We start from the raw sequence: 72,089 nt of genomic DNA, 5'->3' as shown, positions 1-72,089 counted from the left end.
AATGTGAAATTTCAACTCCTTCAACAGATATATCACATGTAGTTCTATAGTCTTTTCTGTTTTATGAAAAATAGATTCATTCTTCTGAAGTTCTAGTCCACTTCATACTTTTAAACACAATTTCAATATAGCTAGGATTTCCAAATATACCCTAAAACACATTTTACCTGTCCTTCTGTTGGTAAAAAGGTACTGCTATGATCATTCACTCTATACTCTACATCTGATCCTCATTCCATAGAGCAGGAGGACAAGAAGAGTAAATTCTGGTCTTTGGTTTATTTATAATTAGGGTATAGACTCAAAATGTCTTTCAATATTTTTCTTCAAATATCCATTATAATTTCATAATTTGAAGATGAATTATTTTTATTCTATAACCTAATTATATGTATTCCTGCCCAATATTAAAACTGTAACTATTTCAAGTATTCAAAAAATTTTTTTCTACCTCAATTTATATAATAATCAACAATGCCCTTAAAATATTTCAAATATCCTGTCTTAATTGTAAAAAATAAATGAAGAGAATTTTATATAAGGATGTACTAGCAAGGTTAGTGGTAATAGTATAATCTTATTTATAGTATAATCATTTTTTTCCACAATTACAGATATAGATGAACAGATTTTCCTTTGACTGTATTGTTGAGAATTATGCAAAACCAGACCCTTGTCACTGAGTTCTTACTTCTGGGACTTTCACAGAATCCAAAGGTTCAGAAAATAGTATTTGTTGTATTTTTGTTCATCTACATTGCAACAGTTGGGGGCAACATGATAATTGTGGTAACCATCATATGTAGTCGTGCACTTCTGGGCTCCCCCATGTACTTCTTCTTGGCATGCCTGTCCTTTCTGGATGCATGCATTTCCTCTGTCATCACACCAAAGGTAACTGTGGACTTGCTTTATGAGAAGAGAACCATTTCTTTTGAAGGTTGCATGGCACAAGTCTTTGCTGTGCACTTCTTTACTGGGGTAGAGGTGATTGTCTTGATATCCATGGCCTATGACCGCTATGTGGCCATTTGTAAGCCCTTGTACTACTCTTCCATTATGAACAGGAGGCTCTGTGGAATTCTGATGGGGATGGCCTGGACAGGAGGCTTCTTGCATTCTACCATACAAATTGTCTTCATTTTGTGTCTGCCCTTTTGTGGCCCCAATGTGATTGATCATTTTTTGTGTGACTTGTTCCCATTACTGAAGCTTGCCTGCACTGACACATATATTTTTGTCATTTTGGTGTTTGCTAACAGTGGGTCTTTCTGCATCATTATTTTTTCCTTGTTGCTTATTTCCTATGGTGTCATTTTGTTCTCTTTGAGAACTCACAGTACAGAAGGGAGACGTAAAGCTCTCTCTACCTGTGGGTCCCACATTACTGTTGTGGTTTTGTTCTTTGTGCCATGTATAATAATATATGCAAGGCCTACATCTGCCTTTTTTTCTGAAAAAAACATGTTTTTATTTGCTACTATCCTGACACCATTGCTAAATCCTATGATTTACACTTTCAGGAATAAGGAAATGAAGAATGCCATAAGGAAAATTTGGAAGAAATTGATATTGGATTATGGTATATCTTAAACTACTAAATTATTACACTTGGTAGATTGTTCAGTAAGTAAGGGTACTTCCTGTGTAAGCATGAGAAACTGATTTTAGATTCCTAGCATCATGCAAAAGTCAGACATGTTATCAAAACTGAAACCCAGTACTGGTGAAATGGACACAGTCAGTTTCCAGTGGGTATACTGGACTTTATTTAAAATAAGAATCTAAAAGTTCTGATAGAAACTTTATCTCAAGGAAATAATATATTAGAGATTATTTATAAATACTTATTTCACTCCTTTGTACTCTTTACACATGTTCAAGGATATGTACTCTCTCCTCTACCACTGTACATACACACATGCACACACACACACATACACACACACACACACACACACACACACACACGGGAAATTACATAATTATATTTGAGGAAGTTAATATATAAAGAAGAAAGGAGTCACTATTTGCTATGTTTAGTACTTTAAAAATGCATTCATTCTTTTGAAGGACTTAGGATTCTATAGAAAATATATTAACATTGAGGGTTGAAAATTGATTGACCATGCTTTCACTATAAATTGACTTCTAAGTATTGTATGAAAAATAAAGCCATTTAAAATCTAATACTCCATAAGTCTAAAAACAAAACAAATAAAGAAGAAGAAATTTAGCTATAAGTATTCTTGCCATTCAATCTCTGCTTTAACAAAATATGTGTTGAGAAATGAGTGTGTTTAAATATAGATATGAAAAAAATGCTGAAAATATTTTGCCATATTAATTGTGATCATCAGAACCTAGAATTGTAAAATAAAGGGAAATAAATAGAATCTGGAATCTAGGTGTTCTGTGTCATTTTAATTTAGTAATTAACTTCTTCTATTAACATTTTCAATTTGAGTTAATTTTCAATTTCTTAACATATAAAATATGATTTGACAAACTTAATTATGGTTGAGTTTCTCCTGTGATTATCTGATTCCAATGGATTCTGAAACCTATTCTATAGAGAAATACCTAATGCCTTCTACTATTGAAGCCCAACAAAGTATTGAGTATTACTTTCTGGAACCAATGGGCCTAAGATGCTGACAAAGTAAGCACATATTTCTCAGCTCAGACACAGGGACTAGAAATCAGAGAAACCACACTTAACAGCAATTTTCAAGAGTAAAACATTTTAATTTTTGGTAATTTTAATTTTCATAATTTTGTGTGTTCAAGTAAAAAATACAACCAGATACTTATAGAAGACCATTGAAGAGAAAAATTATAAAATCAGAAAATAGGGGTGCTGTGAAATGCTCTTTTGTGGAAATGTCATGCCAATTACATTTATGAGCTCATGGTAGCTGTGGTAACTTAGACAAGACTTGCACATGATTAAAACAAGAAAATAAATATTCTAGTGGGTACAGGAGGATAGGCTCTTAAAACCTCATATTTATCTGAGGAGCTGGTGTATGGGGCAAGGAGAGCTACTTTACGTTCTTTTTTTTCCCAGGTGCAAGAAATATTTTAATAACTGTGATGTACTTTGTTGAGCAGCAAAACACATTGTCTTATTTATTTATTAATCATTTTATTTGTTTACACTTCAACTGTTATCCCCCTTCCAGGTCTTCCCTCCATGAACTCCCCACTCAACCCCCTCCCCCCACTTTACTCCCTCACCTACCCACCAACTCCCATCTTACCTCTCTATTATCCCCTTTCTCTGGGACACCAACCTTCCACAGTACCAAGGGCCTCCCCTCCCATTGATGCCATATGAGGCAGTCCTTTGCTACATATGTAGCAGGAACCATGGACCTGCCAACTCTTTGATTAGAGGTTTGGTCAATGAGAGCTCTAAGGTGCCTGATTAATTGGTATTGTTGTTCTTTCTATGGTATTCAATCACCTTCAGTTCCTTCAGTCCTTCTTCTAGCTCTTCCAATATGATTCCTGGGTTCAGACCAATGGTTGGCTGTGAGTATCTGCATCTTTCTTAATCAGGTGCTGGCAGAGCTTCTCAGAGGACAGCTATACCAGGCTCCTGTCAGCAAGCACATCTTGGCATCAGCAATAGTGTCGTATTTTGTTGTCTATGGATGGAATTAATCCTAAGGTGGGCCATCTCTGGATAATCTTTCCTTCAGTCTCTGCTTCATTTTTGTCTCTGAATTTCCTTTAGACAGGAACAATTCCGGGTTAAAACATTTTAGGTGGGTGGATGACCCCATCTTCCCACTGGGGGCCATGTCAATCTACTGGAGGGTCGATATTCCTGCTGTTGTGTATTTTGGCTTATGTCATCCCTATCGGCTCCTGAAAGCCTCTTGCATCCCTGGAGTCTGAGATTTTCTAGTGATTCCCCAAGTTCTCCTCCCCACACCACTACATATTTCTATTTGTTCTCCTGGCCCTCTGGACTTCTCTCCTGTCTCTTCACACCTGGTCCTGCCCCCTAATTTTTTTTCCTCCATCTTCCCTCTCCTACCCAGGAAGCATCCACACTTTGGCTTTCCTTCTTGTTAATCTTCATATGGTATTTGAGTTGTTTCATAGGTATTCTGAGCTTTTTGGTTAATATCCACTTATCAGTGAATATATACCTTGTATATCCATTTGGGTTTGTGTTACCTAACTCAGGATGATATTTTCTAGTTCCATCCAGCTATACTACTCCTGGGTATATACCCAAAAGATGTTCCAACATATAACAAAGATACTTGCTCCACTATGTTCATAGCAACTTTATTTATAATATCCAGAAGCTGAAAATTATCCAGATGCCTTTAACAGAAAAATGAGTACAGATAAATGTGGCACATTTACACAATGGAATACTACTCAGCTATTAAAAATGATGACTTTATGAACTTTGTAGGCAAATGGATAGAGTTACTTTTCTTTAGAATGTGGTAATAAATATTTTTCCTATGCCCAAATGATGACCACATGGTCATTATTTTATTGGTAGCACTAATTACAATAATTTGGACAAACAAATAAGCCACTACAAAATGAATGAATGTATGAAGTTTGGAGGAAGATATAAGGGAGTTCAACAGGAAGTGAGAGGTAAATATGATAAATGATCATTTTATACCTGTATGTATCTTAATAATAATAAATAAAATTAAAAGTTTAAAAGCTCTTTATTTTATATTTCTAAGCCAAATCACAAATACATATCTTCAATTGGAAAATTTGTGAAGGATTAGAATTTGGGTCTAGGCCAGCAGAGTCTTGCCCAACACCGGCAAGGGCCTACACAGGACTCCCCACAGGATCCTAAGACCTCTGGTGAGTGGAACACAGCGCCTGCCCCAATCCAATCGCTCAGAACCTGAGACTGCGGTACATAGGGAAGCAGGCTACCCGGGCCTGATCTGAGGCACAAGCCCCTTCCGCTCCACTCGAGCCCCGGGCTACCATGCCAGCAGAGTCTTGCCCAACACCCGCAAGGGCCCACACAGGACTCCCCACGGGATCCTAAGACCTCTGGTGAGTGGAACACAGCGCCTGCCCCAATCCAATCACGCAGAACCTAAGACTGCGGTACATAGGGAAGCAGGCTACCCGGGCCTGATCTGGGGCACAAACCCCTTCCACTCTACTCGAGCCCCGGGCTACCTTGCCAGCGGAGTCGCCTGACACCCACAAGGGCCCACACAGGATTCCACACGGGATCCTAAGACCTCTAGTGAGTGGAACACAACTTCTGCCAGGAGTCTGGTTCGAACACCAGATATCTGGGTACCTGCCCTGCAAGAAGAGAGCTTGCCTGCAGAGAATAGTCTACCCACTGAAACTAAGGAGAGTGCTACCCTCCAGGTCTGCTTATAGAGGCTAACAGAGTCACCTGAAGAACAAGCTCTTAACAGTGACAACTAAAACAGCTAGCTTCAGAGATTACCAGATGGTGAAAGGCAAACATAAGAATCCTACTAACAGAAATCAAGACCACTCATCATCATCAGAACGCAGCACTCCCACCCCACCTAGTCCTGGGCACCCCAACACAACCGAAAATCTAGACACAGATTAAAAAACATTTCTCATGATGATGATAGAGGACATCAAGAAGGACTTTCATAAGTCACTTAAAGAATTACAGGAGAGCACTGCTAAAGAGTTACAGGCCCTTAAAGAAAAGCAGGAAAACACAGCCAAACAGGTAGAAATCATTAAAGAAAAACAGGAAAACACATCCAAACAGGTGATGGAAATGAACAAAACCATACTAGAACTAAAAGGGGAAGTAGACACAATAAAGAAAACCCAAAGCGAGGCAACGCTGGAGATAGAAACCCTAGGAGAGAGATCTGGAACCATAGATGCGAGCATCAGCAACAGAATACAAGAAATGGAAGAGAGAATCTCAGGTGCAGAAGATTCCATAGAGAACATCGACACAACAGTCAAAGAAAATACAAAATGCAAAAGGATCCTAACTCAAAACATCCAGGTAATGCAGGACACAATGAGAAGACCAAACCTACAGATAATAGGAATTGATGAGAATGAAGATTTTCAACTTAAAGGGCCAGCTAAAATCTTCAACAAAATAATAGAAGAAAACTTCCCAAACATAAAAAAAGCGATGCCCATGATCATACAAGAAGCCTACAGAACTCCAAATAGACTGGACCAGAAAAGAAATTCCAGCCGACACCTAATAATCAGAACAACAAATGCACTAAATAAAGATAGAATATTAAAAGCAGTAAGGGAGAAAGGTCAAGTAACATATAAAGGAAGGCCTATCAGAATTACACCAGACTTTTCACCAGAGACTATGAAAGCCAGAAGAGCCTGGACAGATGTTATACAGACACTAAGAGAACACAAATGCCAGCCCAGGCTACTATACCCGGCCAAACTCTCAATTACCATAGATAGAGAAACCAAAGTATTCCACGACAAAAACAAATTCACACAATATCTTTCCACGAATCCAGCCCTTCAAAGGATAATGACAGAAAAGAAGCAATACAAGGACGGAAATCACGCCCTAGAACAACCAAGGAAGTAATCATTCAACAAACCAAAAATAAGACAGCCACAAGAAGAGAATGCCAACTCTAACAACAAAAATAAAAGGAAGCAACAATTACTTTTCCTTAATATCTCTTAATATCAATGGACTCAATTCCCCAATAAAAAGACATAGACTAACAGACTGGCTACACAAACAGGACCGAACATTCTGCTGCTTACAGGAAACCCATCTCAGGGAAAAAGACAGACACTACCTCAGAGTGAAAGGCTGGAAAACAATTTTCCAAGCAAATGGACTGAAGAAACAAGCTGGAGTAGCCATTTTAATATCGGATAAAATCGACTTCCAACCCAAAGTTATCAAAAAAGACAAGGAGGGACACTTCATACTCATCAAAGGTAAAATCCTCCAAGAGGAACTCTCAATTCTGAATATCTACGCACCAAATGCAAGGGCAGCCACATTCATTAGAGACACTTTAGTAAAGCTCAAAGCATACATTGCACCTCACACAATAATAGTGGGAGACTTCAACACACCACTTTCTTCAATGGACAGATCGTGGAAACAGAAACTAAACAGGGACACAGTGAAACTAACAGAAGTTATGAAACAAATGGACCTGACAGATATCTACAGAACATTTTATCCTAAAGCAAAAGGATATACCTTCTTCTCAGCACCTCACGGGACCTTCTCCAAAATTGACCATATAATTGGTCACAAAACAGGCCTCAACAGATACAAAAATATTGAAATTGTCCCATGTATCCTATCAGACCACCATGGCCTAAGACTGATGTTCAATAACAACATAAATAATGGAAAGCCAACATTCACGTGGAAACTGAATAACACTCTTCTCAATGATACCTTGGTCAAGGAAGGAATAAAGAAAGAAATTAAAGACTTTTTAGAGTTTAATGAAAATGAAGCCACAACGTACCCAAACCTATGGGACACAATGAAAGCATTTCTAAGAGGGAAACTCATAGCTCTGAGTGCCTCCAAGAAGAAACGGGAGAGAGCACATACTAGCAGCTTGACAACACATCTAAAAGCCCTAGAAAAAAAGGAAGCAAATTCACCCAAGAGGAGTAGACGGCAGGAAATAATCAAACTCAGGGGTGAAATCAACCAAGTGGAAACAAGAAGAACTATTCAAAGAATTAACCAAACGAGGAGTTGGTTCTTTGAGAAAATCAACAAGATAGATAAACCCTTAGCTAGACTCACTAAAGGGCACAGGGACAAAATCCTAATTAACAAAATCAGAAATGAAAAGGGAGACATAACAACAGATCCTGAAAAATCCAAAATACCATCAGATCCTTCTACAAAAGGCTATACTCAACAAAACTGGAAAACCTGGACGAAATGGACAAATTTCTGGACAGATACCAGGTACCAAAGTTGAATCAGGATCAAGTTGACCATCTAAACAGTCCCATATCACCTAAAGAAATAGAAGCAGTTATTAATAGTCTCCCAACCAAAAAAAGCCCAGAACCAGATGGGTTTAGTGCAGAGTTCTATCAGACCTTCAAAGAAGATCTAATTCCAGTTCTGCACAAACTATTTCACAAAATAGAAGTAGAAGGTACTCTACCCAACTCATTTTATGAAGCCACTATTACTCTGATACCTAAACCACAGAAAGACCCAACAAAGATAGAGAACTTCAGACCAATTTCTCTTATGAATATCGATGCAAAAATCCTCAATAAAATTCTCGCTAACCGAATCCAAGAACACATTAAAGCAATCATCCATCCTGACCAAGTAGGTTTTATTCCAGGGATGCAGGGATGGTTTAATATACGAAAATCCATCAATGTAATCCATTATATAAACAAACTCAAAGACAAAAACCACATGATCATCTCGTTAGATGCAGAAAAAGCATTTGACAAGATCCAACACCCATTCATGATAAAAGTTTTGGAAAGATCAGGAATTCAAGGCCCATACCTAAACATAATAAAAGCAATCTACAGCAAACCAGTAGCCAACATCAAAGTAAATGGAGAGAAGCTGGAAGCAATCCCACTAAAATCAGGGACTAGACAAGGCTGCCCACTTTCTCCCTACCTTTTCAACATAGTACTTGAAGTATTAGCCAGAGCAATTCGACAACAAAAGGAGATCAAGGGGATACAAATTGGAAAAGAGGAAGTCAAAATATCACTTTTTGCAGATGATATGATAGTATATATAAGTGACCCTAAAAATTCTACCAGAGAACTCCTAAACCTGATAAACAGCTTCGGTGAAGTAGCTGGATATAAAATAAACTCAAACAAGTCAATGGCCTTTCTCTATACAAAGAATAAACAGGCTGAGAAAGAAATTAGGGAAACAACACCCTTCTCAATAGTCACAAATAATATAAAATATCTTGGCGTGACTCTAACTAAGGAAGTGAAAGATCTGTATGATAAAAACTTCAAATCTCTGAAGAAAGAAATTAAAGAAGATCTCAGAAGATGGAAAGATATCCCATGCTCATGGATTGGCAGGATCAACATTGTAAAAATGGCTATCTTGCCAAAAGCAATCTACAGATTCAATGCAATCCCCATCAAAATTCCAACTCAATTCTTCAATGAATTGGAAGGAGTAATTTGCAAATTCGTCTGGAATAACAAAAAACCTAGGATAGCAAAAAGTCTTCTCAAGGATAAAAGAACTTCTGGTGGAATCACCATGCCAGACCTAAAGCTTTACTACAGAGCAATTGTGATAAAAACAGCATGGTACTGGTATAGAGACAGACAAGTAGACCAATGGAATAGAATTGAAGACCCAGAAATGAACCCACACACCTATGGTCACTTGATCTTCGACAAGGGAGCTAAAACCATCCAGTGGAAGAAAGACAGCATTTTCAATAATTGGTGCTGGCACAACTGGTTGTTATCGTGTAGAAGAATGCGAATTGATCCATACTTATCTCCTTGTACTAAGGTCAAATCTAAGTGGATCAAGGAACTTCACATAAAACCAGAGACACTGAAACTTATAGAGGAGAAAGTGGGGAAAAGCCTTGAAGATATGGGCATAGGGGAAAAATTCCTGAACAGAACAGCAATGGCTTGTGCTGTAAGATCGAGAATTGACAAATGGGACCTAATGAAACTCCTAAGTTTCTGCAAGGCAAAAGACACCGTCAATAAGACAAAAAGACCACCAACAGATTGGGAAAGGATCTTTACCTATCCTAAATCAGATAGGGGACTAATATCCAACATATATAAAGAACACAAGAAGGTGGACTTCAGAAAATCAAATAACCCCATTAAAAAATGGGGCTCAGAACTGAACAAAGAATTCTCACCTGAGGAATACTGAATGGCAGAGAAGCACCTGAAAAAATGTTCAACATCCTTAATCATCAGGGAAATGCAAATCAAAACAACCCTGAGATTCCACCTCACAGCAATCAGAATGGCTAAGATCAAAAATTCAGGTGACAGCAGATGCTGGCGTGGATGTGGAGAAAGAGGAACACTCCTCCATTTTTGGTGGGATTGCAGGCTTGTACAACCACTCTGGAAATCAGTCTGGCGGTTCCTCAGAAAATTGGACATAGTACTACCGGAGGATCCAGCAATACCTCTCCTGGGCATATATCCAGAAGATGCCCCAACTGGTAAGAAGGACACATGCTCCACTATCTTCATAGCAGCCTTATTTATAATAGCCAGAAGCTGGAAAGAACCCAGATGCCCCTCAAAGGAGGAATGGATATAGAAAATGTGGTACATCTACACAATGGAGTACTACTCAGCTATTAAAAAGAATGAATTTATGAAATTCCTAGCCAAATGGATGGACCTGGAGGGCATCATCCTGAGTGAGGTAACACATTCACAAAGGAACTCACACAATATGTACTCACTGATAAGTGGATATTAGCCCCAAACCTAGGATACCCAAGATATAAGATACAATTTGCTAAACACATGAAACTCAAGAAGAAGGAAGACTGAAGTGTGGACACTGTGCCCCTCCTTATAATTGGGAACAAAACACCCATGGAAGGAGTTACAAAGACAAAGTTTGGAGCTGAGATGAAAGGATGGACCATGTAGAGACTGCCATATCCAGGGATCCACCCCATAATCAGCATCCAAACGCTGACACCATTGCATATACTGGCAAGATTTTATTGAAAGGACCCAGATGTAGCTGTCTCTTGTGAGACTATGCCTGTTCCTAGCAAACACAGAAGTGGATTCTCATAGTCAGCTAATGGATGGATCACAGGGCTCCCAATGGAAGAGCTAGAGTAAGTACCCAAGGAGCTAAAGGGATCTGCAACCCTATAGGTGGAACAACATTATGAACTAACCAGTACCCCGGAGCTCTTGACTCTAGCTGCATATGTATCAAAAGATGTCCTAGTCGGCCATCACTGGAAAGAAAGGCCCATTGGACACGCAAACTTTATATGCCCCAGTACAGGGGAACGCCAGGGCCAAAAAGGGGGAGTGGGTGGGTAGGGGAGTGGGGGTGGGTGGGTATGGGGGACTTTTGGTATAGCATTGGAAATGTAAATGAGCTAAATACCTAATAAAAATGGAAAAATAAAAAAAAAGAATTTGGGTCTAAAACTTTGTCTGAACCAAGTGAACAGATCACATCATACTGGATGTATAACAAAAGTTTTTGAACATGATAGTTTGATACTGCCCTCACATAATTACCTTGCTTACTATCTATCTATTTCACAGCCCCAACTACTTTAGACTTCTTTTTTAAAAGTGTTTCCTACACATATACTGAATTACATTTTTTCCACAAGTCTTTCTCACTTCTCCAAGTTCTCCTATGTCCCTCCTCTTCTTTCAAAGTTATGACCTCTTTTGCAATTGTGATGTTTTTATGCACACACTGTGTATATTAAATATAAAACCTGCAGAGTTCATTAGTGATGTGTGTGTGTGTGTGTGTGTGTGTGTGTGTGTGTGTGTGTGTGTGTGTATTTAAGGTTGACCCTTTAGGGTTAGATAATAAATCAGCAAGTTCAATCTCTGGAGAATGTTATTTAAATGTCTCAGCAGCAACTGGCTGTCTGTAGCTCTTCATCCAAGGGTGTGGCCATAAGAGATTTCCCCATCTACATTGACATATCAACTGGCTTTATCAGTATACAGTTCTTATTTAGAAAACATTTTGTGGTGGTTCCATGGATGCACCTTCCCTTCCAATTTAAAAGATAATTGCACAGATCCTCTGTATCATTTAATTTGTCCACCCCTCTTGCCAATTTTCCTGACACATAATTATAGGACACTGTTGTAAATGATGTATCAATTGGAAATGGACGTTCCACAGTCAGTGGTTCTCTTCAATTTGAGCTATTATAGATCTCTCTGTTGTCTCTCTGCTGCAAAAAGGAGCTTCATCAATGGTGCGAACTATACTTATTTATAAATATACAGATCATTTTTCCAAATATAGTTAAAAACTATGCTGATTTAGGCAAATGACAGTTGTAGGTTCTCTTTTAGGGACAATGACCTCTGCAGACAAGGTTAGTTTGCTAGGTTTAGAGAACCAAGCATGAATTTCCTCATACTGAATAAGCATTAAGTATAATAGATAGCAGTTACTTATCTTCAAGATACAAGTGCCACTATTTCACCACTGGGGGCATGTTGCTGATGTTGTCCTTATGGTTTGAAGGCTTTAAAACTATATATGACTTTTCTTCCTTGGAAGCTTGTATATTGTAAAAACTAGTCCTCATAGTCAGGATGGATCACAGGGCCCCCAAAGGAGGAGCTACAGAGAAAATAGCCAAGGAGCTAAAGGGATTGGCAACCCTATAGATGGAACAACATTATGAACTAACCAGTACCCCAGAGCTCTTGACTCTAGCTGCATATGTATCAAAAGATGGCCTAGCTGGTCATCACTAGAAAGAGAGGCCCATTGGACTTGCAAACTTTATATGCCCCAGTACAGGGGCCAAAAAGTGGAATGGGTGGGTAGGGGAGTTGGGGGGAGGGTATGGGGGACTTTTGGGATAGCATTGGAAATGAAAATGAGGAAAATACCTAATAAAAAATTTTAAAAAAAGAAGGATATTTCTGAGTTAATTCCAGCTTGAATCCTCTAAGTCATATATGTGATGTATGTGGGGTCTTCAGCAAGAGTGTCTAATTTAAAAGTTAGGGAAAGCAATAACGGCAAGGACAACAGATTATATTGTTTTGGCATCTCTTGTACTCACCTGTATTCAATTAATTTATGATTCGAATGTTTGAACACCAAACTATAATATAAATATTATTGTGTCTACAATGTTGCAACTATTATTTTTTCTTTTTCACTTTACATAAACATCAAGAAAATATATTCATTTATTTTTAGAGATAATATAAATAGTTTGCTATATTTATTCCTGAAGATTTTATGCACTTTGAATATATCCATCCCCCTCTCCTATTTTCAACTCTCCTTGCTCCCCTCAACTTCCCACTTTTTCTGCTATAAACTGTTTGTCATTCATTCTTTTTTAATAACACACTAAGTACAATTATTTCTCCCATATTCATGGTGTAGGGCCATTTATTGGTGTACTGAAACTTATCAGTAGACACACTCCTGTGTTTGTTATTTTTCTGTTGCTGTGATAAAAACACACAAAAAAATCCCAGAACCATGACTTATGAATAAACATAGTTTATTTTGACTTAAAGTTCTACAGGGTGAAAGTCCATCTTGGAAGAGAGGCATGGCAACTAATGGCAGCCATGGTGCCAGGAGAAAGACACTAAAAGATAACATATCAGTCACAAGCACAAAGCAGTGAAATAGCATGATCTAAAAGCTTCCAAATCATACCCCTGGTGATACACTTTCTCGAATAAGGTTTCGTCACCTTTAAATGATTAAAATGATACTCAAATCATATAAAATCACGACTTAATCAACACCTTACAATGTTTCTCCCTCCTAAGCTTGGCAAATCAGTACCTCTATCGTGAATCTTGACTTATTTTTCACATCCTTTGTATTTCCCTGTCCTCTCCTTTGGTCATATTTCTATTTCTAGCTCTTAGTTAAGTTTTTCTTTTCTATTTCACTTTCGTCCACATCTTCTGTCTGAGTATTCCTAACCATTACATATGAACATAAAATGGCATTCTGTTCCTTCTGCCTATGGATTCTGCAGTTTATCTTGTCCCACCTTGGTATTTGGCATATGATACTTTCTATGGCATATGGGGTAGAGCACGACAGAGAAATTTCCATGGGTTTGAAGACATTGGATTCTGACTAAAAATATTCTTTGATTTTTCTCTACTGTCTCCCAGTTTATCTTGAAATTCAGAAAGCAGAATCATGCTAACTTAATTTTGACTACAAATTTATATTTTGACTTTTAAAAGATATCTATAATTCAAACTTTTTTTTCATGATCTCTGGCTAGGAAGATCCCTTATTTAATTTCACTTGGATGATTTAAAGTGTATTCTGCTCTTAATGCATATAAAACAAACACTATTCTGCTGCTGTCCTCAAACCCATTATACCTTGGATTTAATATTTCTCATGATCAGTGCCCTTATACTTTACATTTCCTTCTTAAACTTTATTTATGTTTATATTGTGCATATATCTGTGTACAAAGTATTTGGATATAGATCTCATGCAAATTTTTTCTTGGCGTGATTTTGATATATTTATTTTCCTAATTTGAACATATTTTTTGAGTTCCCCCACCAACTTTTTAAATATTCTCTAGTCTTTTTTTTTTTTTTACATTCCAGAGTATATCCCATTTCTAGTCTACCCCCGACTGTTCCACATCTCACACATCCTCCCCCTCCTCATCTCCCAGAGGATATCCTCACCCCCATCTACCCCACCAGACATCCCCACTCCCTGGGGCCCCAAGTCACATTTTAAATTCAACAAAATTTAGATAAGAATATTGCTACATTCACACATTTAATAGGAAACTTGCTTGCAATATTTCATTTGAGTTACAAGAGTATAAAATTAACTAATATAGATTTTTGTTTGACAATATTAGTTACTTTATTTTCCTGTGATAAAAAATGTGACTAAAGCAATTTATAGAGGAAAGAGGTTTTGGCAGGGCTGGGGATGGGGAGGAGGGAGAATATGTTACCAGAGAGTGGTAAGATGATGAAGAAACAGAGGCAAGAAGCAGCAGGTAGCTGCTATAGCTGAGAAAACTTATCTTAAACCACAAACATGAAGCAGAGAGCTAACTTAAAATTAAAATGTCTTCTGAAATCTCAAAAAACATCCCAGTGATATTCTCCATCTAGTCCACATCTCCTAAATCTCTACATACAGATACTAGTGAAGACCAAGTTTTCAAATTCCAAACACTTATAGGTCTCATCTCATTCAAACTATTACAACTAAGCTGCCAAATTACAGTGTAATTGTTATTCCCCAGTTAAAGACAATTTTTCGGTCTAGAATATTGGTTCTTTATCTATAAAATGGTGTTTCCTTTTCCTGTGTAATGAACAAAGTACTTGTTGAAGTAAATATTGACTTCTTTATTCTGTACTTTAAAGTTTGTGAGTGTAAAATTTTAAAATTTGTCAGAGACCATTCTAAATCTGTTCCACATTTTCCTAATGGCATTTTTCATTTCTTTATTTCTGAAAGTGTAAATTAGAGGATTGAGCAATGGAGTCATGATGCCATCGAACACAGCCACCTTTTTCTCAAAAGATGATGCAGATGTAGATCGTGCATATATGAATATGCATGGGACAAAGAATGAAACCACAACAGCAATGTGGGATCCACAAGTAGAGAGAGCTTTCCATCGCCCTTCAGAACTGTGACTTCTTAGAGAGAATAAGATGACACCATAGGAGATTAGCAACATAGAAAAGATTATGATGCAGATAGACCCACTGTTGGCAAACACTAAGAGACCATAGACATAAGTGTTAGTGCATGCCAACTCCAGTAATGGGAACAAGTCACACATAAAATGATCAATGACATTGGGTCCACAAAAGGGTAGCTGTAAAGTGAAGATAATTTGTATGATAGAATGTAAGAATCCCCCTGCCCATGCTATCCCCACCAGAGTGCCACAGAGCCTCCAGTTCATTATGGAAGAGTAGTGTAAGGGCTTGCAAATAGCTACATATCGGTCATAAGCCATGGATATTAGGACAATCACTTCCACTGCAGCAAAGAAATGTTCAGCAAAGATCTGTGTCATACAGCCTTCAAAGGAAATGGTTTTGCTTTCATTGACAGAGTCAACAATCATCTTTGGTGTGATGACTGAAGTAATGCATGCATCCAGGAAGGACAGAAATGCCAAGAAGAAGTACATGGGTGATCCAAGCAGTGCAGGAGTGCAGAGGATTGTCACTGCAATTATTATGTTGCCTCCAATTGTTGCCATGTAGACAAAAGAAAATACAACAAATACTATTTTCTGAACAGTTGGGTTCTCTGAAAGTCCCAGGAGAATGAACTCTGTTACAATAGTTTGGTTTGGCATGATATCCAAAACAATCTTAACAAGTTTTTATTTATATATGTATTTAGTCATTAATGTATGTATGTGTGCTCTTTTTGTTCTTTGCGATGCGTGTGTTTGTGCATATGCAGGCTCTCTAAGTCTTTGTGTAGAGGTCACGGAACAATTAGCAGGAACAACATTGTCTCTACTCTGTGAGTTCTTAGATTTGAACCTAGGTGGCCAGTCTTGACGGCGAGCGTCTTTGCCACTGAGACTTCCATCGTGCCAAAATTATGATCATTTAAGTCTGTAATTATTAGAAAAAAATGCTTCAAACAAGTTTATAGTACTTTTAACAGACATGTGTACTGATATGCAAACTCATATTGCTTAATTCCATTGATGTTTAGAATAAAAATTAGAAAACTCATTGAAAAAACCGTTTATAATCAGGTAGAATTGAAGAGATAAATTACAAAATATTTTTTTTTTAAAATAGTCTTACTTGTGTTATAAGAGATGAAATTAACCTGCTTTATGAAAAGATACAGTTCATCTTTTAAGTGTGAGCTTTTTTTCACTCTCCAGCGGCTTCCTGGTGTGAAGTGTTAAAAGGCATCCTAAAACTGTATTCTATGTATGGATTGAAGAGCATAATTGATTTATCATGTCTGGCAATACCCATCCAAACACTCTGCTATACCAGTTGAAGTGGCAACATGTAATTTAGAATGCACATGCATGTCTTGGAAAGATTTAGAATTTTCTTCAATGTCTGGAATGAATTAAATCTAAACTAGATTAATTCAAATAGCATAATACAGAAATAAACATAACACAGAAATCTATTTGAGCATTTAATTTCTATATATGAGGAATAAAAATATGTTATGATATCACTTTATCTCAGCATTTTAAAATGTGACCATAACTCAATAAAAAAATGTCTGCTGTCATGATAACTCAAATAATTCACAGAAAGCTATTACTATATAAATAACTAATTTCAAATCATGAAAGAAGGTTATGAATTTGGAAGGATATGATAGGGGCCTCTGTGGGAGCCTAAAGAGATGGAAATGATCAACATGCATTTTGTACAAATGTAAAATTAAGCATAAAGACTTATAAGATATTGGCCAACCACCTCTGTATAATATGACTACATCCAATTAAGCATATAATGGAAAAAACAGTTATACTATAATATAGAATCTTGACACTTATCTATAATACCATATGATGCCTTGTTATAGGAAGTATAATTCTGTTACTTACATGGTTTGAAACCTTCATGAATTTAGTATATGAGAGATATTTGTAAACAGCTTACCTGTTAAGTATAAGCTTATGGAGCAGGGTCAAATTTGAAAATATTAAAACAGTGCTCTTGATGATATGTCTTTACAATTAAAATTACAATTCATAATTCTAATTACAATTCTTATTTTAAAGTCCAACTTCCTTGTCTGCTGAAATTCTTTTATGAATCATTCAGGTAAATATTCTAGCTTTTGAGTTCTTTTTTCTCAGGAATGCATAGCTTGCAAAATGTCTATATCCTCTCTTGTATATACAATGCATGTATTATAAAATACAATTTGTTATATGAATAGTATGTGTACATAGATATACTTTTAAAATACTTGTTCATAAAGCAGTAAAGTATTTGTACTAAGAGAAAAATAAGGTGATTTTAATGACTTCCACTTAGAGTATACAGTTTTACATGTTTATGAAGTACCAAAAAAAAAATCAAAACATGCAAAAAGTAAATAAAAAGTGTTGCCTAATACTTCAAAACAACCATTAACCATTTCCATGTGTTTTAGGTCTGTTCTTCATCACGATCCATAATATAAAATCAGTATCTATGCATATATTATGGATAAGGAAATAACAGACTAGAAACTGTACAATGCATTTGAATCATTCTAAGATAAACACAAATGTACTTACTATTCTCATCTAAATGTAGTATGGCTATGTCAGTGAAACCAAATGACTAACATACTGGAAATTCTTTCCTAATGCTTCTGTTCATCTTGAATCAAACAAATAAAATATAAGCAGAAAATAGAAGATGGTTAAGTTGGCTACAAAAAAGACAGGAAAAAGTCTTCATACATGATATCCATTTACCATTGACAAGCTATTGCTGGGCCACAATAAAAACACTTAATACTTAATTTTTCATGAAGAGTTTTGAAAATCAGAAATAGATATTTTGCTACTATTATTAACCTATCACAGAAGTTAAGGTTGTACCAACCCTTGCTCAGGGGTCTTGTACAGCAGGGACAGTGGTCACTGAGGCAGCTCCTTAAGCAGTAACTTTGGCATGTGTGCCTCCCCATGCCTTGCTATGCATACTGCTCACCATTTCCTTCTGGTTCACTTTAGTGACACAGCTAATTGCTGCAACAGTCATTCTGCAAATAACAAAATTTCTTTTTTAACTGTCATGCTTACATGGCATTAAAATCTATGTAAGGGACAAGGCACAGTTTGTCCTTAGTAGTAGGTTTAAGGGAGTGGGCATCTAACTCTCTTGATACAGAGTACTTGCCTGCCATCAGTGATTCTCTGGGTATGGCCCACAGCACCACATACACCTCTGTAATGCAGGCACTCTGGAGATGAAAAAGGAAGACCAAGAGCCTCAATGTCAAGCTTGGATTTATAAGGTGTTCAAGAGTAAGCTGGTGCATATGAGACCCTGTTTTATAAAGATAGAAATAATTGAGACAAACCCATACTAAGATCAATCAATAAATTGTCAGGCATTTTAAACAATAAATATTTTCATTACACATGAAAATAATAAATTTAAAATAAATTAAATACGTCTTTGAAATTAATCTTTGTGATTAATTCTTTAAACCTACCATGTTTTAATATAGGATTTTATCTCCCAAAAAGAATTGATTTCTTTCGTATGTAGATAAACTAATCTCTTCCCATGACATTCTGAGACATAGTTTTTCTTCAGATTATCAAGGCTGCTCAACTGTTCTTAGAACTGTACTATTAATTCCCTGACATCTCAACTTTACTCAAGTTACAGAATGTAAGAAAATGAACTTTTCTGGTTTTCTTTTCCTTTCGATGCCTGGAAAGTTCTCTCTCTCTCTCTCTCTCTCTCTCTCTCTCTCTCTCTCTCTCTCTCTCTCTCTCTCTCTCTCTCTCATTGCTCTGTTAATAATTCAGGTACTTTTGAGAAAAAGACAAAGCCATTACAACAGTCACTAAAGTAGTGTAGAGCTTCAAGCACTTTAATTTTCCTAAAGAGTCCTTAGGTTGGAAGTTAATAGCAACTAGAAGACTCTGCTCTCACCATTTCGAAATGGTGCTATGTGTCCTCTGTGCTATGTGTACATGTGTAGTGGTGGAAAATAATCACACTTTACTTTTGCTATCAATCAATTATAGCAGTGTGTCTAAACCTTCCTAAGGCTACAGTCCTTTAATACAATTCTTTATGTTGTGGTGACCCTCAACCACAAAACTATTTTCATTGCTACTTCATAACTATAATTTTGTTACTTATGAATTTTACTGTAAATATCTGTGTTTTCTAATGGTATTAGGCAATCCTGTGAAAAGAACATTTGACCCCACAAAGGAGTAAGAACTTATAGGTTGTGAAATGCTGAGATAAATATTTTAAATCAACACTTTAGTCTACCATGCCCATACCAACATTCAATATAAAAACTAATTCAATAAAAAAGTTAGAATGGTTTATAGATCAATACTCAAATATTAATAATTTAGAAAGAACAAATAAAGTACTATTGGAAATGCAATAGGCAGATGCTTGTATAAGTCTAAGTGATTTGGTTTCAATGTGAAGCATGACTGAGGGCATATTTAAAATATTTATAGTTCTGGACATGGGGATTCATGGGAGAAAAAAAGGAAAAGAGAAAGAAAGAGGAATGAAGAAATAAGAAAGGAGGGGAGGAAGAGATGAATAGAATAGAGAAGGAATGGAAGGAAGAGGAAAAGAAGGGAGGGATAATCAAGAGCTTTGTACACTGCCAATATCACAATCAAGGGATCTAGGCAGTCATTACTTTTCAAGTGCTGTGTTCTGGGCTCCACATGCACCATTTTGTTTGCGTCTATAACTAGAGACCTTTGCATACCATCCCCAATGAAGATGATGAATCTGAATTCCAAAGTTTATGTAATTATCTCAAAAAAATGAAGCTATGAAGTCAAAAGTCAGAACGAGCATTAACCACAGTACTGTGACCACAACATCCAGAATTTAAACCACTTTGTCATAATATAAAAATTATTGTGGCTTGCAAGTCTCACCATATATTAGGCTGTAAAAAAATCTGCATAGGCACCTCTTGTTTTCTATGCCAGAAATTGTGGTCACTGGAGAAAAAAGCACGGTTAATATCCAACTCTTCCTTCTACATCGAAGAGTAGAGGAAAACACTGGCTGTCAGTGGAGCTGGAGAACATTTCAACTAATTTCCAATCTTGTCCTCAAGTGTAGGTTCAGATTAAAATAAAAGTATAGGAGCCAAAGTTTCTGCTTGTATGCAAATGAAATTTAAAGAGGCTTCCCCAGAGCTCCTGAGCCAGTGAGATTGATTCTCAGTCCTCTAGGACTTAGGGAATGGCTTCTCACATGGCTATTTATTTATTTATTTATTTAATAATCATTCCATTCATTTACATCTCAAATGCTATCCCATTTCCCAGTTACCCCTCCACCAACCACCCATCCCACATCCACCCTTCCCCCTCCCCTTTGCCTGTATGAGGGTACTCTCCCACCCACCCACCCTTTCAGAGATAATTTTGAAGACTTTTTAAATTACTGAAGTAATCATAAAACTTTGATGTGCTAACCGAATTACTGTTTGCTTTTAAATTTCTCATGTTTCTACTTAATAATGTATATATACACTATGATGAATATATATCATATGTGTATATGTATACACATTATTATGTATATATGTATATATATATATACATGTATATATATATATATATATACATAATATATAAGTAATTTCTCACATTTTTATTTAATAATGTGTATATACATTATTATGTATATATGAATATATGTATATACATTATTATGTATATAAACACACATATGATAGATGTTTCTTATAATGGATGAAATATGGTGATTCATTGAAGTGTTCAAGCAAAAGTTTTGCACACTTAGAAAATAGGAGTGTTCTGTTGTAAGGAATCTGTCAACCTATTTAGAACATGTTTTGTTATGGGAAAGCCATAGAAAAGATTTTATGTAAAATATATTAAGAGCTGCCTTTCCAATTTGATTACCCTTGATTTCCCTTTGTTGTCTTATTGCTCTAGCTAGAACTTCAATTACTATATTGATTAGATAGGTAGAGAATAGGCAGCCTTGTCTTGTCCCTGATTTTAGTGTTATTGTTTCAAGGTTCTCTCCATTTAATTTGATGATGGCTATTTGCTGCATATTGTTCCTATTATGTTTAGGTATGTGCCTTGAATTCCCGAAATCTCCAAAACTTTTAACATGAAGGGGTGTTGTATTTTGTCAAAGGTGTTTTTCAGCAACTAATGATCATGTGATTTTGTTTCTCTCTGTTTATATAGCAGATTGCGTTGATGGATTTTCCTAAATTGAACCATCTCTTATGAAAAAAGGTTACCAGAAAAACTGTCATATATATAGTCTATCAATTTAAGACAAGTGGATTATTATCTTTTAATTTAAATATTAAGTATATAGCCCAATATAAATCAGTCATCAGATTCATATTTCATATTTCATTCTTTCTTCCCATTTCTCATTTCCATTAATCTTAACATCTTCTACTTTACAAGACTGATCCTTTGTCTGCTTCTCAGAGGAGTCAGAAGCAGTTTTATTTTCTACTTTTTACCTTGACTTACTTCAGGTTCAGTTATCTGTGTCTGTTAGAAAAGCAGAGTGTAATGCCATAGAAAAAATATTGTGAAAAAAAATCAGAACAGAAAATGTAAGAATTATTATTTTCACAGTCATAAAAATAGGGAGAATCACTAAGTTCAAATTATTAAAGGGGGGGTCCTATCCATTAAATTGTAAGCAATTTGAGATTGGAACCTAAATTAGGCTTACCTTAATTACCTAATGTTTTAAAATTTCCATTCTCATCATTTGCTATGGAAGGAATTAGCAAGGGAGAAGTTTGGAGCTCAGTTCAAACTTGTTTGCTGTACTGTACAAAGTATGTGATGTCTCAGATACATGGTCTCATCATATAGTAGTCATGGACAACCAAGAGTAATTGTAAAAGACTATATTGTTTTGCGTACCTTATCCCGATATTTTTATTTAACTATCTGTGGCTTCTACGAGAAACATTATTTGTAAATTCAGGATACCTCCATTTAAACTCCCCTTTAAATAGTATATTGAATTATTTTACAAAATAGTAGACTCCGATATGATCTTCTCAAAAATAATTAGTTGTAGTTTTGTTTTGTTTACTCTTTCCCTCACCCCTAAATTCCTTCATCCTCTACATAAATCTCAGTTTACATCTTTCCACACCTATTATCCTTCACCTTCATCTTATATGTTGTTTGTTAATTTGAAGGACACATTGAAAGGTAAAAGCCAGGCATAAAATTCTTCCAATATTATTGCATCAGGGTCTACATGGTCTATAATTCCCTTTAGTGTTCTTCTTTTTAATGCAATTCAGATACACAACATTTAACGAGTAAATACTTATCCTTGTTTCCTTGTTTTTTTTTCATTAGCTTGACAAATTGTTCCTTTAATTTGCATGCAATAGCTATCTAAATAGGTTTTATTTAATATTGGTTTGAAGTCTACTTTCAAGAGCTTGAATTGAATAAACATAGGCATAAATGAAAATACTGGAGGAATCATAATACCTAGGTCAAACCATTCTAGAAAATCCTACTGACAAGAAAAGAATGGTGCCCTCACAAAAAAGGAGTCAGAACAACTTACAGTACTAGAGTCCACAAATAAATATGTGGAGGCAAAGCCAACTAACTCAAGAGTGTTGGCAAATATATATGTTGGAAAAATGACAGCATTTTCAAAACTGGTATATAATAAATTGGATATGATGTGAAGTAGAATGAAATAAGACCTATTTCTTTGGAACTGCACAAAATTACTTTGAAATGAATCAAAATATTTAACATAAAAATGGAGTCACTGAAACTGCTGGAGGAAAACTTTTTGTGTAGACACATCGAAATACAGCTATAGGCAAGGACATGCACAAATAACCATGAGACGCATGGTAGAATGTAGGTTGAAAAAATAGGTTGTCTTTAGTTATGATATCTAGTCAGAGAAGAGCCTACCTAGCTAGATAGCAATGAATTAATAAATATATTTTGCATCTTAATCTTATTTCTAGAAGCATGAGGCTGAAAAGAATTGAGGCCTAACTTCAAAAAATGGTGCTCAATGTGGTGTAATACCAAGGCTTACAGCCTGAAAAGTCTTGGTAAAAAGGAAGGCAGAGTCAGATTAGCAGGACAAGAGGTCTACTGTTTTATATATTAATTAATTAATTAATTAATTAATATTGAAAATAGACCAGATCAAGTAACAAAAATTCTTTCAATTTATAAATAGTCCAATGAATTAATTAAATAGTTCCCCAAAGCAGGGGGGGGCACGTGGCCAAAACATACATGAAAGTATTCTATATCCTTATCCTTAAAGCTGTTTAATGATTATACTTCACAGAGCAGAGACAATGGCTAAGTAAATAGGCCCACTTGCTGCTTTTGCTAAGAAGACCAGTGTCCAAATCCCAGTACCCTTGTGCTGGTTCACAAACATTTGTCATTATCATTCCAGTTCAAGTGGATCTAACACCTTTTTCTAATCTCCAATGGCATTGAACACATGTAGTAGGCACATATACATACAGTCAAAGTGCTCATACATAGAAAAAATACATTAAAAATTTCTCTTCACATCAGTCAGAATGAGAATCAAAATGACAAATGACAACAAAAGCTGATGAGCATTTCAGGAATGGCTGGCAAACACATGGATGGCACAGCAACTATGGATATCAGTGTGGAGATTTCTTTTCAGAAAATAAAAAATGGAACTATTAACTGCCTCAGCTCACTCTGATTTCTAACTCCTATCCCAGTGATACACGTTTCACTCTATTAACTGCAGTTTTCTTTCCTTTTTTTTATATTTTAAAGAGATTGAAATTTTATTTATTTTATTAGACTTTTATTAGATAGTTTCTTCATTTACATTTCAAATGCTATCCTCTTTCCTAGTTTATCCTCTGATAGTCCCCTATACCCTCCCCTGCCGCAGACCCTCTGGGCCCCTTTGCATGGAATGGGTCTCTGAGGCAAGTGGGCAAAGTGTCGGATAGGATGAATGACAGACAGATGCACACAGGAGAGGTTGTGTTGGATCTGAATGTAATGTCAAATCGAGCATCAGACTTTTTATGCAGAAGATAATAAGGAAGTTGGGTGACACACCAGCAAGGTACAAAGAGGTTACTGGATTCTTACATAAAACAGAGAAATGCAAACACAGAAGGTCTAACAGGAACCACCTGGGATGGAATTCATTGTTAACAACTGGGATCAAAATGGCTCTACCCAAGATTCACTTAATCTTAGAAGCCAGGGTCAAGGGCTTCGTGCCCTTGCCATAGTTCCTAATTTAGTCTATTGTATAGTCCACCTTCCACTTAGGCCATTGTAAATACGTGTGTATGGGTGTAACTCCGCTATAGTTCTAAGTATCTATTCTGGTTTCTCCTCTGAAACTTCCTTCTTCCTTAGTGATGGTAAATTCCTGTGTAAGGGAGTGACTTAGATTTTACATTCTTACTGAATTTCAAGCCTTGGTCTTGCTCAAGGATGTTCTAGGACTGTTGGAACACTAAGGCTTTAGATATGTCAGAATTCAATCTTAAAAGGCACTTATAATAGGGTAATACTAAAGGAGAGCACGTGGATCCATACACTAGACTAACACAGGAATGGAAAATTAATGTATGGGTTAGAGAGAATGCCAGACTCCAGGAGCGAGTTTCTGTGAAACTCTTTTTGCTTCATGAGCAGCTTTTAGGCATCCCTGCCTGACAAGCTGACTTGATCGGAGTGCCGTGGCACTCCCCAGCTCTACTCTCCAACCCACCCACTCCTGCTTCTTGGCCCTGCCATTCCCCTATACTGGGGCATATAATCTTCACAAGACCAAGGGTCTTTCTTCCCATTGATGGCCAACTAGACCATCCTCTACTACATATGCAGCTAGAGTCAAGAGCTCTGTGGGTTACTGTTTAGTTCATATTGTTGTTCCTCCTATAGGGTTGTAGACCCTTTCAGCTCCTTGGATACTTTCTCCAGCTCCTTCATTGGGGGTCCTGTGTTCCTTCCAATAGATGACTGTGAGCATCCACTTCTGTATTTGCCAGGCACTGGCATAGCCTCACAAGAGATAGCTATATCAGGGTCCTGTCAGCAAAATCTTGTTGACACATCCACTAGTGTCTGGGTTTGGTGGTTATTTTGAAAGTAGCTAAGAAACAGACTTAGGAATTCCCTACCAACAGTGGTGTGTAAAGAAATGCTAGTGAGATGGCTCAGCTGGTCAATGTGTTTGCTGTCATATCTGACTCTGTGAGTTCAATCCCCAGACCCACTACAGGCTACATAGTAGTTCTGAGAACTGATTTATGTTAGCTCTCCTCTGAACCCTGCATGTGCAGTGTGGCATGCACTACACCCTTTCCTTCAGAAAACAAAGACACAAAACAACAAACAAATACATAACTGTAAAAAAAGAGAAAATTATCGCAAAAATGTAATTATATTTTGCAGGAAAATAGCTCAAACTAGAAATCACCTTAAGGATTTATGCCAGTCCCAGAAATACAACTACTAAATCTCCATTTAATTGAAGTTTCTAGATTTCTTTTAAGCAATAGGTTTATGTAGATGTGTGTTTATGGGGTCTGAGTCATGAAACTAAAAAGGGGACCATGATAGTGGTGGAGAATGAAGAGTTGTAAAGGGAAAACAGGAGTAACATGCTTGTAGTGCAGAAGAGTAAAGGAGCTAGTTGAGGAAGAGAATGGCAGGATGGAGTTAGTTTTAGGGGGCTTTGTAGACTACAGTGTGATTACTATGAGATAATAATAAAAAAAAGGGGGGGTGTGAGGATCCTATGTATAGACTTAGTATTTTGTATACAAACTTCCCCTTGAAAGGAACAATTTAAACTTTTCTAAAAACACAAGTTATAGTACCACATATTGACAGTAAAATGAAAACATAAAAGGAATGAAGCCTATGATATATAAATGCTGGTGCTCAGTATGAGATGAAAATTATAAACAAAACAGGTCTTCAGTAACAAAAACTTGGTAACCAAAGATGTGAAAATTGACTAGGGATAAACAACGTAAAATATAATTAGATGTGTTTCATTATGCAAATATGGATGTTATACATCAATGGATCAATTAGGTGCCCTTCTAGCTGAAGGCCTTGAAAACAGGACTCAAAGTGCAGAAATTTGTTCAGCAGGAAAATGTGTTCAGCCGGAAAATTTGTTCCCCCCCTTTTTTAAATTATCTCATAGTAATCACACTGTAGTCTACAAAGCCCCCAAAACTACCTCCATCCTGCCATTCTCTTCCTTCACTAGCTGCTTTACTCTTCTGCACTACAAGCATGTTACTCCTGTTTTCCCTTTACAGCTCTTCATACAAAATAATAAAATACAATCATAAAATATAACATTTGTGGTTATAAAAGTAGACAGAACTTTTCATTAAGATTAATTCATTGCATATAAACAAATACCCTCAGAGTTCAGTGAGCTGAATTTTACCATTTTTTTTAAGACTGAATTGCTTACAAATGAACTTTACAGTTATCATTATAATGAACTTATATCTTTCAGGATGCCAGACACTTTTTGAAAGCAACTGTTCTGTTTTGTTTGTTTGTTTGCTTTGTTTTGTCTGTACTTAGAGACTCAGCATGAAGGGTAAGAAAATACTCATTGTGGCTCAGCAATAAGAAAGATTGCCCTGTAAGTCATACCAAATATGAATTCAAACATAACAATTTATTTTGTTTAAGGCAGGATCTCATTGTATATCTCTGGTTACTCTGAATTATCTTTCTCTGTTGTTTTCCTGTGTGTTGAAAAGGTAGGCATAGGACTCCTTGAACTGACATCAATTTGTCTTTTACAGAAGGTTCAGAAGGGAGTATATCAAGTAGGGGTTATATGAAATATAAATGAATTTTCTCAGCTTCTGAACATATATTTTTTAAATAAAAACTTGTAGGAAAAAATCCATCACAGTGTTTAGAATTGAAGAATTTTAAATGATATATCTCACTCTTGAGTGACAGACAAAATTTTTCATATTGTTTTCCTTTTTAAAAATTGGATATTTTTTTATTTGCATTTTAAATGTTATCCACTTTCCTGCCTCTCCCCAAAAATCTTCCTATCTCATCCCTCCTCTCCTGCTTCTATGAGGGTGTTTCCCTATCCACCCATCCACTCCTACCTTCCTGCTCTTTTTTACCCTACACTGGGGAATCGAGCCTTCACAGGACCAAGGGCCTCTCTTCCCATTGATGCAGAACAAGGGCATCCTCTCCTACATACTCAGATGGAGCCATGGGTCTCTCCATTTGTACTCCTTCATTGGTGGTTTAGTCCCTGGAATCTTGGGGGGGGGGGCGTTCTGGCTGGTTGATATTATTGTTCTTCCTATGGGATTGCAAACTCTTTTAGCTCCTTCAGTCCTTCTCCAACTCCTTTATTGAGGACCCAATGGGGACCCTATGCTCAGTCCAATGGTTTGTTATGAGCATCCATCTCTGTATTTTTCAAGCTCTGGAAGCACCTCTCAGGAGATAGCTATATCAGGCTCCCTTCAACATGTACTTCTTAGCATCCACAATAGTGTCTTGGTTTGGTGACTGTATATGGCATGGATCTCCAGGTGGGGCACTCTTAAGTTACAGTTCAAGCTGGCAAGGATGTGGAGCAATGAGAACACTTCTCCATTGATGATGGGAATTCCAACTTTGGAAATCAATTTGGCAGTTTCTCAGAAAGATGTGATTAGATTGACCTCAAGTCACAGGTGTACCACCCCTGGGCACCTAAAAGATGCAGCACCACAAGGTCAATGCTCAACTATGCTCAACTATGTCCATGGGGGCTTTATTTGTAATAGCCAGAAACTGAAAACAATCTAGATGTCCCTCAACAGAAGAATGAATACAAAAATTTGGTACATTTACACAATGGAGTATTACTTAACTGTTAAAAACAATACATCATGAAATTTGAAAGCAAAAAGATGAAAGTAGAAAAACATATCCCTGAGTGTGGTAAGCCAGAGTCAGAAATACAAGTATGCTATGTACTCACTTATAAGTGGACACTAGCTGTAAAGTAAAGGACAGCCATGTCACAATCCATAGACCCAAAGAAGCTAAGTAACAAGGAGGGCTCAAGAGGGAAACATAAATTTCACTCAAAAGGAAAAGTAGCATAAATATCAGGTGGTGAATGGCCAGAGGACTAGATTTGGGAAGGGCTGGGGTAGGAACAGGAGCAATGAGGTAAGCGGAGGACAGAAGAGAGTACAGGGAAACTCTTGTAATTTGGGGGTGGATCTTTGGGACAAGCTAGAACCTTAGGGAGATGGAAATTCCTAGGAATCTATGAGGTTTATTATTGCTACGACTCCTAGAAATGGGGTTATCAAGATTGAACAGGTCATCTTCTGTAACAAGGCAAGACGTCCAATGGGAGATTGGAACACTAACCCAGGCACAAAACCTTCAATCTACACTTTGTCCCCTGCCTACAAGATGTCGAAGGGTAAAGATGGAGCAGAAACTGGGGAAATGGCCAGCCAAAGACTGGTCCAGCTTGATACCCATGCCATGAGAAGAAGCCTACCTCTGACACTGTTAATGGTAATCTGCCATACTTGCAGATAGTTACATCACCATTTTCATCCAGCAACTTATGGAAACAGATGCACAGACCCACAACCAAATATTAGGTGGAGCTTGAGCAAAGCTGTGAAAGACAGGGAAGAAGGAATGTAAGAGCCAGGAAGGACAAGGATACCACAAGAGAGCCTGCACAGTCAGCTAACTGGCCCAATACGGAATCACAGAGACTGAACAGTTGACCTAGAGAGCATACATGTGTAACTTGGACTTCATGTGGGATTCCTAAAGGGAGAGCAGAGACCATCTCTGACTCTGTTTCATGCCTTTGAATCCTTTCTCCCTATTGTTCTACCTAGTCTAGCCTCAATAGAAGATGAGTCTAACCTTTATGCAACTTGATAGGCCAAGGCCTGTTGATATTCATGGGAGGCCTCCCCTTTTCTGTACAGAAAGGGAGGAGGAGTGGAAGAGAGGAATCAGGGAGAGGAGTGGGGGGAGAGGAGGAACTAGGAACTTCATTTGGGATGCTAATTAATTAATTAATTAATTAAAATAAATTAAAACAAAAAATGAGATCCATATGTGATCTTACTTTGAAAATTATCAGTTCATGAAGATGAAAACTTAGCTAAGATTTCATAAATATAGTTATCAAAGTTCTATGCTAGAATCATATAATAGATCCCCACAGGCCTTTATTGGAATTCCTTTTGAGTCTCTATGTAAGAAAATTGTACAGAAAGCCAGATATTTTTTTTTTAAAAACTTCAGTGCTACTTTCAGCTATATAAAACTGTGGTGACTCTGGTTCCCAGTGCTATGACTGAGATACCAAGATTCTCACAGCTCCCTAGTCCTGTGCCACCTTCTGACACCTAATAGCTCTTTTCTACAGCTTTTCTGCAACCATTCTCCAGTCAGTCCTAATAATTGCTGTTCTTTTTAAACCAGGAGAGTTCTACTCTCACATTGGTCATAGCACAATGGCTGGTGACCTTTCCTGTACTCTAGCCTATTATTTCCATATCTATTACAGAAATAGAAGCCACTTTTAGTCTGTCTTCTCTAAAAGCCTTCCTAGCTTCCCATACCCAGATCATTTTCTTGTCAAAGCCTTTATAATTAAATGGGTGTACTATTAAGCCATGTTTTCTCCAAATAACACAAGTTTTCTATTCTGTGTTTCTTCAATATCTTTCATCTAATTTTATAATATCTTCACTAGAAAATGAGAATACAGTCTTCTATCTTTAAGAAAGTATTTTTAATTAACATTTTCATAAAGGGATTAGGGATTTTATTTTATTTTTATAGCTATTTCTATTTCAAATTTATCTATCTATCTATCTATCTATCTATCTATCTATCTATCTATCTATCCATCCATCCATCCATCCATCCATCTACCTATCTATCTATCTATCTATCTATCTATCTATCTATCTATCTATCTATCCATCCATCCATCCATCCATCCATCTACCTATCTATCTACCTATCTATCTACCTATCTATCTATCTATCTATCTATCTATCTATCTATCTATCTATCTATCTATCTATCTATCTATCTATAGCCTGTCTGCCCCTAGTATCCTCTTTCCCAGGAACATCAAGTCTCTGCCACATTAGGTGCATCCTCTCCCACTGAGGCCACAAAAGGCAGCTCTGTTGGAGAAGAGATATGGTGGCAGTCAGGTTACAGCTTTAAGGAGAGCCTTTGTTCCAGTTGTTGGTGGCCTTACATGGAGAACGAACTTCAGGACTGCTACTTATGTGCTGGGGGCCTCATTCCAGTTCATGTGTGTTCTTTGGTTGATGGTTCAGTTTCTAGAGCTCTCAGAGATCCAGGTTAGTTGACTGTTGGCCTCCTGTTGGTTTCCCATTTTATTTAGGGCCTTTGATCCTTCTACCAACTCTTTTATAAGAATCCCTGACCTCCATCTGATGTTTAACTGAGGTTAACTGCATCTGTTTTAGTTAGCAGCTGGACAGAGCCTCTCAGAGTACAGTTATCCTATGATCCTGACCTCAAACTTAACAGAATCATTAATAATGTCAGGGTTTAGTACTTGCCCATGGGACACACTTCAAGTTGGGCAGGTTATTGGGTGGCTATTCCTTTAGTCTCTGCTCATATTTGTCTCTTTAAATAGGACTTTTGGGTCTAAAGTTTTATGGGTGTTTGATGTCTTTATCACTTCACTGAGAGTCCTGTCTGGTTACAGGAAGTATTCTTTTCAGGTACTATGCTAGGCATATTTTAGGCATCTAGGCTAAGGTCACCTGCATTGACTCCTTGGAGCCTCTCCCATCTCAGGTCTCTGGGACTTCCTAAAGATTTCCCCCCATCCCCAGAAGCTGCAGATTTCCACTCAATCTCTTGGACCTCTGTATCTGTCTTCTGTCTCTACCCACACCTGCTCCCCTCCCCTCTCCCATTCACTTTCTTCCCTCACTCTGCCTCTTATGAGTATTTATTTGTTTACATCTCAAATGCTGCCCCCTCTTGGCCCCACATTCACAGACCACCTCCCCTTTCCCTTCGTCCATTTTCTTCTGAGAAGGGGAGAAATCAGAAGTATGCCCTTCTAAGCATGATTCAGGCATGCCTGCTTGGGCCTTACTTCCTGTTTAACTTCTTCGGGTATGTACGTCATATCAGGATTTTGGTAGTTTATGGCTAATATCCACTCATCAGTGAGTAAGTACCATACGTGTCCTTTTGGGTCTGGGTTATCTCACTCAGAATGGTATTTTCTAATTCCACCAATTTGCCTTTAAAATTCATGATGTCCGTGTTCTACTTTTTCCTTTTCTATTTTATTATTTTTATAGGTATTTTCTTTATATACATTTCAAATTTCAAATGCTATCCCGAAAGTTCCACATACCCTCCCCCCACCCACCCACTCCCACTTCTTGGCCCTGGCGTTCCCCTGTATTGAGGCATGTAAAGTTTGCAAGACCAATGGGCCTCTCTTTCCAGTGATGGCCAACTAGGCTATCTTCTGATACATATGCAGCTAGAGACACAAGCTCTGGGGGTACTGGTTAGTTCATGTTGTTGTTCCACCTATAGGGTTGCAGACCCCTTGAGCTCCTTGGGTACTTTCCCTAGCTCCTCCATTAGGAGCCCTGTGATCCATCCAATAGCTAGCTGACTGTGACCATCCACTTCTGTGTTTGCTAGGCCCCAGCATCGTCTCACAAGAGACAGCTATATCAGGGTCCTTTCAGCAAAATCTTGCTACTGTATGCACTGGTGTCAGCGTTTGGAAGCTGATTATGGGATGGATCCCCAGATATGGCAGTTTCTAGATGGTCCATCCTTTAATCTCAGCTCCAAACTTTGTCTCTGTAACTCCTTCCATGGGTGTTTTGTTCCCAATTCTAAGACGGGGCAAAGTGTCCACACTTTTGGTGTTTGATCTTCTTGAGTTTCATGTGTTTTGCAAATTGTATCTTATATCTTGGGTGTTCTAAGTATCTGGCCTAATATCCACTTATCATTGAGTACATATTTTGTGAGTTCTTTTGTGATTGGGTTACCTCACTCAGGATGATGCCCTCCAGGTCCATCCATTTACCTAGGAATTTCATAAATTCATTGTTTTTAATAGCTGAGTAGCACTCCATTGTGTAAATGTTCCACATTTTCTGTATCCATTCCTCTGTTGAGGGGCATCTGGGTTCTTTCCAGCTTCTGGCGATTATAAATAAGGCTGCTATGAACATAGTGGAGCATGTGTCCTTCTTACCGGTTGGAACATCTTCTGGATATATGCCCAGGAGTGGTATTGCAGGATCCTCTGGTAGTACTATGTCCAATTTTCTGAGGAACCGCCAGATTGATTTCCAGAGTGGTTGTAGAAGCTTGCAATCCCACCAGCAATGGAGGAGTGTTCCTCTTTCTCCACATCCTCACCAGCATCTGCTGTCACCTGAATTTTTGATCTTAGCCATTCTGACTGGTGTGAGGTGGAATCTCAGGGTTGTTTTGATTTGCATTTCCCTGATGATTAAAGATGTTGAACATTTTTTCAGGTGCTTCCCAGCCATTCCATTTTCCTCAGGGGAGAATTCTTTGTTTAGCTTTGACCCCCATTTTTAATGGGGTTATTTGATTTTCTGGAGTCCACCTTCTTGACTTCTTTATGTATATTGGATATTAGTCCCCTATCTGATTTAGGATAGGTAAAGGTCCTTTCCCAATCTGTTGGTGGCCCTTTTGTCTTATTGACGGTGTCTTTTGCCTTTCAGAAGCTTTGCAATTTTATGAGGTCCCATTTGTTGATTCTCAATCTTACAGCACAAGACATTGCTGTTCTATTCAGGAATGCAAAAAGTGTTAGCATCTGACTGGTAAGAAATATTTTGACAAATGTCAGTCTAACTCACATATGAATCATATTAGATGATTCTTCTACATTAAGATACACCATATTTTCAGGTAAAAGAATGTATTACACATATCTTAATTCTTTTTTTTTCAATTTTTTTTAGATATTTTCTTCATTAACATTTCAAATGCTATCCTGAATGTCCCCTATACCCTCCCCCTGCCCTGCTCCCCTACCCACCCACTCCTACTTCTTGGCTCTGGTGTTCCTCTGTACTGGGGCATATAAAGTTTGCAAGACCAAGGGGCATCTCTTCCCAATGATGGCTGACTAGGCCATCTTCTGCTAATATGCAGCTAGAGGCATGAGTTCTGGGGGTACTGGCTAGGTCATATTGTTGTTCTGCCTATAGGATTGCAGGTCTCTTCAGCTCCTTAGGTACTTTCTCTAGCTTCTCCATTGGGGGCCCTGTGTTCCATCCAATAGATGGCTGTGACCATCCACTTCTGTATTTGCCAGGCACTGGCCTAGCTTCACATGAGACAGCTATATCAGGGTCCTTTCAGCAAAATCTTGCTGGCATATGCAATAGTGTCTGTGTTTGGTGGCTGATTATGGGATGGATCCCCGGGTGGGGTAGTCTCTGGATGGTCCATCCTTTCATCTTAGCTCCAAACTTTGTCTTTGTAACTCCTTCCATGGGTATTTTGTCCCCTCTTCTAAGGAGGAATCAAGTGTCCACATGTTGGTCTTTCTTCTTCTTCTTCTTCTTCTTCTTCTTCTTCTTCTTCTTCTTCTTCTTCTTCTTCTTCTTCTTCTTCTTCTTCTTCTTCTCCTCCTCCTTCTTCTTTTGTTTTGCAAATTGTATCTTGGGTATTCTAAGTTTCTGGGCTAATATCCACTTATCAGTGAATGCATATCAAGTGACTTATTTTGTGATTGGGTTATCTCACTCAGGATGATATCCTGCAGATACATCCATTTGCCCAAGAATTTCATAAATTCACCAGGACCTGGAAAGAACTCAGATGCCCCTCGACAGAGGAATGGATACAAAAATGTGGTACATTTACACAATGGAGTACTAACATATCTTAATTCTATAGATTTTGGATGTAATGCTTCTGAGTGCTATTATTACTGCATTTTCCTCTGAATCACTTAAAACCTACTATTATTTAAGTGATACTTGAATAGACACAAAACTATGTTAGAAGAAATGCATAAAAACTACATAAAGCCACAAGTAGTTTGGTGTGGTCTCTTTTTGAATAGTTCTGGGGAACAACTTCCAAGATTTTCCTCAACTATTCATTTCCTTTGTTTAGCTTTCAAAATATGTTGCCTATATATCATCTATCTACTTGCTATCTATCTGTATATCTATCTGTCTATCTGTCTATCCTCTTTCTATCTTTCATCTGTCATCTCTCTATCTATATCAACTATCACCTATCTATATAATCTATTGTGTGTGAGTAAGAGTAACCTTTATTTGACTGATAGAATTGTCTTCTTGGAGGCTTACTGCTGAATAAATTCATCCTTTCTAGTTCTTTTTGATTTGTCTAGCTGGTTTAACTCAGCTTTTCTAGGTCAAACTCTCCAAGAAGGATGATTCAATCTGTCTTCTCTCAGCTTCTTACTGAATTGCTCTGCTTGGCATCAAACTAACTCTAGCAATCGGTTGTAATCTCACTTCTTTTCATTTTCTGGATCATTCTGTCTTCACCTGTGTCTAGCTTTGTCTATCTGCAACCTGCCTGTGAAACTGTTCCTGTAAAACCTGCCTCTGAACTCCATGAACTGAACAGCTGTAAACTCCTCTCTACTGCACTGTCCCTCAACTCAGGGACTGGACTCACTCACTCACTGAACTGGTGGACCAGAACTCAGATCTACATGCCCCTGTCTCCTTAGTACTCCAATTAAAGGCATGTACCTCCATACCTGGACTTTTCTTTATCTAAAATTCTCTGTGTACTATGCAGGCCTTGAACTCAGATAGATGCTTACTCTTTCTTCTTTGGTCTTAGGATGCAATTCCTTGCCAGAATAGCCATGTTGCTGGATTAAAATTTCTCTATACATGTGGGTATATATATGCATATATCTTTCATCCAGTGAGTGCATGTTGTGTGTGGATATATGCCATGGTGTTTTGGGACATCAAAGGAATCTTTAGAGGGTTAGTTGTTTCCTTCAACCATGTCATTCTCAGGGATCGAACTCAGGTTTTCAAGTTTGATTGCAAACTTCATGCACTGAGCCATCTTCTTTGTTTGAGAAATCATCTTTCTAAGCAGCCCTGGCTTATCTGGAAGTTGTGACTTTACTCAGGCTGACATAGAACTTGTAGAGTTTCTCCAATCTTTGCTTCCCAACAGTTGATGTTACTAGCATGTGGTAACACAGGCTCTCAATACCAGTTTCAATGATGTTTTCTAATAATAAACAGGTCTTTCACTTCACCTTCTTGATAAAAAGAAACAAGAAAATTCTGCAGTCTTAGCAACTGTTTCATCTGTTTTAAGTTATTTATCCTCCACTTTAATTTTATAGAGAAAAATAATTCATAATTAATTTATATATCTTCATATATTTATTATTTTAATATTTTATATTTAACAGCAGTTCTAGTATCCACATTTCTCAGTTCATTCATATTTCAAATAAAATTAATTACAAGACATTATATATATTTTTATGAGTGGTTGGGAAGTTAGTCACACAGATCTCAGATCTTAGGTTTGGCAGGTACACAGGACTTTATGTAGAATTCTTCTGAGATTCTATATCCCATCTCCTGTGCAAAGTATTTTATTCCTGAACTTTATAAGATTTTAAAGCATTACCAAATATAATCTCAAGAAAAATTGCAACAAATTAAAAACTCTTATTTGGCAGTGAGTTACTAAATGATTAGTAACAATCAAGTAAAAGACAGACCAAAATGTATTTGGGAACCAGTACTGCCAGCTTTTTACAAACCCAGGGGAGCTAAGAATGACTCTCACAGCTTTGCGACCTCTCAGAGATACTTCTTTAAAGTCCAGCTGGAATCAAGGATGAAAGTTTGGTTCCTATGTTTTCTTTTATCTGAGGTCATGTGGAGACAGCACTAGAAAAAGGATGGAGATATTCCCACCTGCACCTCACAGCTGCCCTTCTTCTCTCTCTTAGAAGGAAGAGGAAGAGGGGGAATCAAACACAGTATTTTGGTTACCATCAAACAGAAGTCTCCACAGAGAGGAGGCTATCTTCAGATTTTACACAGAGTTGTTATATAAGACACCTCCCTTTCATTTCCAGAGATGATTTTTAAACTATGACAAGCTGATTTAAAGTTTGCATGCTGTGGACAGGCTACTATATTTAATGTAGTTATGGGCCTTTGATTTTATAACTGTTTGTGTGAGATTTACATAAACTCTGGTGCTTAGATTCTTCATCTTTAGTATGGCCTGTCTGACCAAGCACAATGGATACAAACAGGAATGAAATGGACATGTGGAGCTCAGAGGACAGCATTTTGTAAGTGTCAAATGTAACACCTGTCGGAGTGAAAACTGCTTAATTTCTTTCTCCCTTCCTTTCTTCCTCCCTCCTTACTTCCCTCTGTCCCTCTCCCATTCCTTCCTTCCTTCCTTCCTTCCTTCCTTCCTTCCTTCCTTCCTTCCATCTTTTCTTCCTTCCCTTTCCTTCCTCTTCCTTCCTTTCTTCCCTCCATATTTTATTTCTTCTCCTTTTTAAAAAATTTTCTTCTAACCATGTTTGTAAAAAGCTCTTTAATTGTTACAAATAAAAATGTTTCTTTTAGCTTGAAACCAGACAAACTAAAAATTCACTAAATGAACATTTTCTATCTTATCTAAGTAGGACTTTAAGTGTTACAAACACAATCTCATTGGTCTAGTATACTAATGTTTTCATCACTCTATTTTTCTAAAAATAAATTTAGCATGCTTTGAAACTATAAAGTATATTGGCAGAATCATAGAGACAGAAGCGATGCTCTACCCTATGTAGTTATTGCTAGAGAACATAAAATGTGCTTTATCCACAACCACATACTGACATACAGAATGGAGAACACTAAATATAAGAGTGACTCAAGCTGTTGGTCTCATCATGTCCTCTTAATTCTTCCATTCTGCGGTGACTGCACTCATAAAGACCACCAGGTCCTCATCCCAGAACTGTTCAGAATGTGAAGCTGCCGATGTTCTGAACTAGGTTGGTGTTTTAGGCATCACATTGTCTCCTAAAGGTATATAAATTATTAAGAGAAGAAAAATAGAGAATTCAGACACCCCTAGGAAGGAGAGAAAAGGAGAAAGAGGGCAGTACATTTCATAACTAATGAAGCACTAAAGCTGCCCATTTATGGAAATCTAAAGTACAACAGTGAAAAGAGAGAGTGACAATTACTAATCCGAAGGGAGCACATGTCCCAGACAGACATGGAAAGATGCCTGTTTATTGACACTCATAGGAAACAGTTTTTCATTATCATCAAATAGAATAATCTTAGATCAAAATAGGATGGGTTTAAGAATTTTTATCTAAAAGCCACTTCAAACAAGATGTTCAGTTATTTTTTTTTAGTTACAGCAATATTTATTTATGTGTTTGAAATATATTTTTAGAGCTAGTACTTATATTGACAAACTGTTACTCATAAAGTCTGGTAAACCTGAATGCCATATGCTATATATATATATATATATATATATATATATATATATATATATCCTCATTAATAAAGAAATTATGTTATTGGAAGAATAACAGATGTTGCTATGAAATTTGTTGTTAAAGTGAATGGACAGGAAAGAAGTAATGCCTACTATGAATATTGGGACACAGGAAAGCATAGTTCCCTAGGTCACTGACCCAGCAGACCACTCAGATACCACACTTCCTGTTGTAAAGGATTACTGAGCATGATCAGGTACAGAGTTGCACTTCTCTGTGTATCCCTGGCTGTCCCGGGACTCTCTGTAGAACAGACTGGCCTCAAACTCAAATTGATTCATCTGCCTCTGCCTATGCCTCCCAAGTGCCGAGATTAAAGGTGTGAAAAGACTCTAGTTCTTTCAAAAACAAAATTCATGGAATAATTTTCGGGATATGGACAGATTAAGTTGCTCCGTATATGAGAATGTGGATTTGTAATATTTATCAGACAGATGAGGGTTAATGAGAGAAGTGGAGTAGCATTAGCCTCACTTCCATATCTGACAATCAATAATCTGAAAACCCCACGTTCTTTTTTAAACTTAAAAAAAAGATTGTGCATTTACAGGTTCTATTTAAAAGCTTTTCCTTCAATACGTCTTGATATTATTATTTTGCTTCTCTGAGTTCAGCCCAGGTTCTTCCCACTTCCCTACCTACCCAACTGTTCAGGTGAAATAAAGTTGGTTTTGTGGGTTGTAAAACTAGATTTTCTACTCTAAAATTTTTTTTGCTAGTAAAAAGACAAATGCTGAAAATAAAACATCTCTATCATTATTATATACTCACTTCTAGGTTATAAATTACATGTAAAATATATGCATTAATTTTGTACTACTTCTTCACGGGTACTATTAAATATTTAATCATTCCGTCTTTATACTGTGGATATTTTATTTATATTAATGATTTGCAGTTTAATAAAATTCTTGTTTGATTAGAAATCACTGTTATTGAATGCTTGAGATATTTCCATTTTCAATGTATTTGTGACACAGAATCATAATCGATATGAAATTTCCCTATCTCATTTTAACTCTAGTTTAAAATTATAGAATTTGGGTTATTATTATGAAGAATACAAAGGTGTCTTTGATCTTGGAATTATATACTGGTACATTTTCTAAAAGGACTATTTAGATGAACATATATTTCATAGTCAGCATAATAAAGTATGATTTTGCAGGGATATTTCACGATTGGTTAAATCGTTACATCAGTTTGCATATGCAGGCACTGGGTAAGAAAGCTGGCATTGATACTCACTTGTGCTTTTGGATTGACACTTTTCAGAATGCTTTTATGAAGAATTATACCCATAATCTCTTGAGAACCAAGGATTTTGAAGTGGAGTAGTTTTTTACCAATACCTGAATATTAGGCAATATTATTATTATTTAGTAAATTTTAAAAAAATTATAGCTTTTATTTTGGGGGATTTTATAACTCTCCCCACTTTCCTCTCTCCTAGTCTTCCCATATAACCTTGCCTCCTCTCTTTCACACTGATGGCCATTTTTTCCCCACTATTGCTGTTTTTTTGCTAATAGAAAATAAAGACATTTTAAGTTTTCTCTTTAGTGGTTTATTTTTACTAATTTTTGAGGAACATGAATATGATAACATTCTATCTAGTACATTCCCACTGAGCTTCATTTGAAAGTGTCATCATACACCACTGTGACATATTTGTCATCATTAAGAAATAAACAAATATATTTCTCCTAACTAAATATCAAAATTTGTATTGAGCCAAATTTCCACTTCTATGTATATTACTTATGTTTTCTATTTAATTAATTGTTCAATTTCACATTATTTTCAGCAATTTATGTAAGAGTAATTTACATATACTTATGAGTGCTTATACACAGGGTAATATAATATTTACATCACTGTCTCCTACTCCTTCCAAATCCAGTAATTTCCCCTGTTTTCTAAACTATTCCCCAACTTCTTTTCTTTTCTTTTTTTCTTCCCTCCTCTCTCTTCACCTTCTACTCTCTCTGTTTATCCACATGTTCTTTTTTTTTAATTAGGTATTTATTTCATTTACATTTCCAATGCTATCCCAAAATCCCCCCCTCCCCCTCCCCTCTTCTTGGCCCTGGTGTTCCCCTGTATATAAAGTTTTCACGACCAATGGCTGGGGGGATCTGCAACCCTACCCACATGTTCTTGTGTGAATGTGTAGGTGTACTTACACATGTGCATACCTATATGTGGAGGCCTTGGGTTGATGTCATGTGTTTTCTTTAAATACTGTCTACCTTAATATGTGTTTGAAACAGGATTTCTCACTTAATCTGAAGCTTGCCTGTACACAGGCATGGTTGGTAAACCAGCTCCAAGAATTAGCCTGTCACTCTCTGACAATCACTGGGGAAAAAGACATGGACCACAATGCCTAGGTTGTGAATCTGGACTCTGATGTGTTCATGTTTGTACAGCAAGCACTTTGCTGAGAATCTATGACTATTGGCCGGTGGTTTTCAAGATTCCTAATGTGACACTTTAAGAGCATTACTCATGTTATGGTGACCACTAACCATAAAAAACTATTTTTGTTGCTACTTCATAACTGTAATTTTGCTACTGTTATGATTCTTACCATACATATCTGTATTTTCCAACAGTCTTAGGTGATGTTTATAAAAGGTCATTCGGCCACCCAGTGGGTCATGATTTACATGTTGAGAACCACTGCTGTAGGCCATACCTAATTAATACTTGCATCAAAATTTTGTTGTTCTTTGGGAAGGGTAGTGATTATTGAAAAATACTATTTACATTATTACAGATTAATATCAGGATTTGATTTTGTTTTATAGCTTCCTACATAATTTGTTTTTCTTTGTAAATAAGGCTGTTAACCAGTAAAAGATGCGATAGGTCTGTGAGCTAGAGTACTGAACCTGATAATTATCAAGGGTGTTAAAATGCATTTGTATTTAAATAAAATGCTATTTCTTACTGTGATTATGACAAAATATTTTAAATGTTAATGAGTATGAAGAAAAGCACTCATCAAGTTTTCCCATACAAAAACAAGAATTTAAACTAATATGTCTTTTCTACATGTCTGGATGCAGCAACTGTGTCTCAGAATTTGCTATCTGCTTCCACTGGATTCCAGACTCCATAGGTATCTCTCTCTCTATATATATATTATTCTCACATGAAAACTGGTGTCTGTTCTAGTGATCAAACCAATTAGCCGAACTGAAATCTGAGTCTTATCAAATTTGAAGGACTTGAACTAATACGGTGCATAATGGATAGTTTTCTTTTTCTTCTTTTTCCTTGTTCCTTTTTCTGAGGTTAAACTTGCCAGTGTTAAATTATTTCATGATATTTTTACATTATTATAATGCTTATTTTCTGATCTAATAAGCCTATAAGGTATATTTCACCCTGTTCTTCTTTCAGGTATAACTGGTAAATAGATAAGGGGCTTTGGTTTAAAAGAAAGAAAGAAAGAAAGAAGAAAAGAAAGAAAGAAAGAAAGAAAGAAAGAAAGAGAGAGAGAGAAAGAAAGAGAGAGAAAGAAAGAGAGAGAAAGAAAGCAAGAAGGAAGGAAGGAAGGAAGGAAGGAAGGAAGAAAGAAAGAAAGAAAGAAAGAAAGAAAGAAAGAAAGAAAGAAAAAGAAAGAAAGAAAGAAAGCAAGAAAGCAAGAAGGAAGGAAGGAAGGAAAGAAGAAAGAAAGAAAGAAAGAAAGAAAGAAAGAAAGAAAGAAAGAAAGAAAGAAAGAAAGAAAGGAAGGAAGGAAGGAAAGAAGAAAGAAAGAAAGAAAGAAAGAAAGAAAGAAAGAAAGAAAGAAAGAAAGAAAGACAGAAGGGAAGGAAGGAAGGAAGGAAGGAAGAAAGAAAGAAAGAAAGAAAGAAAGAAAGAAAGAAAGAAAGAAAGAAAGAAAGAAAAGAAAGAAAGAAAAGAAAAGAAAGCAAGCCAAGCCAAAAAGCCAGGCGTGGTGGTGCACGCCTTTAATCCCAACACTCAGGAGGCAGAGGCAGGCAGATTTCTGAGTTCGAGACCATCCTGGTCTACAGAGTGAGTTCTAGGACAGCCAGGGCTACACAGAAAAACCCTGTCTTGAAAAACCAAAAAAATTAAAAAAATAAAAATAAATTAAAAAATAAATAAATAAAAGGGGGGGCCTTTGGTTACAGGCAGTACTGAAAACTTCAGTTGAGAACACATGGGAAGTGCTGCTTTAAGGCAAAAGCAAATAGCTGTGCCCTGTTCTATAATCAGGCAATAATGTGTTAGCTGACTGTCATTTCTTAAGATCAACTTGCCTTTCTCAATATATATATATATAAATAATTTGGTATATATGTATACATATACTTTTTTTATTGAGATATATTAACAAATTCATATCTAAACATTTGTACATATATAAATATATGTAAATAAAACTAAATGTAATACATACATGAATATATATAAGCATAAAAATAGTTTCATTAATATTTCAGTTTTCTACACAAAATAGGACTCAGACAGTTTCAAACTGTGGAAAATGAAATCAAGAGCTGAAATATGAATCTGGTGGTCTTAGAGAAAAACTATCTGCAACTAAGGAAGCTAATTTTAAAGAGATGAATTATACCTTGAATCTGTGAGGACATTTTATTGTGAGTTGTGCTTTCATATTTTCACATTTGATGTTTTTTTTAATAAACCTTGTAGTAGAGCAAGTAAGCTATTTACAAATATTATTGCTAGAGGAAAGTCTTATAAGTTTCAAATAATATATCTTGAATAATTTTGTTTGCATTAACAAGAGCAACATTACATAAATAATTGGTAATTATAATGTTTCAAGACTCAAACATTCTGCCTACAGTTTCTCTTTTTACTTATGTGATTATTGCCAATTTGTCTATGAGGCAGATTGGAATAGTGACTTTTAACTTTTTGCTATTTCTTCTCTTATCTTGGTCAAGATGTGTCTATCACATATCAACAAAATAATAAGATGCTTTATTTTTTTTATCTGGGAGTAGATTGTAGAAACACCACTCCTACTCCATAACTCTTGTCTGAAAAGATGAATTACCTTTCTTCAATGCTTATCCCAAAGGAGGGACCTTGTATTTTAGAACCAGAAGGTCTGTGTTAAAATACTAGGTTAAGCACCTTTTGTTATTTTGAGCGTAGCACCTCTTACTAAAATTTTCACCAAGAAATAACAATATAATAATAAAATAATAACAAATAGTAATAAACCCACAACTTATTGTAACTTGAGTTCCTAGCAGTAGCTTAATTCGTATCATATCTTGATGAATTAAAAGGAAATTGGCACTTTCAGCAATCATATTACAAATAGAAACAAATATTTCCTGTAGGTCTGAATAACTTTTAACAATAAATTCACTCATTTTACATTCCAATTACCCTTAGATGTTCAAGACAATTTGAAATATGATGAAGATTTTCGATTGATTTTACAATATATTTTGCCATTCTTCTGTAAGGTGAGTGTTCTGATCAGACATGAAAGAATATTCATCTGTGTTTCATTCCAAGAAGATTGGAGACATGATTAGTACACAGTGTTTTCTCTATATGTATAACATGGAAATGGTTTCACAGTGCTTTTAATTATTCTATTTCAGGAAGTTACTAGGTCAAAACATGTATTGTGTTTTATAGATTAAAAATAGTCAGTACTTTAATTCTACACAATTTTCAATAACTGCCTCCAGGAAGTGACTTTTTTCTTTCCTTAAAACCAAGTTTAAGCATATATACCTTATGAATATTATTCCCACACTTATCTGCCTTACCCCTTCCAACACATTCTGTAATCCTCCTTTGTAAGTCATGGGCTATTCTTTAATTACTATTATTATATTTATGCCTATCATAAGTTTGTCTACCTATTATTCATTCTGTATAAATGAGTATATATCCTGTTCAATTTACTTAGTGTAGTATGTATGTACATGTGTTGGGCAAAGCACTGTTTTCTTTTTCTGTTCTCACTCAAAAAAATTTTGTTTACCACTACCCTAACTTGTTGATAACATAATCTGATTCGAAACTTGTCTCCTAATAATTACAGGTTCACATGAACTCAGTTTACTTCATATTTTTCTTGAAATGATGCAAAACCAGAGTTTTGTAACAGAATTCATATTCCTTGGACTTTCACAGAACCCTAAAGTCCAGAAAATAGTTTTTATTGTATTTTTATTTGTCTACATTGCAACTGTTGGGGGCAACATGATAATTGTGGTGACCATTGTCTGTAGCCCAGCATTGATAGACTGCCCCATGTACTTCTTTTTGGCATTCTTGTCCCTATTGGATGCATGCTTCTCTTCTGTCATCACACCAAAGATGGTTGTGGACTCCCTGTATGAGAAGAAAACTATCTCCTTTGAAGGATGTATGATGCAGTTATTTGCTGAGCACTTCCTTGCAGCAGTAGAAGTGATTGTCTTGACAGCCATGGCCTATGACCGCTATGTAGCAATTTGCAAGCCCTTGCACTACTCTTCCATCATGAACTGGAGGCTCTGTGGCACACTTATGGGGATAGCATGGACAGGGGGCTTCTTGCATTCTATCATACAAATTATCTTCACGTTGCAATTGCCCTTCTGTGGACCAAATGTCATCGATCATTTCATGTGTGACTTGTTCCCATTACTGGAACTTGCCTGCACTGATACTCATATCTTTGGCCTTTTAGTGGTTGCCAACAGTGGGTCTATCTGCATCATAATCTTCTCTATTTTGCTGGTCTCCTATGGTGTCATCCTGTTCTCTCTGAAAGCTCACAGTTCTGAAGGGCGATGGAAAGCTCTCTCCACATGTGGATCCCACATTGCAGTTGTGGTTTTGTTCTTTGTCCCGTGTATATTTATTTATGCACGTCCTCCATCTGCTTTCTCCTTTGATAAAATGGTGGCGATATTTTATACTATCCTAACTCCCTTGCTCAATCCTGTGATTTATACTTTTCGGAATAAGGACATGAAAAATGCTATGAAGAAAGTGTGGAAGAGGTTGGCAGTGGTTTCTGATGGAAAGTGAGAGATAGAAAGATGTCTGTAAAGAAGTCAAAATGATTTCGATAAAAATATTCTGGGATTTCATTTTTATAGAATAGATTATGTCTGGCACTAGCAAACCATCTTTAAAAGAGTCAAAATGACATGTTCATGTTATTTTGAGTATCAATTCTTAGCTGGCAACTTATTATTTTCAAGTTCATATTAAAAAGCTTTGACATTTGTGCTTTCTATTTATAGTGTAGTAATTTAAGAAAAAGTGAAAAAGAATGTATGTATCTGGTTATTTGATATTCTCTCCACACCACACAATATGCCAAAACATTTTACAGATTTCACTGACTCCTGAAAAGAGCCAAGATTCAAGACAGGTGGACAGCAGAGCACTCAAGAACCTCAGCTTTTTTGTGCCATATGATGCCAGCATTTAGTGTGGGCTTATCAGCAGCAGCTACACTGTGTGAGTTTAATATTGAAACTGTTGAGAAATACAATTTGATTAAATAAGTTGGGCGTATTCCTTTGGTGACACATGAGTCAACAGATTTATATGGAAATGGATTAAGGTAGATTTATATGGAAATGACTCAGGTATATTCCATAAAATAATCAGGGGTGAGTACTTCTTAATCAAGTATTAGAAAGTGAACACTTGAGCAAACTTTATACTAGCAACATGGAAATGGAATGACCTGACTTCTTCTATTACCATAGTAACACAGGATCCAGAGCCCCAAAAACGAAAATGTCAATTTAGAGTAGGGGTCATTTAACTTTTCTTGGTGACTTTATTTTACTTATCTGTGCCTATGGAAATGAAAATAGTTAGAATGGAATAGTCATCAGTAAAATAACCCTTCAGTTCAGTCACATATTATGTATCAACTATCAAAGATATTTGAGTTTTATGTATATTTTCAGGGAAAAAAACTAAATTTCCTTGTTATACCAACCTTGATGAAATGTCAACTTATGATATAACATGGGAACAATACTGAAAAATCCATTTCATTTTTTTCTTCAGCCTTTCATGCCAGTTCAAAGCAAAACAGTGCATTTTGTTTTACTCTTCCTCAAAACGAATGTGGCATAAAATTTCATCAATATTTAGAAGGAAGAGTGCATGAGATATTATGATTAGTGTCCAAGCAATCATCTAAAGTATTGTTTTATTTTATGAATGAACAGATGTGTAACAATGTAACACATGTGTCTCTAATGGGACTCACCTCTCCACTTAAGTGCTTGCATTCTAGATAGCTTTTCCCTTCAAGAATTATTTTTGCTCTTGATCAGTTTATTTATGAAAAAAAATCTAATTATGTTTCAGTTGTTTGGTGATTCTTTGGACTCACATTTTCTTTAATTAGAATTTTGCTTTTATTCTGCTGTAAAAGGCATTTTAATTAGGTATTTTCTTCATTTACATTTCAAATGCTATCCCAAAAGTCCCCCATACACTCCCACCCCCCACTCCCCTACCCAACCACTCCCACTACTTGGCCCTGGCTTTCCCCCTGTACTGAGGCTTATAAAGTAAACGAAACCTTATTTAGGCCAGATGATAGTGATGAATAATAAGATTTATATACATGTGTTTAAAATCAAGCACTGACTTATAAATGTATCCTCTCACCCCTCTGTGTAAACTCTGTTGATGATATACAAGAATACAAATTCATTAATACTTTCATTGGAATTAACAAATACTGAGGTAAATTTGCTCAATACTGCCCATTGCTTCCAGTTTAGTAAATGGTTTCACAAAATTCTTTCTATAACAACTACTGATTTAGGTTTTCATTTTGTTCTAACCTGAGTTGCCAATAAAAATGGTAAAACCGATTGCCATATTTTTAGCTCTTGGACACTATGTTTGTTGTGTTCACACTAAATTAGTTCATTGCAATTACTGTAAATATTTAAATGATTGATATCCAATTGAAATTAAAGTGTCAATTAAAAATGTGTGGAGACATAAATCTCTTGAACATAAAATATATGTGTATAATTCAATATGTAATATAGATATATGTATGTATACATGTATTAACACATTTATGCACTCTCCACATGCACACACAGACACACACTCACAAGGAAGAACAAGAGAGAGATTATGTATCAAATAGCCCAGGTTCTTTTTGAGCATTTTAGTTTAACTTAGGACCTTACTTTTGTAGAGTGGGTTGTCTACTATAGAGTGGTTTGTTGGGAAAGGAGCAAATCTGAATGTGTTGAGTAGGGTTTTTTTTGTTTTTGTTTTTGTTTTTTTGTTTTTGTTTTCCAACTTGATATGAGCCGTTGCCATGTAAGAGGAGAAAATCTCAGTTGAAAAAATGCTTCCATAATATTGGGCTACTGGCATGTGTGTAAGGCATCTTAATTAGAGATTGACAAGGGAGGGCCTAGCCCATTGCAATTCATGTCATCTCTGAGCTGGTGGTCTTGGTTTTTTTTTTTTTTTTTTTTGGATATAAATTCATGATTTTAATGGGCAACTGCTTAAGTTCTGAAAGGGGTGATTCTGTAATTACACATTTGTTGTAAGTTATAACTACTTTGGAGATACGTGTACAAATTAAACCTGACAGTGTTCCAAGATATATCTCTAGTAAATTTTTTTGCATGCTGCAATATAAAATATATTACAGATAGAACACACGACGCTACAGGATACAGAGTTATAGACAGTTTTATTTGTACTTTAAAACACATTTTTAATAAACTGAAAGTGGTAATAAAGAAACTCAGAGAAAGATTACACAGTACTTTATTAAACTTAATTTTTAAAATTCTAATGAGAAAGGAATAACAGCAATAGAGAGACATTAGATAATAGAAAAAAACCTGAATTAAACCAGTCTGCATATTTAAAAATTTTTTTTACCTCAGAATGGAAATCAGAATCTATGTTACATTGGGGTAGATGTTTTCTCTTTCTTTCCACTGGAAAAGAAAAGGAGCAAACCAGTAAGCAGCACTCTTCCATGGCCTCGTTATAAGCTCCTGACTTCAGGTTCTTACCCTGTTTGATTACGCTCCTGTCTTGACATGACGAACAGTCATAAAGAAGTGTAAGATTTATTGAAATCCTTTCCTTTCCAACTTGCTTATGGATCCTGGTGTTTCATCACATCAATAGAAATCCTAACTAAGACACTTATGTATATATCATTCTATGTCATATGACTCATGAATCTGTCTTGTAATGTGCGTGTGTTTCCCTTGCGTCTCTCCCCACTACAGCCCCCGATGACATTTGCTATGATTCAGTACACACATGACAAAATAGTGAGGCCATCCACTATCAACCCCAAATATTATGGGGGTACCCAGATAGTATGTATTGGTTGCAGAAGCTTGGTTGTCATTTGCTTAATGGCTAATATCCATTTATAAGAATATAGATACCTTATGTATCTTTCTGGACCTGGTTTCCCTCACTAGTTTTTCTAGTTCCATCCATTGGCATGCAGACTTCATGATTTCATTTCTTTGTAACAGCTGAGTAATATCCCATTATATAAATGTAATACATTTTCCTTATGCATTCTTTTGAGGGGGGCATTTAAGTATTTCCACTTTCTGACTATTATGAATAAAGTCACAATGAACATAGTTGAGCAAATGTCCTTTGGGTAAGATTGAGTGTCCTTAGTGTATATACGCCTAAGAGTGATATAGTTGGATCTGAGAGTATATTGATTTCTTTCTTTCTTTCCTTCCTTCCTTCCTTTCTTTATTTATTACTTTCTTTCTTGCTTGCTTTCTTTCTCTCTTTCTCTCTCTTTCTCTTCCTTCCTTTCTTCCTTCCTTTCTTCCTTCCTTCCTTCCTTTCTTCTTTCTTTCTTTCTTTCTTTCTTTCTTTCTTTCTTTCTTTCTTTCTTTCTTTCTTTCTCTCTTTCTTCCTCTTTCTCTCTTTCTCTCTTTCTCTCTTTCTCTCTCTTTCTTTCTTTCTTTCTTTCTTTCTTTCTTTCTTTCTTTCTTTCTTTCTTTCTTTCATTTTTTGCTTTCAGATGTTTTATTTTTTTCTGTAATTATGTATTCTTTCTCCACACTGTCAGAGTTGGATTGTTTATGTGAGGCAAGGAAGAAATGTAGAGTTGCTGTCAATCTAAAAATCAACAAGAGGGCTAAACCCTTAGCCAGTCACTAGAGGTAGACTGACTTCAAACCGTCTTAGGAAGTACCACACTGATTTCCATGGTGGCTGTACAAGTTTACACTCCCACCATCAATGTATGACTGTTCCTCTTATTCCACATTTTTGCCAGTATAAGCTGTCACATATTTTATTGACCTTAGCCATTCTGAGCAGTGGAAGAGTGACTCTGAAAGTAGTTTTTGATTCATATTATCCTGATAGCTAAAGATCATTTCTTTAAATGATTCTTAGCCTTTTGAGTTTTCTCTATTTGGATTTATCTATTTAGATTTAATTCACCTTTTAATTAGATCACACTCTTTTACATCTAGTTTCTTGAGTTCCTTATGTATTTTTGCTATTTGTCCCCTATTAGAAGTGGAGGTGGTAAAAATATTTTCCCATTTTGTAGGATGCATTTTTTTTTTCTGAATAGCAGGGTCTTTTTCCCTTACAGAAGCTTTCAAGTTTCATGGAGTCCTACTCACTAATTTTTGCTCTTAGTATCTTCCTTATTACTGTTCTGTTCACAGATGTATTCAATGCCACTCTCTTCTTTTTCTTCTATCAGGGTCAGTGTCTAGTTTTATGTTGAGAAGTTTGATCCATTTGAACTCGAGTTTTATGCCAAGTCATATAGCTCTATTTGTATGTTTCAATGTACAGACATCTAGCTTGACCCATCACCGTTTGTTGTAGGTGCTGCCTCCCTGGCTCCAGTGGGTATTTCTGTATTCTTTATCCAGAATCAGGTGTGCATAGGTATATGGGTCTATGTCTGCATCTTCAATTAGATTCCATTGGTCAATATGTCTGGTGTTTGTTTGTTTGTTTGTTTGTTTTGCCAATTCATTCTGTAATACAATTTGAAATCAGGGATATACCCCTAGCAATTTTAAAAAAATGTTCAGAATTATTCTAGTTACCCTGAGGTGTTTGTTTTGCAAATCAATTTGAGACTTGCCCTTTCAAGGTCTGTGTAGAATTGTGTTGGAATTGTTTTTTTAATTTTTTTATTAGGTATTTTCCTCATTTACATTTTCAATGCTATCCCAAAAGTCTGCCATACCCACCCCCCCAATCCCTTACCCACCCACTCCCCCTTTTTGGCCCTGGGGTTCCCCTGACCTGGGGCATATAAAGTTTGCAAGTCCAATGGGCCTCTCTTTGTGACCCATCCAATAGCTGACTGTGATCATCCACTTCTGTGTTTGCTAGGCCCTGGCATAGTCTCACAAGAGACAGCTATATCTGGGTCCTTTCAGCAAAATCTTGCTAGTGTATGCAATGGTGTCAGCGTTTGGAAGCTGATTATGGGATGGATCCCTGCATATGGCAATTGTGTTGGAATTTTGATGGAGATTACATTGAATCTGTATATTTTTTTGGTAGAATTGCCATTTTTTCTTTTTTAAAGTTGGTTATTTTATTTAGTTACATTTCAAATATTACACCCCTTCCCAGTTTCCTATCCTCAAACCCCCCAATTCTATACCACCTCCCTGCTTCTATGAGGGTGTTCTAGCTCCCACCCATCCACTTCTGCCTCATCACCCTGGCATTCCCCTACACTGGGACATCAAGCCTCTAGAGAACCAAGGGCCTCCCTTTCCACTTATGCCAGATAAGGCTATCCTCTGCTACATGTGCAGCTGGAGCCATGGGTCCCTCCGTGTACACTATATGGTTGGTGGTTTAGTCCCTAGGTCTCAGGGTTGGAGGTGCTGGAATCTGATTGGTTGATATCCTTGTTCTTCCTATGGGGTTGTGAACCCCTTCAGCTCCTTCAGTCCTACCCCTAACACCTCCACTGGGGTCCCCTGTGCTCTGTCTGATGGTTGGCTGCAAGCATCTGCACTGGTCAGGCTCTAGCAGACCCTCTCAGGGAACAGCCATACTAGGCTCCTGTTAGCAAGTGTTTCTTGATGTCAGTAATCGGGTCTGGATTTGGTGTCTGCAGATGGAATCAATTCCTAGGTGGGGCAGTCTCTGGATGATCTTTCCTTTAGTCTCTGTTCCACTCTTTATACGTGAACTTCCTTCAGTAATTCTGGGTTAATATTTTTGAGATGGGTGGGTGGCCAACCCCCAAACAGGGGCCATGCCTAACCTATGGATATGGTCTCTACAGGTTCTCTCTCCCCTTTGTTGGGTATTTCAGCTAATGCCACTTTTACTATGTTAATTTTACCAATCCATGAGTATGGGAGATATTTATATCCACTGAAATAAATTTTAATTTCTTTTTAAATGATTTAATTTTTTTTAATCTAACAAGTTGTTCACTTGCTTGTTTAGAATTTGCATATACCAGCAAGATTTTGTTGAAAGGACAATACAAACAAAAGTATTATTATAGCAGAAATTTTATATTCCTGAACAGATTGCATATGTGTGTGCATGAATATATATTGGTAAGTGCACATGCCAATAAACTTTGCATTACATTGAAAAAATGCCCAAGACAAACAACTTAAAGCCTTACATTGGTTTATATTCTACAGGTTAACCATCATGTTTCCTTGGCTATTTTGCTTTGGGCATATAGCAGAAAAGTAAATTACATTGAAAGAATTATTATAGAGTTAAGGAGGTTTATTTAATTTTTGAAACATGGAGATATGTAGGTAGATTAGATAGATTCGATAGATAGATAGATAGATAGATAGATAGATAGATAGATAGATAGATAGATAGAGATAGAACCCAATAAAAACCAATATGTTCTTCAAGGTTATATATGCACGAAACAACTTCCTTCTATAACATAAGATTTACCTTCTAAAAGTTCTGTCATTTCCATTAATGCCACAGGTTCACGATCAACCTTTTGTTCAAGCATTTGAGAGGACACTCCTGTTCTAAATTTTAACACAAAATGGTATCATAATACTACCTTAGTATCCCTAGGGCCTTTTATTAATTAGCCTGTGTCAGCAACACAAAACAATATTCTGGTGTTTTTCAACATGGTATTGTTTTAAAACTGAAGAGAAGAAAAACTGTACAATTTCATTTTTTTTTTGTTACTTTGTTAAGGTTTGACCCTGATCTGATTTTCTGTCTGGTGGAACTAAATTTGTGTTGGTTGTGCTTCAGTGTTGGAAAATAAGTTAATACTATTACCATCCATATTATAAGAATATCAATCTGTTTAATGTTGGATGTAGAACCACATTGAAGAAATATTTAAAAACATTCAAGTTACAAGTAGGTTGTTCATCAATATTACAGAATACATATTTCTAGAGTGAAACAAGCCAAATAACCATGACTAGTATGGATAGTGTCATTTATTTTGAATTATGGAAAGGATAGCAACATGTGCATTTGTTTTGTTGAAGACAGAGTAATATATATGGCAGTCATGTAGGCATTTCAATTTCAACCTATTAAATGTTGAAGCCAACATTGATAATAGGCTGAGACTAAGTTTCAGGATATCCCTGTTTAAAAGACTTCAATAACAATTCAAGTTTGAGGAAAAAAATGTGTGTAAATTACAAGACGTTCTTAGATGTCTTGAATATATATGAAAGTATCAGGAATGTAGAAGTTTTTAATGAGGGTGGAGATGTGCTATGTTCTGGATGAGAGGATAGGAAAAAAGCCATTTCAAGAAGTAGTTATTGTATAAACAGGGCTGGCATGGTTTCATGAATGGAGAGAAAGGAAAGAGGTAAACTGCATTAATGACAGAGCTGACAAGACATGGCACTAGAGACATAACACCATAGAAGACTCCCAACATAATGAGCTCAGAGAATCTTTTGTTATGTTTGGGGAATTGGCCCTGATTGTAGGAGTCATTTTTAGTAGCCCAACTCTGACACTTCTTGCCAAAAACTATTGGCTGTAAGAAGCCATCATTGGGGAGTTGATAAACAACAGTGGCTGTTAGTGGAGAAATGTTTTTGGCAGCAAGCTTTGCCAACAATTAAAATATTGCATCAGCTTTGGAGACCAAGAGACCATGTTGGAAGAAGACACTGACCACAGTGTGCTGTACATCTCTGGGGATGCTCTGCCCTCTCACTGCAGCATATGCCAAAAGCTGAAGCATGTACTGTAAGGTGTCTGTGCGTTGGATTTGTTTGAAGAATGTATCTTCATGAGCATCATCTGAATACAGTTTAAAGGTCCAGTAAATAATGACACAGAAATAACTGGCACAAGCTTATTCATTTTTAATCATCTGAAAATTAGTGGATTTTAAATTATAAATTTACACTGGAAATAATTCTTTTATTAGGAAACTCCTAATTATGCATTTTTAAATTCTCATACAAATTAAAGATTTTGCATGCAGTGTCTGACTTTAGAAGGTTTATTAAAGCACAGGTATATTAAAGATATGGTTAGGGAGAGCCATCTGTTTATCTTTTTTATGTTTCCAAATGACATTCTAGGTAAGAAGGAACTATGATGCTTCAAACAGAACTTTAAAAGTTTCATTTTTATGCTTCTGGTTGCTTTGGCAATTAATTTGTAATCAATGTACATTTTTAAGACTGTAACAGATTTTTCAAGTAAATGTTTTCAGTTACATAACTATAATACATAAAATTAAATTTAACTTTCTGGATCACATAAGTTTATATTTTTATGAATAATAGTAATGGTTTAAGCCTCAAAGAAACTAGTTTTCCATGGATATTAGTCTATTTTAGTGCTTAACAGATGTTCCAAATGTATTGACCTAGACCAATTCACACTTTAAAATATTCCTGAAAATAGGATTTCAAGATCATTATGTGTTTTTAATTCATCTATTTACCTATTTGAAACAACAGAAATGCAATATAGCATTCACCAAGTCACTCATCTCCTCATAGTACACAAGCTACAAATATTCTGGACTATTTTTCTTTCTGACCCATAGATGACATTTTCTCAATTATGTGTTGAATATGTGATTATCACACACACACACACACACACACACACACACACACACACACACACACATTAGAAAAGCTACAAATGCCCTCAATGATTGAACTAAATACACCTTTTCTTTTCCATTCACACTACATCATTAAGAAGTTCCCATGTATTATGGGGATATTCCAACAAATACATTATCCCATCATGTTCTTTTAATCACAATTCTTCTTTTTAAACTTTATTTTTAATATACAATCCATTATTCTTTATGTTCATTGGTGATCTTCCAGCATGCATATCTGTGTGAGGATGTGAGGAGCCTGAGAACTGGAGTTACACACAGGTGTAAACTGCCATGTGTGTGCTGGGATTTGAAGCATCATTCTCTCTAAGAGCAGGCAGTGCTCTTAACCACTGAGCAATCTTTCCAACCACTAATCACAATCACAATTCTTTAACACAACTCTCATGCCCATTTGGGAATTCTTTAAATTCTGGAATTCTTTAAAAGTCAACAGATCTTGAGAAGAAATGGTGCCAAACTTCTTAGAAATCTCAATAAAAAACACTATTAATGGTTTAAAAAAAAGTCAGTAGATATCTGTTGGTTCATTCTTTCTTTAACTGTTTTATTTGAGAGACATCACCCAGTCTCATGATTTTTTTTTTCCTGTTTAGATTTATTTGTGTGCTTATTTTTTCAAGTGATGAGTGATCCCAATTTATCCATTTTCTCTTTTTTTTTGGTTTGTTTGAATGCTTTCTCTTGTTTTTCCCTTTTTATTAGGTATTTAGCTCATTTACATTTCCAATGCTATACCAAAAATCCCCCATACCCACCCACCCCCACTCCCCTACCCACCCACTCCCCCTTTTTGGCCCTGGCGTTCCCCTGTACTGGGGCATATAATGTTTGCGTGTCCAATGGGCCTCTGTTAGTTTAGATCTCTCTTTCTTAAATTATTATTATTATTATTATTATTAGGTATTTTCTTCATTTACATTTCCAATGCCATCCCAAAAGTCCCCCATACCCTCAACCCCCACTCCCCTACCCACCCACTCCCACTTCTTAAATATAACTTTTAAATAGCAACTTCCAAATGAAGTTATTCAGCACTGACTGAAAATTTATACTTTGGACTTTTTTACACTTATTTATGGTATCTTTGTGTTTTTGTGTGTGTGTGTGTGTGTGTGTGTGTGTGTGTGTGTGTGTGAGTAAGGGAGAGTGTGGGGTGCACACACATGTGCATATGCTTGAGAGAATAGGAAGAATGTGTCATAAATAATTCCATAATATCTAAGTCAAAGAATGTCATTTCAGGAGACAATTCTTTGCTTCTACTTTTTGGATCTCAGGGACCAAAAGGTTTTGTCAAACTTAGTGTCCAGCTCTTTTGATTTCTAAGCCATCTTACCAGGAGGAAAGTTACAATTTCAAACATATTTATCTGTCTAGTGAATATTTTCATTTGTGTGTAACATAGTGACATTGGTCTCAGGGATTTTTTTTCCTTATGATTATTTAACCTGAGATACCATTTCTTACTTATCAGAAACAGTTATTAAATCAAATGAAATTAAATAGAACAGATATAAAATTAGATGCTTCTTAATTGTGCATGTTGTTCTTCAGAATAATTTTAAGTATAAATCTTGAAGTCTGAATTATGAAATGTCTGTAAGCTAGGGAATGAACTCCATTTTCATGGCATCACTTTATATCTCTACAAGTACAATAATGGCACACATGCCAGTAAATTAACCAAGTACTTTCTAAATTAAAAAAAATAGGCTTAATTGACACTTCATATAATGGAATTTGTTGTGTCTGGCCAGTAGATCACAACCTGGGTTCTAGCCTGGAAAGGCATTTTGGAAACCTGGAAGAGAAGAGGGGCTGGACTGCGCGAGATAAGGAAGGAACAAAGACAAAGCTCTCTGCTCAAGGTTCAATTTTTACTATTTCTGCACTCAGTTATAAAGGAAGGGGGAGGGGCCCAGTTCCCGCCAAATAATCTTGGGGTCCAGTAGCAGGGTGATCACGTGGTGGCTTCAGAACAGCAAAGCAGCAGGTTCCAGCAGTAGGCGTGGCAGAAAGATTGAGCAGGAAGCTCCACCCCTGAGCAAGCAGGTATCAGGCTGGGGGAGGGGAGACTACAGGAATTCATATGTGACATTGGTAAAATGACTAAGAACCTGAGGCTAGTAGGCTATAGGCAATGGGGAAACACCTATCAATGTTATTTTGCTAAAGAACCATAGTAATTAAATGACTCCTGATAACCTGTTATGGTACTCATAGAAAGTACCTTGTTCAGCCTTCATTAGAGAACCTACATTTTGCAGTAGATGCAAATTAATAGAGACGCACAACTGAAAAAAATACAGAGTGGAAAAATTTGAACACTTACTCCTAAACATCTCCCCTCAAGGTTAGATGTCTATAAGGAAAAGGAGGAGGAAAAATTGTAGATGCAAGATGTGGTAAACTAATGCAAGTTAAAAGTCTTTCAAAATCCATAGGACTTATCCATATATAAACTCACAGAGGCCCATTCCAAAACAAGAAGCTATATGTAACTCATCCTAATTGGCAAATAGATAATCTGTCTCATTCCCAGAAATGACCAATTCAAGAATTCTAATAGAAGAGAAAGTAGGAAAGAGCCTTAAACTCATTGGTATTGGGAGAATTATCCTGAACGGAACACCAATGACTTGGGTTCTAAGATCAAAAACAGATAAATAGGACCTCATCAAGCTGAAAAGCTTCTGTAAAGTAAATGTCACCACCAATAGGACAAATTGGCAACCTACAGATGGGGGTAAAAATTTTCACTAACTCTACATCTGAAAGAGGGTTAATATCCAAAATATATAAAGAACTCAAGAAGTTAACCTCCCCAAACCCAAAGAAAGCAGTTAAAAAATGGGGAGCAGAGCTAAACAAAATTATCATCTGAGGAATATCAAATGGCTGAGAAGCACCTAAAGAAGTGTTCAAAGTCCTTAGTGATCAGGGAAATGCATATCAAAACAACCCTGAATTCCACCTCACACAAATCAGAATGGCTAAGATCAAAAATTCAAGAGACAGCCCATGCTGGAGAGGATGTGGAGAAAGAGGAACACTCCTCTATTGCTGGTGGGATTGAAAACTGGTACAACTGCTCTGGAAATCAAGCTGGCAGTTCATCAGATACTTGAAAATATCTCAGATAATAGTTCTACCTGAAGACCCAGCTATACCACTCTTGGGCAAATACCCAAAAGATGTTCCACCATATCCCAAGTACATGTGCTCCATCATGTTCATAGCCTCTTTCTTTGTAATAGCCAGTAGTTAAAAACAACCCAGGTTGAAAACAACCCTCAACTGAAAAGTGGATACAGAAAATGCAGTACATTTGCAGGCAAATGGATGGAACTAGAAAATATCATCCTGAGTGAGGTAACTCCAACCCAAAAAACATACATAGTATGTACTCTGATTAGTGGACATTAGCCAAAATTACAGAATACCTAGGATACAACTCATAGACTCTAAGAAATGTAACAAGTAAAAAGGTCCAAGGGACAATGTTTCAATTCTAGTTAGAAGGGACAAGGAAACAATCTTGGGAGGTTGGAGGTTGGGGGGAGGAATCTGGATGATAGAGGGGAGGGGGAGGGGAAAGGGTATCAGGATCGGGTTTGAGGGAAGACAGAGTTAGAGAACAGGAGAGAAGGCCAGAGAGCCAGAGAATGAGTGGATATGAGCAGAATGGAGGTGTGGGAGGTGGGGGAAACCCTCTACTCTATTAAGTACCAGAGAACTGGAGGTGAGAGACTCTAAGGACTCAAGGGGGGATAACCTTAACGAAAATACCCAATATTAGGGAAAGGAAACTTGAAGAGCGCACCTCCAGTACATAGACAGGGCCTCAAGCGGAGGGACAGAGTTACTAACCTACAGTCAACATTTCAGACCCAGAACTGTTCGTCTAAAGGAACTGCAGGGACAAAAAAGGAGAAAAGACTAAAGAAAAGTCAGTTTAATGACTGGCCAAAACTGTGATCCATCTCATGGGAGGGCACCAAGGCCTGACACTATCACTGATGCTGTGATGTTCTTACAGATGGGAGCCTAGCATGGCTGTCCCTTACCATGCAGCTGACTGAAACAGAAGCAGATACTTATACCCAACCAGTGAACTGAAGTCGGGGACCCCTGTGCTTGAATTAGGGGAAGGGTTGAAGAAACTGAAGGGGAGAGTGACCCCATAGGAAAACCAGCAGTCTTAACTTATCCAGATCCAAGAGAGCTCCCAGAGACTGAGCCAGCAACCTTAAGTATATATGGGCTAGTCTGAGGCCCCTGGCACAAAGATAGCACAGGTCTCCCTGGTCAGGCCTTAGGGAGAGAAGATATGTTTAATCCTTGAGAGACTTGAGGCCTGAGGGAAGAGGGAAGTCTGGGAGGGCATAGCCTCTTGGAGACAAGGGAGAGAAGGAATGGGATGAGAAAGTGGGAGGGGGCACTGAGAGGAGGGCTAACAACGAGAAGGTAAATAAATGAAATAAAAATTAAAAATATTTTTTAAAAAGGGAACTCTGTTTTGGGGAATTTTTTGACAATTTTCATATTATTTAATTTTTATTTATTTTTGATTTCTGTTGTTGAAAGGGAGAGTGAGAACATGAAGCTGATTAAGGAATTTGGGAGGATCTAGAAAGATTTTATGGAGGGGAAACATAATTAAATATATGTTTTATAAAAATTAAGTAAGTAGTAAAATAAATTAAAGGAAATAACATGACACTTTCCATTATAGGAGCTCAAAGGTTTATCTACTAACACCTTCAGTAATAGCTAAAGATACTTGTGAGAGCAGTAATGTTCTTTCACTAACCATTTATTTCTCTCTAGTATCATTATTTCCTATTTTCTACTAACTTCATCACCTACTTGTATGTGTGTGTGTGTGTGTGTGTGTGTGTGTGTGGGTGGGTGTGTGTGTGTGTGTGCGTATCTGAAGTTTCTCACCCCATACTTTGCTTTCCATTTTGTTCCTGGGTGAGATAAGATTTATCTTGGTGTTCTTCTGGGATTAATAAAATTCAAAATTGAACTTATAATATTATTCAGATGTCTCATCTAAAAATAATGATAACTTTAGGGACTCATTTCTTTTAGAATATTGATATGTTATATCATTATGTGTTAAAAATTCCCTCGGGATGCAAAAATATATTTGATTTACCCCGTACTGTAAGGGAAACTTCCTTCAAAAGGTGAAGGACACACAATGGTGTTAACTTGCCGAGCCGTCCAGCTGGTAAGTGACAGAATTTTGCTTTTTGAGCTCAGATACTTATCACAGGTTAATTCAGTTTTTAAAACACATTTACAGTCTTCAATATGAATTAAGCTGATATCCCGTGAGCAGGGAATAGAAAAACATAACTCAACACTTTAAAACTTTACTAGTATAATGAAAATCAAGTGAATTAGAAACATTTAGGCAAAAATGCTACATTGATGTTGACAAAAGTTTTATGTAAACGCCACTTGTGTGAAAAGCTATCAATGTGAGAAGACAAGGGTGTGTTACAGAAGTTAAACTTGGCCATAGTTTATTGACACAGGGGTGTTCAGAATAATTCTCAAATACTTTACTTTTGAGGTGGTGGTACAAGATGTGATATTACCATGAGCTATAGATACCAGAAATTGATGGGAGATATTTGTCTTGTCAACAATCAGAGGAAGGTTAACAAAGGCTAGTGACTGTAAAGTGTCTTCTTAAAGATGCCAGTTTTTCCATCTCTAAATGACAAACTTGAATAGAGTATTATACTTTTACAGTTTTTCAATATCATGGGACTGTAATTTGTAGTTTAATCACATCTGAGATTTATCTGAAAAGTGAACAAGTAAATTTCAGAGAATGTTTAGAATTAATGTAACTAAAAGACTAACATAACATGTGCAATATGTAATCTATTTTCTAAGAGCATAAATTAATGACATGTAAGCACGAAAATAGTGAGAGAAATGCTATGAGAATAGCAAGTGAAATTCTAAAAATATTTTTGGGTAAGAATCTTTTTTGCATCCTCATTATTTGTTATCAGTCAATCTTTGTTTATTTGTTCGTTTTTTGCTTTGTTGTTTTTATTTTTTCATATATTACATCAGGCTCTCCTCTTTCCTCTCCTCCTGTTTCCCCCATACACTCTTTCTCCATTTCTCTTCAGAAAAGAGGTATCAACAAAATATGGCATGCCAAATTGTAATAAAACTAGGCAAGTCTGTGCATACTATAGCTGGATGAGGCAATCAAGTAGGATAAATAGGATTCTCAAAGCAGACAAAAGTGTCAGAAACAGTTTCTGCCTTCAGTGTTAAGAGTTCCACAAGTAATCCATGATACACAACCATAACATACATACATACATACATACATACATACATACATACATACATACATACATAACATGTAGAGGTCCTAAACCACAGATCCATGCAGTCTCCCTGGTGTTGGTATAGTCTCTGTGAGCCTAGGTTAGCTGATTTTATCACTTTTCTTATGGTGTTCTTGAATTCTTGGGGTTTTCTTTGTTTTGTTTTCTACTGAAAATACTCTCCTGTGATTTACTCTTGACCAAACAAAATTATTATGTCCTCTGCTTAGTGATATTTGAAAGGAATAATAACTACATATAAATTCCATGCTGTTTAAGGAACCAGTGTACAATGGCAAGGTGATTTCCACGTATAATTTCACCAGGAGAAAGAATATCACTGATTTTTTGCAGTGGAAAGAATTAAAACTCCCAGAGAAATAATCTGTTATTCAATAAATAATTAAAAGCTATTTTTTCTTGTGATAATGGTGACCTCTTCATGAAATTAAAGGGAGTGTAGGGATTCCCTAGAAGATAGAAGAGCAATATAACTGAATGAGAAAAGATAGGGACATGGGACGGTGTTGATGCTTCTAATGGGAAATCTGCAGGGCAGCATCATATGTGAGTTGCTATATATTCTAGTCTATGTTTTCTGTTCTCCCCCTCTCTGGGTAGTTTTTCATTCAGCTCTTTATCATCACCTACAATGTCATCAACTCATTATCTGCTAACTGCTGCGGTGATCTCTTATAGCCATCTTTGAGTATCTCCAGGTGTCTCTCCAACATTGCTGTTTTCAGTCCAGTGCAACAGGTTTTTCACATTTGAAGCCTTTGAAAACCTGCTGGAAGAACTTGTAATAATTCTGGAGGGGAAATGGACTTTGGATTATGTGTACAGACATCCAGAATAGATTTTTATCAAGGGGATGCAAAAATGTCAAGGTTATATATGTAAATCACCACAGCAGTTTCTGAAAATGTTCATTTTATGGATGCCAGAACTTTTAAAAACATAACATATATATGTTACAGTCCTTGCTGCTAATCCTTCAGTTGTTTAAGTCTTGGAGCTTTCTAAAAAATAAATTAGAATCTTATTTTCTTCCTTTCATACACAGTAGATTGGAATTTCAAGCAAAGTCAGGATTGGACTATAATCTAGTGTTAGAAAAGTCACTAAAATAATCAGATAAATACTACATTTTAGGCCTTGGTGTACATGGTGATGTAGTGATGTATTTGCCCATGCGTGGAGACCAGTAGGTGATATCAAGATGTCTTCTTCAACTCCTTCCAATATTATGAAGTTCAGTGTGGCTTGAATTGCTGGGCGTGAGTCCTGAGATCTGCCTGTCTTGGTTTGGGCTTTAAGTACAATCCCTCATGCTGAGTTTTTCACAGGGCAGAGATTTGAACTCAGATAATCATGTCTAGCAAGCACTTTTCCCATTAAGCCATTACCCCAGTTCAAAGTATTACATCTTAGAAGTAAGTGATAAGGCTCACTATAAACTTTTATAGGTATTCATACATACAAGATGTTGAGTTTGCTATAGTGTAGTGTGTTATCTTCTAAGCATAGATTTTCTACATATTTTTCCAGGAAATAAACTAAAGAAACATTCAGATAATTACAGTACATTGCATTACATTAGTAAATTAGTATAACAAAACCTATGAGTAAAAACATCTCACAAATCAGAAATTATTTTCCTTATTATAAAAATCTTATTGAAAACTTCTTTGGATGTTCTTTAAATCTTTAAAATGTCAAGAGCTATATTTTGAAGAAGTTCTAGGGACAAAGATGATTTTGACTATTGATGAAAACAATTAAAATGTTATTAAATACAAAGGTTTGATGTAGAAATATAACTTTTACTACATTTATTAAATCCAATACTTCTAATTCTTCATGTATAAAAACTATGTATTTGAGTATTATGAGCTTGTTTTAGAAATAAACGAAGGAGATACAGAGCAAACACTTGAAATATTATGTTCTCAAAGGTCTGATGAAAATGATAGAGGTGAATGCATTTTTCCTATTACCATATACACAAAATATATATCATTTTCATGTACAAACATGCCATGGAGGAATCTAGTGCAACAAATAAAAGTATAAAGTCATTTTAGTAATTAATAAAAACAACTCAATTCTCTTATAGCCTAAGAGCCTTGCCAAAATCGCAGAAGCTACAATGAATAGCTTTATCTGACAATTTCCCAAGAGTATTTTTGATTTATAGAAAGTTGAAAAACAACACAAGCAGAGAAGAGAATTTGCTAAAACAAACCTAAATGTGTATAAGGAAAATTTTGTGTTTGCCTTGTCTGGTTTATCCCTTACTGTGACTAACAGCTTCCAATATCATGCAGTGAATATATGGGTGGAAGCTTTCCATGTAGCTTATTAAATAGAATTTCACTTCAATTTAGATATTTCTGACTATATGTGTCATCCAACATTATTTTGGGAAGAAATAATTGGATAAAATACTCTGTTTTAAAAGCAAAAAAATCATGACAATATAATATTCCATATTAATTTTTAATTTGAAGTCTGGGTATTTAAAAATGACTTTTGAGGCAGAAACTAAAGGAAAAAAAGGAGTCAAGTATGGACTATTTAACTTTTATCCTCTGCAAAACCTTATCTTCATTTTGCTTCTGTATTACTGCTCCATTCTAAGGACATGGTGTTCATTAAAAGCTATTGGGGATTACATGTATCTTCTATTCCTCTGTCAGCTGATTCCAACACATGTGAATAAGACTTTTATCATGAAAACATTAACAATTGAACAATAATATCTGCCACTTCATTTTATTTAAATGTAACCACTGGGCTCTAAGTGCTCTAAAATATGCTTCATTAACAAGAAAGAAGAATTAAAAGTGGTAATATTAATGATATTTCTAGATACCAAAAACAATAATTCTGATCCATTGACTATGTCAGGTAAGACATATCACAACATTTTCAGATTATTTGGAAGTTTGACATACTTATATTCCTCATGTTTATACTGGAATATCTGAAAGAATCTTTATAGAGTTTTAAAATATTATATATAATCATTTCTTCAAATATGCTTAATGATATGTGAAAATATATGATATTCTTTATGGTGTGTTAGTATTAGGCATTTTTGGGGGGGTTCATAAAACACCAAGGCAATCAAATATATATTAAAAGTTAAGTTGACTATGTGCTTAAAATGTGAAAAAATTTTAAAGTTAATGATAAAAATATCACAGATCACATATTGTAACTCTATATCCTTCTAGTTGTAATATTAACCATAATTGTAATAACAGGGATTTGTATTTGAAAGGTTCTATGGTAAAACTTTCCTAACCATTTCTGGGACTCATAACAGGGCAAATATATTGTCAATAAAATGCAGGAACAAGTATTGAACTACTTATTAAAAAATTACAGAGAGAATATCATTAATGAGTATTTTGCTTAGCATAGCATCATATACCAAGATCAAAATCAATGTCTTTTTTTTTTTCCAGACAAAGTGTTTCACATTAACAATTTTGGATCACTAATGAGAAACAATGTGGCTGAATAACAATGTGACTGAATTCATTTTACTTGGTTTGACACAGGATCCTTTTAGGAAGAAAATCCTATTTGTTGTGTTTTTGCTTTTTTACATGGGGACATTACTGGGTAACTTGCTTATCATTGCTACAATCAAGACAAGCCAGACCCTTGGGAGTCCCATGTACTTCTTCCTGTTCTACTTATCCTTGTCTGACACCTGCTTCTCTACAACCATAGCTCCAAGAACAATTGTGGACTCTTTGCTTAAGGAAGCCTCTATATCTTTCACTGAGTGCATAATCCAAGTCTTTACATTTCATTTCTTTGGCTGTCTGGAGATCTTTATCCTTATCCTCATGGCTGTGGACCGATATGTGGCCATCTGTAAGCCCCTGCACTACATGACCATCATGAGCCGCCGGGTCTGTGGGGTGTTGGTGGCCATAGCCTGGGTGGGATCCTGTGTTCATTCTTTAGTTCAGATATTTCTGGCCTTGAGTTTGCCCTTCTGTGGCCCCAATGAAATTGATCACTATTTCTGTGACTTGCAGCCACTATTGAAGCTTGCCTGTTCAGACACATATTTGATCAACCTGCTTCTGGTGTCCAACAGTGGAGCCATTTGTACAGTGAGTTTCCTCATGCTGATGGTCTCTTATGTCATTATTCTTCGTTCTCTAAGAAACCACAGTGCTGAAGGGAGGAGGAAAGCCCTATCTACCTGCATATCCCACATTATTGTGGTCATCCTGTTCTTTGGACCTTGCATCTTTATATACACACGCCCTGCAACAACATTTCCTATGGACAAGATGATAGCTATATTTTATTCAATTGGTACACCTTTGCTCAATCCTCTGATTTACACACTGAGGAATGCAGAGGTGAAAAATGCCATGAAGAAGTTATGGAGAAAGAAAGTGGTCTCAGATGATCGAAAGTAAATGAGGTCTCCAGGTTATTTTCATAGTTTGCAATAAAGTAGATGTCAATAAAACATTGTTTTTAGTTAATGTTTAATATACTAGCTTCTTGGGGCATAAGGATTATAAGTTCATATAGTAAGGAAACAATTAGAAACATAGTTTTGTTGAGTCAATTTTGTGTAGTGGGAGAGAAGAAGAAGTACAATTAGGTACAAAGACCCTTCTTTGGTTTTTGTTCATGTTTGATGCTATATTTCTCACTCTCCACCATTTCTGTCCACCAATTGTGGCTGTCATTGTATTTTTTGCCCTTTTCAATGGTGACCTGTGAAAAATCTGTCCTAATAATTATCTTTCTATATAATCACGTCATCTATTCAAAGTCTGGTAAGGTTCACACATCACAGTTGCTTATTTTTTATTTTGGTGATATTAATATACATACAACATTCTTCATTTCCTTTCCTCTCTCAAAACCTTCACATTTACACCTAAGTGTTCTCCTTCAAATTCACTACCTCCTTTTTTAAATCTCTTATTGCATCCATGCATGTATGGACATACATATACATTTCAATTGTATATTATTTTATAAAGTAATTTTAATTATACTTATTTTGTTCTCTATAATAAAGAGATTGTGACTGATACAAATAACTGTAGCAAGGGCTAGTATAGGAGAAAGTGCATACACTTGAAGAAATCTCTCTTCTATATGGGGATTGATTCAGATCTCCTACTGAGTGTTTACCTTGATAAAATTATAGAACACTAATAGGATACAGAGAAAAAAGTTTACTCTTGAGAATCTCTGATACACTCTTCCCAATATTGTGTTCATAGTCATATTTTTCTTTTTTAACACTTTTACTTTTCTTTTGATTGATCTCTTCTAACTTAATTATTAGCATACGTTTGGACATACTAATTATAGTATATTATTTATAAAACCTGTATTGAATTTAGTGCAGCATATATAGGTTAGTTTTAGGTAGAGATGTCTCTATTGGTTAGAATCAAGAGAACAATCAGGTGTACTGATAGGTTAACCAAAAGCAGGATGACTCAAAGGAGCATTTCACAGTTTGAAACAAATATTTTATTTCAAATGTAAATTACTTTAGTGAATTTTGAATCCAATTCTGAAGACAATATTAGTAAAGAGGAAATGAAAATTTTTACTTTAGAACAGAATATTAATTTCATCATTATTCATTGATATTCCAATATTGAAGAATATTAATGATAAAATATTTCTAATTTCAATGTTTTCTTGTATGTTTTTATTTATAGAAAAAATTAAACATGAATTATTTTACCATGAGACTATTACTTTCATAAACTAGAAAGTTGGCCAACAAAATTTATATTAGTTTTGTAATAACAGAACCAATGAAATTTTTTCTTTTTTTTCTATTTCTTTTTTTATTTTGTTTTTTTATTAGGTATTTATTTCACTTACATTTGCAATGTTATCACAAATGCCCCCCACCCGCTCCCCTACCTACACTCCCCACCACCCACTCCCACTTCTTGGCCTTGGCATTCCCCTGTACTGAGGCAGAAAAAAGTTTGCACGACCAATGGGCCTCTCTTTCCACTGATGGCCTACTAGGCCATCTTCTTATACATATGCAGCTAGAAACACAAGCTCATGGGGGTACTGGGTAGTTCATATTGTTGTTCCACCTATAGGATTGCAGATCCCTTTAGCTCCTTGGATACTTTCTCTAGCTCCACCATTGGGGGTCCTGTGATCCATCCAATAGCTGACTGTGAGCATCCACTTCTGTGTTTGCTAGGCCCCATCATAGTCTCAGAAGAGACAGCTATAGCTGTGTCCTTTCAGCAAAATCTTGCTAGTGTATGCAATGATGTCAGCGTTTGGAAGTTGATTATGGATCCCCGGATATGGCAGTCTCTAGATGGTCCATCCTTTTGTCTCAGCTCCAAACAGTGTCTCTTTAACTCCTTCCATGGGTGTTTTGTTCCCAATTATAAGAAGGGGCAAAGTGTCCACACTTTAGTCTTCGTTTTTCTTCAGTTTCATGTGTTTTGCAAATTGTATCTTATATCTTGGGTATTCTAAGATTCTGGGCTAATATCCACTTATCAGTGAGTACATATCATGTGAGTTCTTTTGTGATTGGGTTACCTCACTCAGGATGATGCCCTCCAGGTCCATCCATTTGACTAGGAATTTCATAAATTCATTCTTTTTATTTATTGCACCATGTATGTGCCTGGTAACACACAGATATCAGATGAGAAAACTGGATCTCTGCAATTGGTGTTATGGATGGTATCGAAACTCAGTGTAGATGATGGGAATTTTATCTGAATCTTCTGTGAAAATAACATGTATTTTAGCCACTGAGTAATCTTTCCAGCCCTATAGATACCTTCTGAGTCTCATATTACTTTCAAACATGTAAAGAACTTAGCATCCCAATTTTTGCTGTCCTACATCTCCCACAGCTCTTTTTAGTGTTTTGCAATAAAAATGCAGATAAGACTGGATGTGCAACTTCTTTAGGTATATTGGTTAAAGTACACAGTTCAGTGGAGGAAAGGATGGAAATCTGAGTAGTGAAATGGAAACATTGGTGATGGGAAATGATGGCTTTAACCTGATTATTTATTTCACATCCATTGAGTGGTGATGAACAGATTTCACTTTCTTGAAAGAGAAGTAGGTTTTACACAGCTAGACAATGTGTCTGTCTCTGAAAAGAACACATCATTAAGTCATAGTTCCTTTCTAAATGAGCATATTCCTTATTACTTCTAATAACAACTCAGTAAAACATCTCAGGGAAGCCTGTGTAGGAAAGTAGAGACCTCACTGATAAAGATATAAGTCATGCCATGAAATCATAGATTTCTTATAGGTGCTGTAAGCAACCTGATAGAACTTCAGTATCAGAGTGAGTTATGAAGATTTTCACAGAGGTTGTCAGAATACAATTCCATGTATTGGAAGTTGACACAAGACATCCTATCATGGTTTTAGCAGAATATGACTCTATTTCTCTTGCTTGATCCTAGAAAACAGTGGGATGAATCCTTATTCCCTTTAACTCGGCCTGTGACTTTATTTATAGATATAGATAATAATGCTAAATTAGTCTATATTGTGAACCCTTTAGGCATACACATAGAAATGTTATGTGCAAATGATGACAGATTGAATTGATGCTTTTACAAACCAAAGAACTTCCACATAGGTCAATAAATACTCAGGATCTAAGTGGTGCATGGAACAAATTCTCTTCAGTGTCCTGAGCAAAAATTTATCCCATTGCTAGTGTGATCTCAATCTTTAACCTTTGAAACTGTGATAAAATAAATTCTTATCCTCTAAGCCACCTACCTCGTGGTACTTAAGGAAAGTCATTCAAACCAAGGAAACACATCTGAAAAATTTTTTTTGAGATTCAAACTCACTCCAATCTGGATGGCTAAGATCAAAACCTCAAGTGACAGTATATGCTAGCATGTTGAGAAAAAGAAACACACTTCCATTGCTGGTGGGATTGCAAAATGGTACAACCATTCTGGAAATGAATCTGGTGGTTCCTCAGAAATTTGGAAACAATTCTACCTGTAGAACCAGCTATACCACTCTTGGGCATATACCCAAAAGATGCCCCACCATGTGACAGGGAGACATGCTCCACCATGTTAATAGCAACCTATTTGTAATAGCCAGAATCTAGAAACAACCCAGATGTCCTTTAACTGAAGAGTAGATACAGAAAATATGGTTCATTTGTACAATGGAATATTAATCAGCTATTAAAAACAGGGACATCACGAAGTTTGCAAGTGCATGGAATTAAAAAATATCCTGAGTGACGTAACCCAGACTCAAAAGGTAATAAATCATATGTACTCATTGATAATTGGATATTAGCCCAAAAGTACCGAATACCTAGGATATATCCTACAGACCAGAGGAGGTGTAAGAAGCAAAAATGCCCAAGTAAAGAAGCTTCACTCCCAGCTAGAAGGGTAAAGGAAATAATTATGGAGGGCAGGAGAAGGAGGGATCTAGGTGGAAGAGGGGAGGGGAGGGAGAAAGAAACAGGAGAGAAGCCCTGAGGGACAAGAGAATGAATGGAAATAAGCACCCTTGGACAGTGAGAGGTTGGGGGTGTCCTCCTAGAATGTGCCAGAGACATTGGAGGGGAGACACTCTCAGGACTAATTGGGGGTGCCCCAAGTAAAAATGCCCACCACTGGGGAAAGGGAACATGAAGAGTCCACCTCCAGTAGATAGGCATGGCCTCAACTGGAGGGACAGACAGGATTACTAACCACAGTCAAAATTCGTGACCCAGAATTGTTCCTGGGGACAAAAATGAGAAAAGACTGAAGGGAAGAAGGTTCAATCACTGACCCAAATTGTGATCCATCTCATATGGGGGAAGGTGGCAGTCACCAAGGCCATACCCTACTCTGCTAGAATGTGCTTACAGACAGAAGTCTGGAATGTCTGTCCTCAGAGAGGCCCTACTAGCCTGCTTGGACTGAGACAGAAGCAGATACTTACACCCAACCATTGGACTGAAGTTGCTGACTGCTAAGGTTGAATTAGGGAAAGGATTGAAAAAACTCTTTAAACTTTTTCAATCCTTCCCCTAATTCAACTATTGCATATGCCAGCAAGATTTTGCTGACAAGACCCTGACATACCTCTCTCTTATGAGGCTATGCCAATGCCTGGCAAATACAGAAGTGGCTGCTCACAGTCATCTTTTGGATGGAACACAGGGTCCCTAATGAAGGAGCTAGAGAAAGTACCCAAGGAGCTAAAGGGGTCTGCAACCCTATAGGAGGAACAACAATATGAACTAACCAATACCCCCCACCCCCAGTGCTGTGTCTCTAGTTGCATATGTAGCAGAGGATGGCCTAGTCAGCCATCAATGGGAGGAGAGGCCCTTGGTATCGAGTAGATCATATGCCCCAGTACAGAGGAATGCCAGGGCCAGGACGCAGGCGTGGGTGGGTTGGGTAGCAGGGCTGAGGGAGGATATAGGGGACTTTGGGGATAACATTTGAAATGTAAATGAAGAAAATATCTAATAAAAACTTCCTTAAAAAATAAAGAGATTGAGTAGTTGAGGAATTGAGGGCATCCTGTGAGATGGAGTAGTAGGGCAGGGTGAAAGGGGCTACGATTCTAGCCTGGCCTTTGAAGTGTGTAACAGGTACTTGTGATACTGAGGTAGCCTGGAGGCCAGGTTGTGTGCACACCAGGTGATTGGCGCCATGGGTAACCATCTGTCCTGGCTACCAGAGGTAAGAGCAATGACTCCTTTTGGTGAAGTGGAATCAAGTTTCACAAGTTCCTGAGGAATGCTGGCTTTCATCTAACCTTTAGAATTCCTTCCATAGTCCAAATTGATCTCAGTTCTGAATATTTGGACTACCTTTTGGAGTTTGGGGAATTGGAGCTTCCTTTGGACTTCATACATTGTAACTACTAAATTAATATAAATTCTATTGACATTGAAATTCAAAGGAAAGAAAGAAAGAAAGAGAGAGAGAGAGAGAAAGAAAAGAAAAGAAAATTAAAGAAAAGAAAAGAAAAGAAAAGAAAAGAAAAGAAAAGAAAAGAAAAGAAAAAGCTTAAAGAGAAAGCAATCCCATAGGAAGGCCCATAGTCTCAGCTAAAGCAGATCCCCAGGAGCTCCCAGAGACTGAGACACCAACCAGGTGCATACTGTGGCTGGTCTGAGGTCTCTGGCACAAATGTAGCAGAGGTTTACCTGTTTGGTCTCAGTGGGGAAAGATGTGCTTAATCCTGGAGAGACTTCCCCAGGGAAGGGGAAGCCATGGTGGGGTGGAGTGGAGCACCTTCTTAGAAGCAAGGGGGAGAAGGAATGTGATGAGGAACTGTTTGAGGGGGATTGGGGGGGGGGCAATGATTGAAATGTAAGTAAATAAAATAATTTTAAAAAAAGAACCAGATAAGCTAGTTCTAACAAAACCATATGAGTGTGTTCCTTAAAAAGAGTATGATACAAACAACAACAACAAAAGTATATCATATCATCCATTAAATTGAAGTATGTATATTTACTAATAATTTGTTGTAAAATCAAACCACAAATTGGTATTGTGATTGATCTTTAAAGTAATATATTTTATTTTTGTCAATATATCCTTTAAATAATTTCCTTAAAAGCATGGTCTGTTAAAAATCCTGGAAACTAATGAGTACTGGGAGTGGGAGAAAGACTCCAAGGAAGACTATTATCAACTTTATCAACTGGTTATTCCATACCAAATAGTCAGCCTAGATACATAAATGCAACTAACTGTATACAAACTGAGCAGGTTATATTTATGTATTTAGAAATGTGTCTGCACACACACACATACACACACACACATACACACACACACACACACAATGTATTTAACAACATTAATAATAAAAAGCTAAGAATTTGAAAGAGAACAAAAGTGGGTATATAAGAGAGTGTGGGGAGAAAAAAATGAAAGTGAAGAATTGTCTCATTACAATCTCAAACAATAAGAGAAATAGTTAAAATAAAAACCATAGCCGGGTGTGGTGGTGCATGCCTTTAATCCCAGCACTTGGAGGCAGAGGTAGGTGGATTTCTGAGTTTGAGGCCAACATGGTCTACAAAGTGAGTTCCAGGACAGCCAGAGCTATACAGAGAAACCCTGTCTTGAAAAACCAAAAAAAAAATAAATAAATAAATAAATAAATAAAATAAAATAAAATAAATAAGTAAAAATAAATAAAATAAAATAAAAACTATAGTATTAAGTAAAATTAAATAGAAAATAAAACATTAAAGAAACTCATATGATCTGAAAAGAATTAGTGCAATCCTGATTACATAACCTGGGTCACAGAATGGCATTGTAAATGGTTCATCTTGTAAGGAATTTGAAGTGAGTGTATCTAAGTTTGACCCTAATTATATTAAGGAATTGATGTTTTTTTATAGTTAGCAAGACTATAAAGATGTAATGAT

At 36.4% G+C, this 72,089-nt stretch overlaps 4 protein-coding genes across 5 annotated transcripts in view; 3 read left to right on the top strand and 1 right to left on the bottom strand.

Annotated features, from left to right (window-relative positions):
• Olfr1213 (olfactory receptor 1213) overlaps positions 1–1,593 on the top strand; it is a 7,314-nt gene extending 5,721 nt beyond the window's left edge. Inside the window, exon 3 of the mRNA NM_146898.2 lies at positions 615–1,593. Coding sequence (NP_667109.2) covers positions 658–1,593 — 936 coding nt within the window. The 5' untranslated portion in view covers positions 615–657. The remainder of the gene's footprint in view (positions 1–614) is intronic.
• A 13,550-nt stretch (positions 1,594–15,143) lies between these two features.
• On the bottom strand, positions 15,144–16,079 carry Olfr1212 (olfactory receptor 1212). The gene has a single exon (NM_207140.1). It carries the CDS (start codon positions 16,077–16,079, stop codon positions 15,144–15,146), a length of 936 nt encoding a protein of 311 aa, NP_997023.1.
• Positions 16,080–40,020: 23,941 nt separating this feature from the next.
• Positions 40,021–45,169, top strand: Olfr1211 (olfactory receptor 1211). Of its 2 annotated transcripts, XM_011239561.1 has the most exons (2): positions 40,021–40,035; positions 44,228–45,169. In XM_011239561.1, exon 2 carries the CDS (start codon positions 44,231–44,233, stop codon positions 45,167–45,169), a length of 939 nt encoding a protein of 312 aa, XP_011237863.1. In that variant the 5' UTR covers positions 40,021–40,035; positions 44,228–44,230. The 2 variants fall into 2 exon arrangements, with proteins under 2 accessions (XP_011237863.1, NP_001011804.1); NM_001011804.1 differs by lacking the exon at positions 40,021–40,035 and having other exon boundaries at positions 44,234–45,169.
• Positions 45,170–64,155: 18,986 nt separating this feature from the next.
• On the top strand, positions 64,156–65,088 carry Olfr1209 (olfactory receptor 1209). Its single transcript, NM_146461.2, has one exon. The coding sequence runs from the start codon at positions 64,156–64,158 to the stop codon at positions 65,086–65,088; it is 933 nt and encodes a 310-aa protein (NP_666672.2).
• The last annotated feature ends 7,001 nt before the right edge of the window (positions 65,089–72,089 follow it).

This window comes from Mus musculus, chromosome 2 (genome assembly GCF_000001635.26).
Source record: "Mus musculus strain C57BL/6J chromosome 2, GRCm38.p6 C57BL/6J".
NCBI lineage: Eukaryota > Metazoa > Chordata > Mammalia > Rodentia > Muridae > Mus > Mus musculus.
Note: the sequence above shows the minus strand (reverse complement) of the source record. Positions and strands in the feature narration are given on the sequence as shown.

Coding starts and splice junctions, on each gene's coding strand:
- Olfr1211 (XM_011239561.1), top strand. CDS start 44,231: ATGATGCAAAACCAGAGTTTTGTAACAGAATTCATATTCCTTGGACTT.
- Olfr1212 (NM_207140.1), bottom strand. CDS start 16,079: ATGCCAAACCAAACTATTGTAACAGAGTTCATTCTCCTGGGACTTTCA.
- Olfr1209 (NM_146461.2), top strand. CDS start 64,156: ATGTGGCTGAATAACAATGTGACTGAATTCATTTTACTTGGTTTGACA.